Source organism: Argiope bruennichi, chromosome 9 (genome assembly GCF_947563725.1).
Source record: "Argiope bruennichi chromosome 9, qqArgBrue1.1, whole genome shotgun sequence".
Lineage (NCBI taxonomy): Eukaryota > Metazoa > Arthropoda > Arachnida > Araneae > Araneidae > Argiope > Argiope bruennichi.
This window is the reverse complement of record NC_079159.1, coordinates 34,063,979-34,127,525: the sequence shown is the minus strand read 5'-3', so window position 1 is coordinate 34,127,525 and position 63,547 is coordinate 34,063,979. Positions and strand designations below refer to the sequence as shown.

Below are 63,547 nucleotides of genomic sequence, written 5' to 3'. Positions count from 1 at the left end.
GGTTGTAAAGTATTTCAAATTAAGAAAATTATATAATAAAAATTTGAAATTAAATTATTTTCGATTACTGATATAATGATAAAGGATTTGTTTTTATTTTAACAATAAAATTCTTTGAAGAATATTTTTAACAATTACTAATATCCATAGCAGTAATGCTAATTTTTTACATTAAATAATTCTATTCCAATTGTATCAAACGTAAGTTTTAATGAATTTTTTTCATAAATTTAATAAGGTTTATCATAGTTTTAAATATATGATATGAATGCGTTTTTTTTTTTCGTCGTAATTGTAAAATACAAGCGAATGTGTCTTATTTTGTATTTGATATATAAATTGTATTGAATCTACCTCAATCCAGCTTGTGGTTCTGATGTTAAATATTAGTAAGTGACAAAACGATAAATTTTCCGTCTTTCTAAAGTTAATAAAATGTAGAGATAATAACATTTTTATAAGATTATGGCATTTATTTTCGTAACTGTCTATATACATATGTTGATGTCAGGTATTATGTTCAGATAATATACCAGATATTAATACTATAAAATATTTCCTAAATTTAACTTGTGGCTTTTTAACTATAAAATAGTTCAAATTGGTATTGATGATCATTTTGAATGAAAGGTGCTAAATTTGACTCAAACATCAGTGTTTGATCGACGAAGGTGTTTGGTTCCGTAAAAAACAAATCTATTTAAGAATTAAATTTTCAGTGAGGTTTCCTTTTATTGAAATATTTTTAACGAAATGCGAATTTAGATATATGTAGCCAAATATTTTATTATAATTTATCTCAAAATCAAATCGGATATAAAATTACTATAAGTAACTCTTTAAAAATGCTTTCTGATGACCTTGCAGTAAGAAATTCAAAGGTCATAATTTGTATCAATACAACTTAACAGCGATCGCAGCAATAAAAAATGCATCAAAATATCTACATTCCTCTCCCAGCACTTATTATGCAATATTTTGAATTCTCGAATTGTTTTATTTATACAATCCGAAATATATATTATTTTGAATAGATGCAAAAATAACAAAACCATTTATTTTTTACTTACGTATGGCGATTCACATGTTATTTTTAATATCCAAATGGTTTATTTATTCAATGCCAATTGTATACAATTTTGAAAAAATGCAAAAATAACAAAAAAAAAATATTTTTTACTTATGTATGGCGATTTACATATTATTTTGAATATTTAAATCATTTTATTTATTTAATGCCAATTATATATATAATTTTGAGTAAATGCAAAAATAATTTTTTATTTCTTTTATTTTTTACTTATGTATGGCGATTTGCATATTATTTTGAATATTCACATCGTTTTATTTATTCAATGCCAATTATATATAATTTTGAGTAAATGCAAAAATAACAAAAAAAATTTACTTATGTATAGCGATTTACATATTATTTTGAATATGCAAATCGTTTTATTTATTAAAGGCCAATTATATATAATTTCGAGTAAATGCAAAAATAACAAAAAAACTTAGTTTTTACTTACTTATGGCGAATTACATATTATTTTTAATATTCAAATTGATTTATTTATTGGATTTTAAATGTATTTTGTTTAGAGTAAATTCAAAATTAACAAAAAACAAGTTAATGGGGGGTTTTTTTGTAAGGTTTACATTATTTTATTTGTTAATTGTGATATATATTTTTCTTCAAAATTAATTTTTTTAATGTCTTTTTTATTATTAGTCACAATGCATGCTATTGATCAAGTGTACATTTACATTATTTGGGTAGAATATGTATTTAGTTTTATAGAATAAAATCAAATACAATATTAATGTCATTTTTATTAACATTCGTGATCTATTAAGTGTTATTTCATGTCATTCTATTTGTTCACGCATGCTTGTCAATCTATGTATTTATGTTATTTATTATATGATATAATTATAGTCATTATGTTGCACAAATACAAATGATATATGCATTATCCTGTTGTATTAGTTTCTTTTTGTCAATTGTTGTGTTTCCTAAAGCAGAACTGTCGTATAATGTTCCAACCAATGATTTACAAAAAATAGAGGCTTTTATAAGAATTATACATCAAAATTTATTCATGAATAACATGATATTTATTATTCTTAATATTTCAAGGTTATGCACATATACTGAGAGAAAAATTAGTACTAAAATTCACACTATGATTTATATTTCTAAAAAATGTTAACTGATATATAATAATTGTTGTATAACATATTTTTTTTTGCTTTTCAGTTGATAGTATTTTACCTTAGTGCTTGTTTTAATAGAACAAAAAATATCAGGAACTGAATGCTTGGCTGTAAACTTAAACATTAAAATTTAAATTCGAAAATTCAAATATTGATGCATAATTATAAATTTAGGTACAGGGACAAAAATTCAAAATGCTGAGATATCGATCCTTGAATGGAAATTCAAATTCAAATTTTTGTGTTTGAAACTGAATAAATAGATTTAGGAGAAATTTATTTTATGTTTTATATATAAAAACGATAAGCTTAGAGATTTTTTGAGCTAGTTATATATTGAATAAATACAAGAGGCAAATGGTATTTAAATGTTAATCCAATAAAATATCAATAGCTTTTAATTTGATAAATTATTTATTACAAATGATATTCATGAAAGAAGTAATATAAAAATTCTTATCAAAAATATATTTTAAAAATATTATTTTATATTTCTTGAAAAATATTGAAAGTGTTATCTAATTATGGTGTTATTTTTCAAAATATTGCCAAAACTTTTCCGAAATAGCATAAATCTATTGTTATTAAACAATATATTTTTTGACTGATTGTATGTGTTTTGCAGTAGAGATTAACTAATTTAATAGAAATAATTTTGATTATTACAAATTTTGCACATTGATATGAAATGAACTAGAAGAAGCTTACACTACCATAAGTGATTATGAATATATTCATGAACAATATGCAAACTATAAAGTTATTTTTCACTTCCTATGAAAATACATTTCATTTTCCAAATGTAATTTATCGACACTTTTTATTTTTATTTTTCATTTTATATGTGTCTGATTTTTTTGAGCCGATTAGCTCACAAGTGGTTAAGTCCCGTTTAGAACTTTATAAAACAAGAAATAAATAATTTTAAAACAATAATCGCAAAATCCAAAATTAAATTTTCCAAACTTGGGAATTCCTAAAAAAAAAAAAAAAAAAAAAGATTAAAACATGAGAAGACATTATACAAATATTGCGTTATGTCAAAGTAAATAACAGTAAGCTCGTGTTCATGCATATAATAAAAGCTGTTTCTTCTTATGGGGTTATTATAAATGCATTTCTGATGTATTCTAATGATGATTAGGTGTGTGCCAAAAGTGGCGTTTACACCGGTAAAAGCTCATAAATAAAATTTAAAAAAATAGAATTTAAATAACTATCAAAGGACTAGATTTTCAAAAGCATTTTTCATGATTTTGTGTACTAGAAACTATGCATATATTATAAAAGTATGCAAGCTTACGGTTTTTTTAAAGTTAGAAATATACATAATAATTTTTTTTTGTCACTCGGTCAGGAACTGCCCCAATTATAGTTCTGAAAAATGCCAGATACAAAATTGACAATTATCAATGTTGGTTTTAGAAAATTATGTTTTTTAGTCTCAAGACCAGAAACAAAGGAGGCTGAAATATCTCTCACATGAAAGAAAAACTTTGATGGAATACTTATTGCGTCTAAATTGCTGAATCAAAAATAATTCACGAAATGTATATCATCCTCATTTTTACCCACTCATTGTTAGTGCAACTGAAACAAGGCAGGGATTAGAGTCAACTTAAAAAATTGAGCATCTGCAAGCACAAGCAGCTGCAAGATTTAAAACAGCTGCGCAAGCAAAAAGCTTATTACATTTCAATAAACTTACGAAAAAATAATATATACCACTGATAAACATTTCTCTGTATTATGAAAAGAAGAAAAGAAAGCCTAAATTTCTTTGTTTCCTAATGGAAATATTTAATATAATACAATATAACAAATTTATTTTGAATACAAACCATGTCTGACTTAACCTTATTGTGAGCTAAAGGGATCAAGTATGTAGAACTAAGCAATTGTAATATAGCATATTTGTGTTGTGCGGTTTAAGCAATTAACGAGCCTTAAGAAAATGGTGTTATTTAATAAAATGATTAGTGCCGAACAACAAAACCGTACAATCAAATCTTAGAACAGTACAAGTGTATTTATTTTTCGCTTCCCGTGAATGTTTGTTACTGACAAGAACTGTTTGTTGTGAGACCTGTGTGCTGAATCATCAATACATAAAGTGTGTAATAAAATAGCACTTAATTGTTCAATAAATTTATTATTGTGCTAATGTTAATTTGTTTCATTAATGATAAGCTTCAACACACCTTTTCGTATAGTTATCTATTATATTCATTAAATAATTGTTATATAAATTTGATGCCACTTTTTAGTAGTATCATTTGACGTTAAAAAAACTGCTTGTATTTGAACGGTTTGATAACACATGCTCTTGAACAGGTAGATAAGACTTGAATCTGAACAGCTTAGTAGCAAAACCTGCTTCTTCTCTTTTAACACATGAATTGCCATATGCCAAGAATGTGCTAATTAGACATTTTTTTTTCTACTTGGCAGGCGAATTAGGATTTGAAAATCCATAATAAATTATATTCGATTAAACCTTCCATTGCATTGAAGCCTGCTCTTCCTATGAGAGAGATTGATGTAAAATTGACTCGCCTCCGTATAGGACATACACATTTAACTCATAAGAACCTCATTCTCATTTTTGGAGAAAGCGCGTCCGTATGTCCGATTTGCATTACTAATTTTACGGTTACTCACATTCTGATCGAATTTCCTTGTTTTTTTCTTTATATTTGACAACTTGCCTTTTTTTAAAAAAGTTGCGAAGTTTACTAAGTTTTTTTAGTACACATTCTGAAACACATCCATAGTAAAATTCCTGTTTCAGTTTTATTTTATTATTAGTTTTAACTTTTAATCATATATATGGTGCAGTCCAGCAAAATATGGCTCTTGCGCCAATAACCCCCCCCCCCGAAAAAAAACTGAACAGCTTAATTACACTTGAGATGGATTAAAAAGTAGACAAATAAGGCAATTCTCTAGAAACCGCTCAACTTTAGGGATTACTAAGCTCTCAAAATTGTCTTGGGGTATTTTGGAAGTTATTTAATTTTGAGCTTTCAAATAAAAAAAAGGCTATGTACGAATTTATTTAAATTAAAATTAAGTATTGTTTTAAGTATTATTTAAATTAATTTCGGAACATTATTCGAATAACTTTCTTAATAAATTAAGATTTGCAAGTTTATAGTAAGTTAATTTATAATTCTAAAAAATAAGTTATTCTTTCTGATTTAAAAGAAATGTTCGATTAGATAATTAAATTTTATTAAGATGTATTAAGAAAAGTTTCGTCATTTCTTTTACGATTTTCTTTAAAATTAATTATAGATTTCATTTGTGCATTTTTCTATATGTATTATACTGAGCCACGTTTTGTAAAATGATCTGCAACCAAGCATTTTGCTGTTTTGGAAATTGATTCTTAAAATTACTTATACAAAAACTAAATTAAAATCAATAAAAAAATTACTTGAATTTTCATAAGGAAAAGGAATTTTGGTATTCAAACGCTCCGAGAAAGTTCAATACAACCCTGAGTAATATTTATACTAAACAGTTGTAGGAATTTATTACAAACAGCATACTCGAAATATAATGTTTAATACGCCAATTAAGAATCGCCGAAAAATCGCGAATAAATTATACTATACCCTAGCTACTATTGATACTAATTACTATAGGGGGCGAAAAATTATCATCTCTACGCCATTATCAGAAAGATTCTTAGATAAAATACTGTGTCATATGCACGAATCATAAGCAAGTTTGATGAGAAAATTAACATAATTAATATGTTGTTAAGAATATGACTTGTCTAAAGCAAAAAGATTTTGAATTCATAGGGAAAGTCCAAATCTAGTTCTAAGAAATTTCCTTGTGTTAGATGTATAGTTCGAAATCAAAATAAGTCTTTTAAACAAGGTTTTATTCATAAAGTGCAAGAAGAATGACATGAAAAAATATCATAGACAGACATCGCAGAAATCATCAATATTGAGTCGTCAGAGTTCTAATTTTGATATTTTAATGGCAGCATCACGCACAACAATTCCATACTGCAAATCATAGTTATAATAATGTAGAATTTTTATATGAAGTAGCTACCTAGTGAATCTGATTCTTGGACTTGCTTTTTTCAATTTCATAATGGGAATCACTGTTCGTCTAAAATAAAAAAGAAGTTGAACCAAAAGATCGTTCACACCCATCGTATTAGTGAGAATTTCTCTAATAACTATTGATACAGCCACTTCTTAATCACATGTCATCACCGAATGTGTGATCGTAGTCATGCTTGAGAAATTAAGACAGAGTATAGATGTAGCTGTAGCAGCTGTAGATTTAGCTATAACAGCTGTCTGGTGGATCTGATTTTTGGTCTCGTTGGTTTTGATTTAATGATGAAAACATTGTTCGTCTGAAATAAAAATAGAATTGCTCCAAGAGATCTTTCATACCCATCGTATTAGTGCGAATTTCTCTGATAACTATTGATAAAGCCACTCCTTATTCGCATGTCGTCACCAGACTTGTGATCGTAGTCATGCTTGAGAAATTAAGACAAAGTATAGATGTAGCTGTAGCAGCTGTAGATTTAGCTATAACAGCTGTCTGGTGGATCTGATTTTTGGTCTCGTTGGTTTTGATTTAATGATGAAAACGATTGTTCGTGTGAAATAAAAATAGAATTGCTCCAAGAGATCTTTCATACCCATCGTATTAGAGCGAATTTCTCTGATAACTATTGATTGACCCACTCCCAAATCACACTTCACCCCCGAATGTGTGATTGTAATTATGCTTAAGAAATTAAGACAAAAGAAAAATGTAGTAGTAGCAGCTGTCTGGTGGATATGATTTTTAGCCCTGTTTATTTTTAATTAATGATGATAACCACTAATCGTCTATAATAAATAGAATTGCTCTGAGAGATCTTCCATATAGGGCGAATCTCTCTAGTGACTATTGATAGAGCCACACCCTAATAACATTTCGGCACCGAATGTATGATTGTAATTATGCTTAAGAAATTAAGACAAACGATAAGATATTTCGTAAGTGAAGAAAGATAAAAAAAATTTCCTTCCATTATCTTAAGTGTGGAAGAATTTAAGTTCTGAATCATAATTCCTGTTATTATTATTATTATAATTCCTATTATGAAATTATTATCTTAAAGATTCATTCATCTGTTATTTAATTAATAATAAATCTCTATCAAATGCGAGTAAAATTTCTGATTCATTTATCTTTATTGGGATAAAAAATAACGATTAAATTTACCAAACAGAAAATATTCATATGCAATTTTTTTGACTAAAACATATTGCTTCATTTGTGAAATGTATATTTCCCATGCATCTGCATCAATTTTGATTTCTTCATCTTTTAATTGTCTGCTTTTACTAATGAGTTCTTTTTTGGCTGACTCCAACAATTCCTTAACTTGAGTTGCTTGTGTCAGTAAACAGATTCGATCCAATTCTTTTCCGTTTAAAAATTCGTTGATACTTCTCTCACTCCAGTCAGCTTTACTTTTTCTGTCCACGGAAGCACTTTTCCAAGCTTCAAAAGCATCTTTCTTCAGAAAACTGTTTATTGGATTGTAGTTTTCGATACATCTGTTGAATCGATGTTGTAGCTCATTTCTGGAATATGAGTTTGTTTTTGTTTGTGTCTTAACCCATGCTCTAACGCATAAACTCATGCAATAAATATTTCTCAAATCTTTGAAATATTTCATGTAATAATTCACGAAAAAAAATTCCCTTGCTTTATCTTCCAGAACGTGAAAGTCACATAAGTTTTCGTAAATTAATTGATAACCTTCGATTTGAGCAGAGATTCCAAAACATATTCTAATGTAATCAATCAAAGCTATGTCCAGAACGAAAAGCATCGATTCCTGCTGAACAATTTCACTTAGATCCTGTAATGAGAGAAAAAAAAAGTTATATGGTTGGCAAGTAAGGTTTGGTAAGTTCATGAATTTCGATTAGCAGTTCTGTAAGCAAAAAATGGCAATAACCTTGTTACGATATTGTCCGACATTTAGAATATCGAACGACACCTTAATAACTTTCCTATACTTTAACCAAACTTCTGTATTATTATAAAGCAATTAATCTCATGTAGTGGAAGTTGAGGATATATATATACATATATATGGTAACATATATTTTAGCAGTTGCGTGGCCGAAGAGAAGATACTTTTGAATTTTTAAAACTTCCATTTATTCCATCCCAGGAGGCTTAATTTATGCACAAGATTAAGTGGTAAGAAATATGTCAGTTTACATCGCGACACGAGAGCAAAATACCGCGAAAGAGAGAGAGAAAAAAAAGACCGAAATTTTTCTCTTAGTGACTTTAAAATGAGATTTTGCCGCCCTCCTGGCCTAGGGATAGCGCATCTTCCCTGTGATCTGGGCTTCCCGGTTTCAAATCCTGGTTCGGCATGGTTGTTCTTTACCCTGTGTTCTATCTGTGAAGTGTGTGAAAGAGTCCCCCTGTAAAAAAGGGTTGTGCAAGCGAGTGTGTGAGTTTCATCTTCATATGAGCTAAAATCAGACTTCTGCCTTCGGGTGCTAGGGGTCTTTACCCTCAGAAGCTACTGCGCCCCTCTTCCCCCGATTTTTTGGACTTGGTTTGAATTGGTGTTCAATCGAAGGAGGGTAAGCAAAAACAACAACATAATGAGATTTCGATGGGAATTTTTTTGACACACGTAGATTTCGGTAAGGACATTTTAGGTATCTTTAAAAGAATATGGTAAACATTAAGGATTTTTATCCCTTCATTCAGAGCACGGGAAATGCTGAATTTACAGTTTTAGAGAGCGTGTGCAGCATTAATTAAATAAAAATCGTGGTTTTGGATCAGGAAGTAAGAAAACATTTTTTAGAATTAAGTTAATATGGGTTAAATTACGATAAAAATTTGGAAATTAATTAGGATTTAAATTAAATTAAGAGATATCATTACACACTTATATATATATATATATATGTGTGTGTCTCTCTCTCTCTCTCTCTCTCTGTGTGTGTGTGTGTCTCTCTCTCTGTGTGTGTGTGTGTGTGTGTGTGCGCGTGTGTGTTTATGTCTGAGTAATAATTTAAATTTATCTACGTACTACAATTAATTATTTTCTAATCACTGGAAATTAGGTTTTAACTTACGAATTGCACAAGCTTTTATATTCCTATGCCATTTCAAAAATGCTGTTTCAGCAAATTCCGTCTATATCTATATAAGTTTAGAATATTTAAAAATGATTTTTGTTTCTTGCTTTCTACCTTTCATCTCTGTTCCTGATTATAAAAAGAATTTTTCAAATGTATTTTATCAAATGTCTTTCCTTAATCATGGCGGTACAATATCATTTAAATATTTTTTTTAAACTTTTAATGTCAGGAAGTGTATTTTAATGGTATTTTATGCATAATAGAATTCTAAAACTGTCCCCTGCAAAAAGTTTGAAATTTTGTGTTTTTTTAAAAATATTAGCAAAATTTATTATTATTATTTTTATTTTTAATTTGGCATTTTTTAATTCCCTAAGGCTTTTTTAAAAATGTTACTTTTTCTACAAATTTTTTTCAGGTAGTTATTGATATATTTCGTAAAACATGCTATAGATTTCCTTATACTAATGATATTTAATTTTTTTATTTCTGAAATTGTAAAACACACAAAATTCTCAGAAAAATGCCTTAATTTTGACTTAGAACCTTTAAAAAAATTACTATACGTTTTACTGATAATTCCATATCAAGTTTCATAAAACATACATTTTGGAACACGTGTAAAAAATGTCATACCTCTCTTTCAATCTTTAAAAATTCAGAGACATTTGAAAAATGGTATGTAAACGATAACACAGCATGGAGAAAAATGAATTTAAAGTTTTTATTCATCCATAACATGATATAAAATGCATTCAATTTGCCTGTAACTTTTTCAAAATGTTAATTAACTTCTAAATTGTTTAAAATAAAAATAATTCAAAAAATATATTTTACCTGTGTAATGAATGTGTAAAGAAATACCTACGAATGATCTCTGTTTCACAAATCTTAATCATAATAAAAAAAAAAATGCATATTTCTGAGTTAATTAAATGCATATTTCTGTCACAAATATAAATTAACAACATGTATAAAAAATAGAAACAACTTTATTTTCAATATTTTAAAAGCCTTAGTGAGTATGAACAGAAACAAATCTCTAAATAAATAAATAAAAATAAAAAAAGCTTCTAATTTAAAACTTTTATTCGTATAAAGAAAGTATTTATGTAGACAAAACAAAGTGGCTTGCTTCATTTCAGTTTAACTATAGCGATTTCAATACCATTAGCGAGCCACAGAAAAAATAATAATTCATTTATTATCGGGCTATGTTCCAGCAGACGATCAAAAAAGTGGGCGTGGTATTATAGTTTATTCATTTGTTATGTATCAATAATTCATTAATAAAAAATACAGACACAGTTCTAAAATCGTGCAGGCACATATAGAAATATTTAATTTATCATATGATCTAATAAAAAAATTTCAATGCTTTGATGATTTTTTTTTTTTTGGCACCATGTCGCTTTCATCATGGAGAAAAATAAAAATGTGGTTTCTATTTATTCAATTTGCGCAAGAAAACCATTTCACATAATAACATCATATAATTTAAAGATAACAGTTTGGAGAACAATAAAAAAGTTAATGGTAACTAAAAATATCAGTAAATCAAACATCAACATAATTTGTGTAAAAAAAAAAAAAATTATATGATATAGTTTTAGACCATGGAACGAAATTTCTAGCAAGTCAAAATTGCAGAATAATATTATTATAAAAGACGATAAATATAATCATGTACGGAAAAAGAAAGAAAATAAAAGAAGGGAAAATTCTATCCATTGACAAAGTTTTAAAGCAGCTAACAAATAATCCCATTTGTTAAAGAAATTAAATTTATTAAATCCTTTAAAAAAATTATAAAACTATAACTTAGCACATGAATTGATAATAATTTTAATTTGGTCTCAAAATTTGAATAAATCCAATATCAAGATTAGTAAAAATAGTGAAAATTGTGGCGCCATCTACTAGAAGATATCAGAAACAAAAGAGAAATGAAATATATAATTTAATTTAGGATTAAAATCTTTTAAACAAAAATAATTATACAAATATATTCAAAGTAATGCAAAAAGGAAGCACCACAAAATCAAAATAATTATTCTAAAAAATTAAAATTATATAATTATTGAGAAGTTTTCACAAATCGAAATATTAGCCACAGCACCATCTATTGTAAGAAATATACATATAATATAATTTATAACTTCTAAATTTAAATATTTAAAAAATATTAATAATTATGCAAATGTATATGAAATAATAACTATGTACCGTAAAATCATTATTACTTAAATAAAATCATAAATTTTTATTTATACAGAAAAAAGAAAAGTTAAAAGGGTACTTCTACCACCATGCGCATTTCGTAAAATTTTTAAAGTTATTAACAAGCAAGTCAATGATTATAACATCATTGCATAGCAAATAAGTTATAAGTTATAATAAGGTTTTTGGTGCATCGAGATATTCTTCCTTCTATAAGTCTTCTATGTTATTCAGTACTTAAGTTTTCAATTTCATTCATCATGCTCAACTTCATTAGAAAGATTCTTGCATCTTAATAAGCCGAACATGTATAAAGCCATGAAAATAACACGGCTTCAATACCAGCTACAATTTAATGTACATTAATGCTTTGTTAAGGAAATCATGAATCGATTTGTACCTTAGAAATCTGACTGAATTTTAAAATAATGCTTCTCGACAAGCTGGAAGGCAAAGGTCATCTGAAGTCATTCTTTTCATCTAAGTTACTATTTTCAAATTCCTTTCAATTCTTAGAAAAAACCTTATGATGATTTATGATCTTCTCAAAACATTCCCTCATACTCTCTGATTAATTCCCCCCCCCTTCTTCCCGCATAAAATTGAGGACCTTAGTTAAGTTAGTTAATTAGTGAATACATTGCATGGCGTTGATAAACGTTGGTTGGTTATATATATATATATATATATATATATATATATATATATATATATATATATATATATATATATATATATATAAAGTAACTCACTTTTAGCGTTTGCAAGGCATCCAGATTTGCATTCCTAAATTCATAGAGAAGCATAACTATTAGCAGAATATCCGCTTCTTGAATAGCTTTAATAGCATCTGGGGAGTAAGAATTTTTATTTGAAATATCTGCTTGAACAAAACTTATTTTCCATGTCGCCGTGTGGAAATTTTCAAGACACTTCAGAACAGTAAAACATGTGCTCTTCCAGTTTACATCGGAATCTATGATAGTAACTCGAAAATCTAATTTCTTATCCATCTTAACTGCAAGTGAATCTAAGATTTTGACTACAGCCACAACATCCGACGCAGCTCCTCCTCCAACTGAACATATTTTTATTTTTTCCTTCTTCATTAGTTTTCGCAGATAACTGAAATTCTCTTTTAAAGCATTTTGAAAATGAAATGCAACTGCACTTGATAAAATCGGACTGTTTCTGAGAACATAAACAATTTTGTAATACAATGATTCCTTTAGTAATTTCACAGTTTCCCCGTCGAAATAAGGATGATCAGAATTTACATAGGTTCCAAAATATATGTTAAAACTCTCTTTGAATATTTCATAATACCGGTTGAGGTATTCAGCGTTGGGTCTTTCTGTAAAATCTAATAATTTCCTACCAGCTTCGAAATAAATCGAGAAAAATTCGACATCATGCATAGATGAATTTTGAAAGGGCGGAATATCGCCAGTTTCTTCCATTTCCACAATAAAATTTTCCAATTGATATGTTTCAGTCAGAATAGATTTACTGTCTTGCTTACATTTACGTACAGCATCATTTTTTTATGAGGAATAAGGAATTTGTCACCATCATTGTAGAAATATTTGAGAATGACATTATGTCTTTATTCACTTTTTGTAACTCTAAATAATTTCTTCAGTTATAAAAGATCACCACCAGAAAACAACATTCCGCAAAATTTCTTATCGGAAAAATCGGCTGCAATGTCAGCTTTAGAAGCCTTTTTTGAAAAATTCGATGATTTTTATTTTTTAAAAAAGGACGAATTGGTTTTTTAAAAATCAAATCAGGTTAGACTTGAGATTTGTGTTAGTAGAATCCTAAATAATCGAGTTTCTTTTGCATCCAAAATTCAAAGTGCATTCAGTAAAACCTTGTAAATTTATTTCGAAATACATAGATCATTTATATAAAGGAAAAAAAGAATTATATGTTTTATAATCATGATAGAAAAATGTATTAGTTCACCCACGGTAACTCAAACTAGCATTTCGTTTAGAAGTTGTCCGTAATTTATTTATGTATTCTCTGAATATTTTTTTTAAAATAAATATTAAACTATTTTTTTAAAGTTTTCCTAGCTTTGCTTTCTGAAAACTGCAAACTGTTTTAAAATTAACAATTTTGCAAAATGTTATAAAAGTTCTTATTATCTAAAATAGATGGCGCTAGCGACTAAGCTCATTTGAATCTGTTCTCGGGCCACCATTCTCTTCAAACAGTCATAGAATATTATTGAACTTCGAAAATAATTTTTTAAAAAAAATCTTTCAAATTAGATAATTTTTATAGCCACGAAAGAAAAAGAATGAAAAATTTCAAGGTTTATAATAAAATTATCCATATTTTTTTACGAATGGATAAATTATTTAAAATTATTCCTTTCATACTTAAATTAATTTTTAAAGGCCTTATAGTTCATTTAACGAACATTATTTTCTCTTATCAACGATATTCGATAATATTTATCCTCATAATTTAAATGGCATTTTTATCATATAGAAAATTAAAAATGTTTTAAAAATATTATTAAATTGTTTTTTTCAATTGTTTTATCAAATTTTAGCTATCAGTTTTTATCAAGGCAAAAAAAATTTTTCACGTGATGAGCTTACGCATGTTCCTCGATACGATTTGACTTGTTAGGATAATTTATCATACGATTTTTTTATGACCCTTTAGAATAAATTAAAACAATACATCAATTTAGGTTCAAATAGATAATCTGTTATCAGTAAACTCTCTTATCAAGGATATCCAAAAATATTTTTCCTAGTAAATAGATTGATATACAGCTGAGACATTTGAATGTCACCAATATGGGGAATTCCCTTGTTAACAATCACGTGAAATTTGTTTTCGAATAAAAGGAAATGTGAAATAGATTGTAGCAGTTATCATGGATCTATTTATCAAATAATTATACATAAAAAATCACTGTGGATAAGATTTTTACCGGAATAAAAATAATTGAAGAAAAAGAGAGGCATGCTGGGAAAAAATATTTAAAAGCGATACCAAAATGCAGTCAAACTAAAAAAAAAAAAAATTACTTTTTTTTTTTTTTTTTTTTTTTGTAAATGAAGTATAAAAAAAAAGAAAGGATTGTCTCACAAGTATTTAAAAGAATCATTTCTATTTTCTGATTTAATCATAATAAATCTCCGTGTTTCAGAAAAAATATACTTTTGGTATTATACATGTCTGTTATCAAAGCATTTCAAAATTAGCATTAGTTACTTGGGCGAAATTGGAGATTCGATCTTGATGTAAATATTGCAAATTTCTGTTAAAATTTGGACTAAATAAGTATAAGGGAAGTCTGTCTTTCAAAATTATCATTAGTTACTTGGGCGAAATTGGGGATTCGATCTTGATGTAAATATTGCAGATTTCTGTTAAAATTTGGACTAAATAAGTATAAGGGAAGTCTGTCTTTCAAAATTAGCATTAGTTACTAGGGCGAAATTGGAGATTCGATCTTGATGTAAATATTGCAGATTTCTTTTAAAATTTGGACTAAATGAGTTTAAGAGAAGTCTGTCTGACCTTTCATGGTCACATGAACATAGTAACTCCGAAATGCAACCGCCTAAATAAATTTAATATTCAGGTTTCATAACAAAGATTGAAGACCCGTATCAAATTGAAAAAAAAAACAATCTGTCATCGGATGCACTGCCCATTAATTGATTATCCATGTACATATGATAATTAAAAGCACAAAAAAGAGGATCGAAAAAAATCTATATATGGTGACACTAAAATTGTTGGTCTATATTGAATTTTGGGCAAAATCGATAAAGAGAAGCAACACTTAAAATGCGTTATCTATCTATTCTCTTTTCTATGTAATGTTATAATGAACCGATGACCGATGTTAAAAAGAAACTAAACTTAAAGTGTTTCTCATTGTGCTATACGAGAACATATCTATCTATTCTCTTTTCTATGTAATGTTATAATGAACCGATGACCGATGTTAAAAAGAAACTAAACTTAAAGTGTTACTCATTGTGCTATACGAGAACGTTCAACGGCAGTTTTTTCACTTTCTTCGCATAGTTTCGCTTTCTTTTTGTGTATTTTACGAAAATATCAAAATTTCTGTAAAAACTGCTGAAGTTTTTTTTTTTTTTTCGTTCCATGCACATTTATTAAACGCTGTTGAATTTAGATTGCTTGTTTTCAAGTATGAATTTTCATAACAATAATGCTGAATGACTACCGATTTTTTTTTTTTTTTTAGTTTCAAAAAGATGAGTGACAAATAATCTTTATTCTTGTAGAATAAAGATTGATACATTTCTGCACATCTACGTTTTTCTGCAACCTACGTTTCATCTACGTTTTCTACGATGTTATGATTTGAAATAGACATGCTTCATTTATTGAAAAAACAGTTTTTCATGGTTAAAATATGTTAAAGAATTGTTAATAATTTTCTTTTTTTATCTCACAAGCAGGAAATATTTTATATTATTATATCTACATTTTATATATTAATTGATCTATATTTTATATTTAGTTTACTTTTTTCAAGAATGAATTTCCATAACAAAAATGTCTAATGATTTTTTTTTTATTTCAAAAGATAAATGACACATTCATTATCTTCATTCTTTTAGAATAAAGATTAATAAATTTCTGCACTTCCATGTTTTTTTTTTTTTTTTACTTTTTTGAAATATTTTTTCTGAAACAATTTTTTACTCCTTATATGCTTATTGACAGATATTTTAATTTGAACTGGGCATAATTCTTTTCTTTAAAAAAAAAGCGGTTTCTCATTAAAAAAAATATGTTGAAAGGTTGTTAACATCTTTTTTAAAAAAGTCTCAGAAACACGAAATATTTTATAAGACAGTACAACTTTCTTCAATTTTTGCAACATTGTAAAATAATATTATAATATCGTGCAATATATTGTACTGTTTTGGGGTCAAATAAGCAATTCTCTTCGATTTATCAGAAAAAAACTTCCGGTACTTTTCTGCTTAACTCTGCCATTTTTTTCCCGCCATATTTTATTTCTTTCTCCTTGCATATTCCAGGAGAATGGAAGAACAAATGGCACGTGACGTCACTGAAACTCTCGTGGAAAGCGAGATAACACGAGATTGATGACGTGGAAAAGAAGGAATGCTACAGATGTAAGGAAAAGAAGTGGAGGGAAAGATATCGAATATTGATGCACTTGCCCATCTGTTGGAGCTAATCGAAGCCCGGGAGAACAAGACAGGAAAGAAATTAGCACTCGAGAATTTCACCATATATGTCATCCCGAGATATATTTCCATTTCTGTAGAGTGTAGAGCGGCATCACGTGATTTTCTGGCCAATTTGAAATTGTGAAGAGAGATGGCATCTCTCTTGCCGGCTGCTGCTGAATGTCGTTGAAAAGATTTTTTAAATATATCATTTCGTTTATTTATACTGTAGGAGACATTGCCACATCAGTAATCTTCGTTTATGATGTTTTTGGAACTGTTTCAACGTAATAATGATTCTTTAGGGATATTAATATCATGAATATTTCAGATAAGGCCATTTAAGTTTCCTTTTTCTGAAAGATACGAGAAATGAATAGCATGTTTTATGTTCCTCTTCTTTATAAAAATACTATCAATTTGTTTTATACTTGATGATTTGTATTAAGTTATAGATTGTCCTCCAAAAACTTAAAAAAAAACACATAAAGATATTGTATTATTTGCATGAAAGAAAGCAACATATGAAAATTGTATTTGTATGTAGACGTTGCTTTAGCTTGTTAATTTATCAGTAAATATATATATACATACATGTAATGATATTTTAAAATCCAATTTAAATAATTTCCTAATTTTTATCTTAATTTAGCCCATATTAAATTAATTCTAAACTTTTCTCTCATTTTCTAATCCAGTTCCCACTCTTTATTTAATTCAACACGCGCTGTATAAAACTGCCGATCTCAGCATTTTGACAACTCTGGGATAAAAATCTCTAATGCTTACAACATTTTTTTAAAGATACCTGAGATTCCTGTCTTGAGTCGACACGTGTCAAAGAAATACCTATCAAAATATGATAGTGAATTAATTGACCGATGGGAAAAATTTCGATTTCTTTTTATCTTAGATCGCGATGTAAACGGACATCAGTTTTATCATCGCTTTTTGTACATAAAATGCCTTCCGTAGTGAAATAAAACGAACTTAAAATTTTAAAAGTCTCTGCTTCGATTCGGCCACGCAACTGCTAACATATGCTTATATACATATACGGTGGTAGCTTGGTTTTAATTAATTCCACCGAACTAAAATCGAAGCAAATATTTTCATTTGAATAAGTGTCAATCAAATTAAATCAAATCAAATCAGTTTTATCATCGCTTTTTGTACATAAAATGCCTTCCGTAGTGAAATAAAACGAACTTAAAATTTTAAAAGTCTCTGCTTCGATTCGGCCACGCAACTGCTAACATATGCTTATATACATATACGGTGGTAGCTTGGTTTTAATTAATTCCACCGAACTAAAATCGAAGCAAATATTTTCATTTGAATAAGTGTCAATCAAATTAAATCAAATCAAATCAGTTTTATCATCGCTTTTTGTACATAAAATGTCTTCCGTAGTGAAATAAAGCGAACTTAAAATTTTAAAAGTCTCTGCTTCGATTCGGCCACGCAACTGCTAACATATGCTTATATACATATACGGTGGTAGCTTGGTTTTAATTAATTCCACCGAACTAAAATCGAAGCAAATATTTTCATTTGAATAAGTGTCAATCAAATTAAATCAAATCAAATCAGTTTTATCATCGCTTTTTGTACATAAAATGTCTTCCGTAGTGAAATAAAGCGAACTTAAAATTTTAAAAGTCTCTGCTTCGATTCGGCCACGCAACTGCTAACATATGCTTATATACATATACGGTGGTAGCTTGGTTTTAATTAATTCCACCGAACTAAAATCGAAGCAAATATTTTCATTTGAATAAGTGTCAATCAAATTAAATCAAATCAAATCAGTTTTATCATCGCTTTTTGTACATAAAATGTCTTCCGTAGTGAAATAAAGCGAACTTAAAATTTTAAAAGTCTCTGCTTCGATTCGGCCACGCAACTGCTAACATATGCTTATATACATATACGGTGGTAGCTTGGTTTTAATTAATTCCACCGAACTAAAATCGAAGCAAATATTTTCATTTGAATAAGTGTCAATCAAATTAATTCATTTTTGTATATTCCAAAAAATTCCAAAAATAAAATTTATTGAAGATAAATATAGTGCTTAATAACAAAAATAATAAGAAATTAGTGCATTTAACTTGCCTTTTATATTTCCATACCCTTTTGAAGACTTTCCTTGGTGTATGGGAAATAGTTAGGAAGGTCGAGGGGAGAAAAAGGAGCAGATATTATCACTTGGATGTGATCACAACCTGACAAACTTTATCTATGAGTCTGTGGAGAAAGCTTATAAGCCAGTTAACAGCTACGCTGCATGAGCAATTGCTTTTGTATCGTGGTCATGTTAATGGGCTGCGAACCACAAGGTCATAGGTTCTATCCTCGCTCATCGCAATCCGCCACAAGTCTAATGCAATACTAGATTGATAAAATGTTTTTTCCTAGAATTATTGGAAGAGCAATTTTATATGTAATGCCACTTCGCTGCACGTTTTAACGGAACAGTGGACTCTATTAGACACTTCTGGGAATTATTCAGTTATGGTTATGAAATTTTTTATGCATATGTATTAAAATATAAACACATTAAATTTCTTAAAAAACATTTTAAAATGATATACAGGGTGTTTATTTAGTCCCGGACCCATTTTGATGTTTAATAACTCATAAAATAATAAAGATAGATTAAAATTAATAACATAAATGGTTAAATAGACTCAAAAAGTTTCATGACCCTTGTCAATGAACTTCCACGTGTGCAACCTTCGTCGCACGGAGAATATCAAGTCGATTGTCAATTTCACGCCAGGTAGCGGCAAGCATGTCGGCATCCACAGAGCCTATTGCGGTTGTAATTCTGGCTTTTAGGTCATCAATGTTCGACACTCTCCTCCTGAAAACGTTGGAGGATCTTTTTGGTAAATTCTGAAATTTCTCTGTGCTTGCACTATTGATTTCGTTTCTATGAACCACCATAAAATCTGTGCTTTCTCTTGTATTGTATGCATTCTCCTTAATATCCGCTCGAATAAAACATCACATACAAAAGTACTACATAGAACAAACACATCAAAAGTAAACATAACATTGCAATAGTTGCCAAAAACAAAAGAGAGAAAAATGCAATTAATAAGCAGACGATATTTAGAAAAGTACAGATATTTAGACTGGAAAATGAAATTATCTGAAATTAACCACACGCGCAGACGATACTTACAAAAGTAAAAATATTCAAACCTGAAAAGGAAAATATATGAGTTATTCCATCAATAAATGCCATAAGTTTGTTTATATCTTCATTATTTTATGAGTTATTGACCATCAAAATGGGTCCGGGACTTTATAAACACCCTGTATATTAATTAAAAAAAATTTTTAAAGATATATGATTTTAAAAATTTCAACATATCCTAGGCGACATAAATTTTAATTTCTTCTATTATTTTTTTTTCTTATTATCCAATGTAAATTTATTTAAAACAAAACTCTGTATAATTTTACAATTCCAATTAAATGCTACTTTTTTAGAAACACTTTTGCGTACACTTACTGAATTTTCATAAGAATTTTATAATTTCCTGAGCTGAAATTGACTTTTAACTAGCTGAAAAAAACTTAAAACATAAAATACATACCCCATTTTCTTTTAATGTTTGACCGAAAACTTTATTATCGATTTCATTTAATTTCTTCAAAAATCAAGACACCTGGAACATTTCAAAGATATTTTAATCTAATTAAAATATCATTTTGAGAAAAGTCGTACCTTTTTCCCTCTTAACCCTTCAAAGATTTTTTTTATTGAACAATATATATTTTTTTATTGAACATTTCATAACACTATTTTAGTTGAATATAAACATATATTTTGGTGATGAAACGATAAAAATAAAATGGCACGTTTTCGTTCATTTTTCCTTATTTCAAAGTCCACTGTCCTTTTAAACACTTTGTGAACAGTTTCTTCAAATTTGAAATGGCGGTTTGGCCCTGGAGTTTGATAAGTGGTGGATTGTTAGTGGGTAAGAATTTTAATGTTGAAAAAAACTGGACTTTTTAAGAAATATATATTCTAAAGGTGATGGACGAAAACTAGCAGATCCGCTTTCCTGTTTTTCTTACTACATCGTTGTTGACTTCGGTTATCGCCTTTAGTTTTCGCTTACTTTTACCGCATCTTGATCTATGTCGGCAAACTCATTGAATCTGGCTGTTTCCCAGCTTTAGAAAACATAACTTTTTCAATATTAGTATTAAACGCAATTTGTAATATGCTTTTAATTTTTATGATTCAGCTCTCACTATTTTTATTATTTCACCAAATCTTTCATGCACTTGTGCCACTGTTAAGATTATGATAAAAATATTTCACAATCTTACCTTACTTTATGAACAAATATTTTCTTCTTTAGTAAATAATTCCAAGGAGAATTTTTTTACGTCCGTTTTTATTTAGAAACAAGCACACTTTTTAATCTGCACATGCAGCAAACCAATTAATTAGAAATTAATTTTATTAGTTTTTGTGTGCTTCCCCCTCAAATTTAAATGGTCCTAAAAAGTATCTAAGACCTTTCAAGGGTGTACAGTCTCTTTTCTACCGAAGGCACAGAAGCATTAAAAAGAGTGAGCAGGCCCCCAAACACTAAAAGGAAGGGAATGATACATAAAATAAATACTATAAAATCCTATTATGAAGGAAAATCCATTGTCATTAGTTCAAAGGATGGAGACAAAAAGAAATGAATGGTTTAGCTGCTGGCCGAAGAGTGAAACAACCTGGAAGAGGATAAATGGATATCAAAAAGCAATGCTCCAGCAAAAAAAAAAAAAAAAAAAAAAAAAATGTTTTATTTAGTTTAAAGTGCTACACTTGAAATTAATTTTTATCTCCAGTAACACCTAATATATTGGTAAGTCTATCATATTTTAGAACGACTTCAGTAATAGAATTAATATCTGTTTTGGTTAATGATATTAGAATTATTTCAAGTGAGGGAAATATCTTAAATAATTCATATGATTTCAAGTAACAGTGTGAAAAAACAATACTCAATAAAACAGCAAGATAATATGAAAAAAAAAACACAGAAAATATTTCAGAACGCGACTACACGTACACGCACACACTTTGAATAAAAAATGTTTAAAAAATATTAATTTTGTGATTTCAAAGTTGAACATGAGCCACAACAGTTATTTATTTATTTTTTAATTTCTGTCATGTTAAAATGTTTTTATTAATTTTTTTCATATGCTTCTAAGCAGAAATTATTATGGAAAATGAAATGCACCAGTTTCTGATTATTGTAAGGACAGGAAATTATTTCTAATTCCAGAGCATGAAATATAAAAGAAAAAGGAAATTTTTAAGTTAGCCCTCGCTTTAGGTTTAAAATTCAACTTCATATTCTTTTCTTATCAGGCAGACAGTGAACTTTTTAGAGAATCCATATAAATAACTTTATTACTTCCGCACGCCCAAACGTACAGTAAATCAGTGGAAACCAGTCCCAAGCTCTTTAGTGCTCAAAAAAGGTGTTGTAAAAAGGTGTTATCTTCTCTCCCCTGCAAAAGAGTGTAGACTTTGGGCAACGTCATGAAGATTTTTATATTTAGATTCCCATACATGAGGAAATAGCTTCTTAACCCCTTACCTGCCAAGGATAACTTGCGAGATTCGGTCCCCAGTGCCACGTATATATACGCCAGGGGCAGTTAAAACATTGACGTAGGGAGACGTATATATTCGCCCGCGGCAGGCAAGGGGTTAATATAATAAAGAAAACCAGTTCTTGTATACTAATAGCATGGCATTGGTAAAACTTGGTTTCGAAATATAGATCTTTGGCCCGAATCTGGCATACTTCTTTGAAGATTTATCCTGCTGATTAATCTCTGGCATGTGGTTAATTTTAAAATATCAAAAAATCGAATATATATTCTGGACGCCTTTCTGGCGACTGATTTTAGAAAAAAAATTGATATAGAACTACAATTGTAATCTCAAGATTACATACTAAATTTCATTTACTTAAGCCAGCCGCGTTTTTTAGCTATTGACTTTACATGCATGCGAAAAGGCAGACAGAACAGCATGTGAAAAGATAACCAGAATACTGATCTTTCGACGGATTTGGTTTAAAATTTGATTAGAATTTGCACTTTAGATGTCAAACCAGTGTACCGAATTTTATTTATTTTGCTGATGTATTTATCGAGTTCACTTGTATTCGGACAGTCAGACAGAAATGTTGGAAATGGATTTCCTTCAATCTATAAGGCTGCTGAAATATGTATATACCAAACCTCATTTATCTAATTCAAAGCAATTTGTCTAACGCTAATTCCATACATGTTTGGAGTTATCTACTGACAGATAGAGATATTCTAATAATCTGTTTTTCGATCTTAAAAAAACCTGAAACGTCGAAATTCAACAAAATCTGGGATTCGATTTTTTTTTTAAATTGCAATATTTTTGCTTTATATACTGTGTAAGCGAAAACATACTAAAAAAGATAGTATAAATTCTTGTAACAACGACTTGAAATAATGTAAAATGAATTCGTTATCTCTGTTTCTGCAAAATTAAAAAAGAGTTATTGTCAACAGCACCAATCTACTTACTTCTCTTTAGAAACATATGTCGAACTTCTTTCTTTATTTTCAGTATTTTAAAATATAACTTAAACTTTAAAACGTAGAAATAAAACTTTTTCTCAGTGTTTATCTGAAAATAATTATGTGGAACCAAATCGTAAAATTCGATTTTCTTTTGTTTATTTTAAGATCCTTTATAAGATCATTTTAAAAGCTCACAACTCTTTCGCGCTCGTATAAAAACATCTCATAAAATGATTTAAAAAGAAAAAAAGCTTTTCGTGATTTGAAAAAAAAAAAAAATTAATCTCCCTTAGCGTGTATAAGAATCAATAAAAGGTATTATTTTTCTTTCTAGGATTGGCTTTATCGAAAACAAAATAATGCAAATATAACGAAATAAAAATGAAAACGATAAACGTATCACTTCACGCTTTTTCACCGGATGTTTATTTTACATTAGAGAACATAGATTTACTTTGACAAAAACCATCGCCTTTTTATAGCCACGTAACAAAAGCGTCATAAAAATATTGACAATTCATAAATTATTTTTATTTGAAAACTAGAGAATATTTTTTTAAGTCAGTCATTCAAGGTGTAAAAGGTTTTAGTGTTTGTATTAATTTAGTATTTTGAGGGGAGAAAATCTAAAAAGAAAAACTAAAAGAAAGGTTTATTCTATTGTCGTTTTTGTCATTTCGGAGTTTTTTAGCTGCCTTGATGTTACAAATTTTTTGAATTTTATTCTAGGTTCTGGTTGAGTAGAAATATAAGAAGAATTTGATAAAACTTTTCCAAAATGTAGATAAATGAATAAAATAAAGTATAAATTCAAAAAGAGCAAATTATTTAAAGAAGCAAAAAGTTAAAACACACACACTTTTTTTACTATATTTTTTTTAAAACTGACTCACCAATTAGGAATGCCAAATTCATGGAATACTAAAAATTTTGAAGAGGAATCAAATAAGAATGCATTTTGTAAAAGAGCAATTAACAATAAAAGGCTAAATATAATATTAAGTGTTTCTATTTATTACAAAATTAATTATTCTATTTATTACCAGTTAAACTTTTGATGAAAATTATTATTATTTGAATTGCTTTTCATTTTCTAAAACTATTCGAAATATCGTTTGCTGTATCATTAAGTTTTTAGAATAGTTTATGTCTTTTTTGATTGGTTAGAGCACAAATAAAGCCTTTCCTTTTACTAAATTATTTAAGAAATGGTAAACTGTTGTTAACCTTAACGATTGTTTTAAAAAAATCGGATTAATTTAAAATAATTAAATAAATAAGAAAATTTAAAATTTTCTGTGCAACAATGTCTTTTTTCTTCTTTGTCATATTCAAATTACGTACATATATATTTGTTGGAATAATATACATTTCGGTATATTATTCCTGTGAAAATATATTTCTATTTTTGCTAATAAAGGGATCTATTTTTAACCTTCTACTAGTAATCCACAAATAAATTAAACAGATTACTCGTTATAGAGATGTATGTTGCTTGATCTAGAATCGCCAAATGTGGCGCAGGTATACTTTAGAATATGGAAATAAGCATATAATTCTTTATATTATTTAAAGCATTTTTCCCAGTTGGAACAATCTATTTCTGAAATCCATTTCATTCATGTATCAATTTTTTTTTTCTTCATTTTTTTAAAAATAATTTAGAGCAGATTTTGGGCTCTGATGAAACAGTAGTAAATGTTATTATGAAAAAGTAATTATTAATTTATTCGATTCTATCTATTTAAGCATGCAGTAATATGTTTTTTGAATGGATACGTGAAATTTAAAATTACTGTGGTTTAATTTAAGTCAGGGCTTCTAAATAATTAATCTTGGTCGGAAATAAGATGTTTATTAATAATATTAGATATTTGAAAGTTTTTCGAGCATTTCTCCACAGATTCTTCAAACATTTTTAATCGAGATTATGAAAAAAGTTTTGATTATACAAAAATTTCAAAGAAATAAAAAAACCCAGTATTTTATATTAATCTTTATTTATCACCAGCCGCCTCTGGCGACCAGCCGGTTCGCCAATCTTAATGCTCGTTAAAATTTTAATAATTAAATATTTTATGTAATTCCTACTTTAACAGCTTCTTCATTAAAATACTTTAAAACTTCAAATTTCAATTCACTCATAATATTATAAAAGCCTTCAGTCAAAACGTAATCTGTTTCTCTCTAATTTTCTTTTAGCTCCCGTAGAATTTATGCTTTAAATTAAAGTGGAAAGGATTAATCTGCAATTAATCTAATAATATTTTTTACTGAAACAAAGCATTTTTTTTTTGTACTATGATTACTGAAAACAGAGTCACTGAGCATTTAAACCTTATGGGCACTAAAGAATATCTTTCTTAATTTATGTAATATTTCTAGAATTTGTCAACAAAATTTTTTCAGATTCATCATGAGCAGCTCTATTAATTAACAATGTTTAATTTTAAATGCACCAAACACTAAGAAAATAAACAGAATCGTTTAAAATAATCGGTCGAAAACAGGTAAAAAAAAGTACTTAAAAAACGATGAACTTAAACTCACATAAATACAATTTAATTACAAAAGCATACAACTAACCTAAAAATAATTTAAATCTAGTTCGCTTCCGTTGAAAATAAATGTAAACTATCATAACAGAATGCGCATGCGGGGATTTTCAACGCCAGTTACGGTAACGCAAATGCGTGAATTTTCCTAAGCCAATTTGGGTAACGCTATGCAGATTAGAAATTTTTAATTTCCTTTATTCTGTTTTATTTTAATTTAAAAGTACTTCAGAATGAATCTGAAAGATCGATTAATTAAGAATGTTTAATTTTAAATGCATCAAACATTAAGAAAATAAACAGAATCGTTTGAAATAATAGGCCGAAAAATTTTAAGCCTAGCCTGATTAGCGTGGGGAAAAAAACTGAAGCTTTACTCATTTGGCGGTGGAAAAAATGAAAAGATTTTTTTTTGGTTGGAAAGTTAGTTTTTAATTAATAATTAAAATTCTAATTAAAAATTCAAAAAAAGGGACCACAGGTACACATTCTCAACCTCCAAGGTATACATGTACCAAATTTGGTAGCTGTAGTTCAAACGGTCCGGCTTGTAGAGCGCCAACACACACACACATTGAGCTTTATATAAATATAGATAGATTAATTATCTTTCTTGTTTTATTATCAAATATTGCACTTTTTATGAATTTTCTCCCAGTTAAAAATCCCATTTTTAATATTTTGTGTTCGCTTTTTAATAATCGCCTTTTTACGTTCGCTTTCAATTAAATATCATGACAGAAAGAAAACTGAGCACGGTAAATGCGCATGAGCAGGAAAGGGTTGTGAGGGGAAATTGATTTTCTAAACACATTTCCCTTTGTTCCTCTCAAGAGTAAAAGTCCTATCTTTGGATAGGGAAAGAAAGAAAATCTAGAGGGAAATTACCTTATTTTTGTTTTCTTGGAAAGAAGCTTTAACTCCATTAAAAGGGAACTATGTAATAGATCTGGATAGAAAGGAATTATAGATTAAATTTAAAATATAAATAATCAAGGGCACTACATCACACATATACATGAACTGCCCTCATATTCAGAAGTATTTTTGAAAGAAAACAATGTATGTATTCGTTAATTTAAAGATTTTGTATCCGTCGAATGAGAATTTTCTATAATAATGAGTATCTTGATATTAATTCATTAATCATTCTAAAAATCATGTTGATTAACTTCAAGATTATTAATTATTCCAATTTAAAGGAACATTATATATATATATATATATATATATATATATATATATAATGACTGGAGGCATAATCCAAACTGGAGACTGGACCACGACTGGAGGCATAATCCAAATTAATTTCCAAAACTTTATCTTAATTTAGCCCATCGCTACTTCATTCTAAAATATTCTCTTATTTCGTGATCCAATTCCACTTTCGGTTTAATTAAGCCCTTTGTAAAAATAATGCGTCATCAGTACTACATATCAAATAAAAGTGATACCTTTGCACTTGAAAAGGTGTCAAAGCTCAACACATGTATTCCTTTGGCGCTTGACCAGAAATCCTATGTTATATAAGACTTTTGGGGGATTGATATGAGCGAGGATAGAACCTGGGACCTTGTGGTTCGCAGTCCAGTAACTAAACCACAATACAAAAACATATTCTCGTGCAGCGTACTTGTTTACTGGTTTATATGATATTCACCACAGACTAGTAATCATTTGTTCTTCCCTTTTTTACTTCAGCTTTTGTGCTGGATTGCGCCTTTTTGTAAATAATTACGTTTGTTACCCGGGAGAGAAGAGAGAGAATAAAACGAAATTGAAAATACAACGTCTCGTCTATGTCTTCAAACCTGCACTCTGCTTCAACCAAAATATGTTACATATTATTTAGCCGACAGGATTCGAAAAACATTACATATGTGTGTGTGTAAACATGATTTTGTAAATGCGAAAAGAAGAAATCGAAGTTAAAATCTAAGAATTTTAATTTCGATTTACTTCATCCGGGAGACAATATTTATACAAGGACAAAACGACGATACAGTGACGTTTACTTACATTGCGATATAACAGCAAAGTGACAGAAATTTTTCCCTTCGGTACTGAAACTATATATATATATATATATATATATATTGAAATTTTAAAATTTCAATTTATTTCACGACTGGAGGCATAACTTTTCATACGAATATTAATCTATGCATCAGTCTATATCGTGACACAGGAGCAGGGGAGACCAGCAATTTTCCCTTTAGTGATATTACTATGCGATTTTGATAGGGATTTCTTTAACACAAAACATAAACTTAGGAAAGGGAAATTTGGTATTTTTAAAAGAATGTGTTTGAGCATTAAGGATTTTTACCCGTTCACTCATAGCATGAGGAAATGTTGAAGTGAGCAGTCTTACAGAGCGACTGTAAAATTAATTAGATAAAAACTGAACTGGATCGGGAAATAAGAGAACATTTTCATTAAACAAGAACAAGAACATCACAGAGAACGACACAAGAGAAATGAGGAAAAGCTAATAAAAATTTTATCCCTGTGAATATATGCTGTGAGACTTTGATAAGGATTTCTGTACACGCGTCGAATTAGGTAAGATAATTTTAGGGATCTTTCAGAAGAATTTGTTTAGGTCAGAAATTTCTTATTTCTTCACTCGGAGCATATTAGCCACCGACCTAAGCATTATTACAGTGCTTTCTGGTGCGTTAATTAAATAGAAAAAGTGGAATGGGATCAGGGAATAAGAGAATATTTTAGAATGAAGTTAATATGTGCTGAAATGAGCTAAAAATTAGTAAATAAATTAAGTTTAAATTAGATTTAAAAATATCTTTACACACACACGAGATGTAACGATTTCAAAAGTGAGTTTCGGTTCGTATTCGCGTCTGATAATGAAATCAAATATTTGCTCAGTCGAAAGGATGACAAACTTTCTTTACATTTCCTGGTAGCAGACTATTTCAAGGTTATGAAAATAAATCACGCATCTGAACCGGATGTGCAAAAGATTATTTACGTAACTATATAAGAGATTTTCTAGGAGCTGAACATTAGCAGAGAAAATCTCCTATTTTCGTTTTGCTAATGATGCAATATTTGTATTAATGATGTTTTTTGTTGTTATCTATATGACATCGTGACTTCGAAATTTCTTTGTTTTGCTTGGTTATCTGTTTGACATTTTTTTATTACGTCATTGAGCAAATCGGGTAAGTCCCTACATTATCAGCTTGAAACATTTCATGATTAAGTGATATTTTATTCATTGTTGGGATTGCCTTCATGGAATCAGTTTAAAATTTCTGTCATTTCAATAATTTAGAGAAATTTTAAGAAAATTTGGCGAATGTTGAAGTAAATAAGTAATTTCACCGGTGGGAAAAATGGAAGAAAAAGAGAACAGAAATGACCTTTTAAGTGACAAAAGTACTGCTAATAATGATGTAGATTTTTGTTCATTTTACTATAGAGCTGTTAAACGACTGTTAGATATTGACAGCAAAGAAAATGTTTCGTATTTATATCGTTATGCCAAAATATTCCATGAATATTACGACTTTTTTTGTCAAGTGAGACCGGCTCCTGAAGACCGAGATGACGCAATAATAAAATTGCTTAGAAGCTCTTTATATTACAAACTAATGTATGTGTACAAAAATGCTACTTTATTATCAAGTGCTATTGCGTTTCACTTTTGGAATGTTTATAAACAAAATCCAAATGTTCTTGAAAAACTTATAAAGAAAAAAATAGTGAAGATATGTTCGATTGGTGGCAGCTCTGCTCCTGACATTGTTGCCGTAATTACGGTTCTGAAATCTATTGCTTTAAAAAATAACATTGAACTTGACTTTAGAGTCACAGTTATAGATTTCTATAAAGATTGGAAGAATACGTGCATCACAGTCTTAAGATGCCTTGAAGAGTTTTGCGAAGGAACTTGGAAGATAAATTTTATTCGAAGTAACCTGGCAAATACGAATGCTTGGACACCAGAGACATTGAAAGCCATCCAAGAAGCTGATATTATAACTATGGTAAAATTCATCTCGAAGTATGACAATAAGAAAAACATTGTTGAAGTGAGTTTCCCCAAATTTTATTTTAATCTTCAGACCTTGTTTTCTTCTTTATAATCAAAATAGTTCACTTAAATTCCTTTATATTTAGATGATTCGAATTCTTTACTTTATCAAATTTATTATTATTATTATTTTTTCATTTTATCAAAATGTAGATTTTTTGAGGTATTTGTGAATATTTATAGCTGTTATGTTTTAATGCCAAATAAACGAGAAATATCGCCAAGATGGTTGGATTATGTACAATGAAACTTGGCGATCTTGGCATAATCTAAAAATTTTGAAGTAAGCTGGTGGTTATAAACATAAGTATCAATTTTAGAGCATTTTATCTATTAGATGACAGGCATAGTTTATCAAATATATATGCATTTGTTTTTGTGAAAGTGGAAAGATTTATTCACAATTGTTGTATAAAATGGTTAATTATTTTATTATTCTGTGTGAAATAATTTGAAGAATTTGTTGGATTTTAAAATGAATATTTTGAAAAAATTATGATAAGATAATCAGTTTGTTTCCGAGTTTAGCAGTTATAAAAATTTAGTATTAGAAATATTTTCAAATAGTTCTATATAAAAGAATTATTTGCATGCTTAATAAAAATTGATTAGCCAGAATTTTTACATAAAACATTAATGTATTATTAAATTTAATAAGGAATATAGATTTTATTTTACTTATATATATATATATATATATATTTATATTTAAAAATTTCAAATTTGTGTGAAATCTAACTAAAAGTCTTATTTAATCCAAAAAAGATATAAAAAAATTTGTTAAAATAGAATTCCTAAATTCTTTTTGTTCTTATATAAAATAATTATTTATATATCATAATTTAAAAACTAATGAATTACCTTGAAAATAACCATTACCTTGGCATTTATTCTAAACTTTTATGTCTGAAGTGATAGGTTTGAAAAAAAAATTATTCGGGTATAATTTACATAAATTCACATATAGTCAATTAGAAAAAATAATATTTTGATATATCTATACTTATAATAAAGCTCAATGTGTGTGTGTGTGTGTGTGTGTGTTGGCGCTCTACAGGCCAGACCGTTTGACATACAGCTACCAAATTTGGTACATGTATACCTTGGAGGTTGGGAATGTGCACCTGGGGTTTCTTTTTTCGAATTTTTAATTAGAATTTTAATTATTAATTAAAAACTAACTTTCCCGCCAAAAAAATCTTCCATTTTCCCCACCACCAACTTTTCCGCCAAAAAAATCTTCCATTATCCCCAGCGCCAAACGAGAAAGGCTTCAGTTTCTTTTTCTCCCAACAGTAATGAGGCTAGGGTTAAAATTTTTCGGCGGATTATTTCAATCGGTTCTGTTTATTTTCTTAATGTTTTATGCATTTAAAATTAAACATTGTTCATTAATCCATGTTTCAGATTCATTCTGAAGTACTTTTGAATTAAAATAACACAGAATAAAGGAAATTAAAAATTTATAATCCGCATAGCGTTACCCCAACTGGCGTAGAAAAAACCACGTATTTGCGTTACGTAACCGGCGAAGAAAATTCACGCATGCGCATTCTGTTCTGATTGTTGCCATGACAACGTTATCAATGGATGATTTAAATTATTTTTGGGTTAGTTGCATGCTTTTGTAAGTAAATTATATTTATGTTTGTTATATATTTTTTGTATATGCTTATAGTTTGAAGTACATCGTTTTTTAAGTAGTTTTTTTAAAACCTGTTTTCAACCGTTTATTTTAAACGATTCGTTTTATTTTCTTAGTGTTTGATGCATTTAAATTTAAACATTGTTAATTAATCGCTCTGCTCATAATGAATCTAAGAAAATTTTGTTGACCAACTCTTGAGATATTACATAAATTTAAAAAGATATTCTTTAGTGCCCATAAAGTTTAAAGGCTGAGTGACTCTATTTTCAGTAATCAGATTATAAAAAAAATGCTTTGTTTCAGTAAAAAATATTATTATATTAATTGAAGATAAATTCTTTCCACTTTAATTTAAAGCATAAATTCTACCGTTTTCAACCGTTTATTTTAAACGATTCGTTTTATTTTCTTAGTGTTTGATGCATTTAAATTTAAACATTGTTAATGAATAGATCTGCTCATAATGAATCTAAGAAAATTTTGTTGACCAACTCTTGAGATATTACATAAATTTAAAAAGATATTCTTTAGTGCCCATAAAGTTTAAACGCTGAGTGACTCTATTTTCAGTAATCAGATTATAAAAAAATGCTTTGTTTCAGTAAAAAATATTATTATATTAATTGAAGATAAATTCTTTCCACTTTAATTTAAAGCATAAATTCTACGTTTGCTAACAGAAAATGAGAGAGATACATATTACGTTATGACTGAAGGCCTTTATAATATTATGAATGAATTATATGATAATCAAAATTTGAAGTTTTAAAATATTTTGATGAAGAAGCTATTAAAGTAGAAATTGCATAAAATATTTAATTATTAAAATTTTAACGAACATTAAGATTGGCGAACCGGCTGGTCGCCAAAGGCGGCTAGTAATTAAATAATGTTGATGACATTTTCCCAGAATAACTTTTAAACTTTCTTCTAAATTCGAAAATAAGTAACTTGAGAGGAAGAGAGCGACACAGGAGAAAAGAGTACATGGCAGCGAATGGCGCCAAATTGTAACTTTTTTAGGATGATAAATTGCCAAACGTGTTAATATTTTCTATGTATTAATTAGTTCGAAGAATTTCAATAGGTTTGGTTAGAATTTTTCTCGCTTTGGCGAGATACCTTTTGCTAGAATATCTGTTTTACCCACTATTTTATTGATTAACAGTTATATTATATTATTTAATTTCTGTAATGTAACGTCGCACATGGGTAAATGACACCAGGGGTACAAAATATCTTGTATTAACCTCTAGTCATTATCATTGGCATTACAAGTTTAAATGCGGCCCGGGCCATGGAATAATTTGTAGTTTTTTCATCATAATATTCATTAAAAAGGGACATGCATGCACAAAATTTTGCTCTCATGACGCCCTAGATATTTAGCAAAGGCAATAAGATATTTAGCAAATTTTGCTCTCATGACGCCCTAGAAAAATAATGCCTGGAGCATCAGTACTTCTCGTCTCTATAAAATATTGTAAAGATTGCGTAGAAAGATTTGAAAGAGAATATAGAGAGAAACCTCACATCATTAGATGATTTTAAATCTATGAGGAGGGCACTAAAACTTTTTAGTATCATCTTGATACACATATTAACTATTCGTTTAGATATTACTGTTAATACATTCTGGCTCTCATGAGATAGCGAATGTGACTACATATATATATATGTGTGTGTGTGTGTGTGTGTGTGTGTGTGTGTGTGTGTGTGTGTGTGTGTGTGTGTGTGTGTGTGTGTGTGTGTGTGTGTAGATAGATAGATATAGATAAACAGAAAGGAAAAATTATATACAGGCACAAGAAAAAAAAGTAAGAATAAAAACAAAACACCTGGCATTGAAGATGAAGATAATATAATTTCATTTAATTGTGTGATACAGTCGGCAGAAAATGCTATAATTTCTTTTACAATCTACATTGGTTTCATCCTCTAATGAGCAATTTGATGTGTTGTTTGCAAGTTTTACATTAATAAAACTTGTAGGCAATATATACATGCTACTGTGAAAGACCGAGATTGGAGAATGTTGACTTTCACCGGTGAATATCAACACATATCAAATGCGTTGGTGAAAAACGGAATATTTGATTATAATCTTGCACGTTCGAACCAGACCGGTGTATGTCGACAAGCATAGATATGCTTCGGTGGAGGTCGAAAAGAGATAGCAAAGATAGTCAAAAACAAAGATATATGCCGTTAAAATTTTGTGATCATATAAAAATAAATTTAAGGGGTTTAATTCAAACGTTGATAGCTTAAAAAAAGAGAAATTTTTTGAGACCGTTTTTTCTAACAGTAAAGAATATTACAATTTTTTTTACAAATAATTGAGATTGTTGGAGATTTTTGAATATTTGACGCCCCTAAAAATAAAGTATGATTTGAAAATGTAGCAAACTTATTTTTATTCTGGTTTTTCTGCCCTTTCAATTTACCTACAACGGCATTTAAATTCTCCGATTAGTCTCACAATGAAAACTCCCCTACAGAGTGACGAACCTTTGTTCTCACCATGATTGGCCACTCTTCTCAGCAAGAGAAGCGAAAAAGTTATGCCTCTCTTGTGACGTTATACAGCACCTGAGATTCAGAGAAGAAAATGCAAATCTCCAACATATTCAACATTCACCATTAGTGTACATTGAATGTCGACATTTGCCGGTGTAAATGAGAAATAAGGATATTTAGATAATATTGGGGATTTGACTATGAGAAAGTTGATATTCTCACTGAAAGTCTACATTCTTAAGATTTCGGTATTTCACAGTTATATATATATATATGTAGGACTGGGTGGGACAAAATGCCCATTCAATCCCATTTGGATCAGTGTCTAGGGTACTGATTAAGAAACTTTTAAATAAAAACAAATAGTTTATTTACAGTAAACAAAATTAAAAGGACATTAACAATTAGGACGGGAAAGATTATTTACATTAGAGTTAGAAGTAAAATATTTAGATGGCACCAAGGGTGAAGCCTAACAAGATGTCTGCTCATAGCTAAGCTATGTAACGCCTCTCCTTCTCTTCTCTGCTCTGCTCTCGAGCTAATGCCAACAGCTCGCTTTTTCAAATTTATGGTCACGTGACCTAGCACTTTCGATTAGTAGAACCCGTGGTGCCATCTATTACAATACAATAAAACTAAATTGAATTGGATGCATTCAGTATAACAGTGGAATGGTAATGGCCACTAATTAAAACTCTACATATATATATATATATATATGTGTGTGTGTGTGTGTGTGTGTGTGTGTGTATATTGTATGTATATATATATATATATATATATATATATATATATATATATATATATATATATATATATATACAAAAGTATTAAAATCAAGTTAATAGGAAAATCAAATAAACCAAATAAAAAAGAATCCGGCCTGAAGACTTTTTCAAGGGTCACCCTCAGGCAGGGATTCAAAGAAAGGGATTTTTTCTGTGAGGAAATCCAGACAAAGGTCTAATAATGATTCCTCGTGACCCGAAAATCCCCTGAAATTAGGCCCAATAGATATACCATTTTAACAGAAAGGAAAATACAAAACAACAAATTAGAAGAAAAAAACCACTACAAAATAAAAATACAATAACAAAAATAACAATATAGACAAAAATATCATAAAATAGCACAAACGGGGAAACGAAAAGGCAAGGACTTACCAGCAGCAGTCAAGGAAATTTAAAGTTATCGATTGTGATTCCCGCTTTTTAAAATACACTAACGGTAAATTAGGTAAGAAATTGTAGGCTCCCAGCACCATCTATTGAGTGATCTAATATACAAGGAAAGATCTATTTTTATTTAAGCCAAAGGTTTAATCCCAAACCATACCTTGTTTAATTAAAAAAATTGACATTACAGTAATTTCTAGGAAATTCATTTTTAATTAAATTTTTAATGAGGTTGTTTGATGCTTCAATATAGGAATTTTTATTATTGCAAAACCTTTTGATTCTGTTAACTTGTGAGAAAATTAGATTTTTGAAAATTTTCGAGTTTAGATTGGAATGGTAGTTACATAGTTTTGTTATTTTAAAGTTGAATTAATCCCTTTTATCGTATATACCAACTATTGTTTTATCATTAGCAATTTCGATTTTTTAATCCAGAAAGGTAGCCTCAAGTTGATTTTTATTTGTTTCCGTTAGAATTAAATCTTTTGGATAGCAATTAGTAGCAATATTAGTATTGTCGAAGTTAATCAAAAGTAGGTCATCAATATATCTCCAATCGTTTATTAAATTATATTTAATTATGCCGGCGTCCTGGCATAGGGGTAGCGCGTCTTCCCCGTGATCTGGGCGTCCCGGGTTCGAGTCCCGGTTTGGGCATGGTTGTTCTTCTGTTGTTCTATCTGTGAGATGCGTGAATGTGCCCTCCTGTAAAAAGGGGTTGTGCAAGCGAATGAGTGATGCGTGAGTGGCAAAGTCGTACTCTTGGCCCTAGTTGGCGCTGCTATAAAAAATAAGAGACGTTCCCCTCAGGCTTAAATCGCTGTCTTCGTAACAGTGGGCTTGTCAGTGGCAAGTGCCATAAGAAACAAACAAACAACATATTTAATTATTTTTTTCTCATAGTAATGTAGGAAAATATTAGCTAAAGCACTTGAGAAAACTGTTCCCATTGGAATGCAATTGACTTGTTTATAAAAATTAATACCATTAAAAACGTAATTTTCAGTAATATTAAAATTACATAACTCAAGCCAGTTATTTTTAGGAATGATATTTTCATTTAAATATTCGTCATATATAAAAGTGCAGACCTTTATTAATTTTTCATGAGGAAGATTAGTGTATAAATTTTCGAAATCAAAAGTATTAAGTTTATTAATGTTGTTATCTTTAAGAAAATCCTGTACTTCTTTGTTACTAGAAATAATAAAGTTGTCTTCATTTTTTATTTTGTCCAGGATAATTTTTAAGTATTTAAAGAAATGTTTACCTGTATAGTAATTATAGCTGCCAGTGCTACAGGTCACGAATCTGAATTTTAAAGGATTTTTATGAAATTTAACTGTTGGGAATAAATAACGATAGTTAAGAGAGCAAGTCTTAGTTTTGGTTTTTTTTGCGAAAGCTAGCATTCTTTTATCTAATTCCTTTTTCCCGGTGTTCTTTAACATATAAGTTGCATTAGAGTTATATTCATTAATTAAAAGTTCTTTATAATAATATTTACAAATTAAACAGAAATTATTTGCTGATTTATCTATTACTGTAATAACAAATTTTTCTTTTAAATTTTTTATTTCGTTTTTCAATGTTTTACTAAAATAAATCCCACTTTCTTTAGATCTGTCAAAATCAGTATTCATTTTTATTTTTATTTCCTTTAAATTCTCACTTTCCATGCCCGAAACCCTCCGCAGGCCTTCCTATTAACTTGATTTTCCTATTAACTTGATTTTAATACTTTTGTATCAATTCATCTGTGTTTTAGAAGTAGCTGCAGTTGCGCTCTCTAAATACTATGAAGTTTCTTTCCTTTTCCGGTTTTAGTTTGAATAGGTAATAATTTTTAATTGCGATTTCGAAACTGTTTTGTTTCGTTTTCATTTTAGTTTCGTTTTCAAACTATTCTTACTTTAGATTGGTTACTATATATATATATATATATATATATATATATATATATATATATATATATATATATATATATATATATATATATATTGCTTTTTTATAGATAAATTATATAAAAAAGCAATTAAAAAATTAAAACTGCCCACTTCCTTTTTAAAAAGTTAATGCAAATATTATTTTAAAATGAAATTAATGTTTTCAGTAGCAGGATCATGGCACCAACTAATAAAATACCATAATGACAAACCTTTGGATTAATTTTTCATAGGCGCCTCAATTAAGGGTAAACTAGATGTCGGAAGCTATCCGATGAATATTGATGAAGCATTGATCCGATGTATAACGATTATACCGATGTTCTTTCAACCGATGTCATGATCACATATTTTAAATTATTCATTGATTTACACAATTTTTTATACATTCATTAGATTCTTAGTAATTCTGTTACTAAGCTAAATTATGTGCCATGAGAAAAGAAATGATATCTGCCACTAGCAAACAAGTTCTGAACTACCATCTCAAAATCCTTACAATATACTCAGTAGTGGGACTTGAAAGTCCGTCGTTTTATCTCAAAAATTATGGCAGTTTAAATACATAGCATCATATATGGAATATAAAATGACTTCGTGTTCATATTTATAAAACTTTTCGAAACCCTGAATTTGAAAATTCTTTAAAGGACACATTATTTTAATTACTGACATTTAATAACGAAATCCCATTATTTCTTTTTTTATAATATCTCGCTGTTGTAGGAATTTCGTTAGCAGGACAGCTTCTTTAATTAATGTTTGCCACGTGTTTAAAAATGGCACAGTGAAAAATGCCAGCCACTATTCAGATTATATATATAGATGCACCTTTAAACATATTTTTGTATAATGAAATTATTTATGAAGAAAGTACATTAAGTGATAAATATTATTTTAACCACTGACGATTTTTTTTATTTTTTTCAGATGATCTGTGACGAGATAAAATCTGAAGCGATATTCTTTGTTCTTGATCACCCTGTAACGAGACTCATAGAACTTTTCTTAAGCATTTGTGATTTGGGTGGACTTTATTTAATTGATGTCGAATTGTGTGATTGCCATACTCTTGAACTTGAAGCAGTGAAGCAATTACGAACTTTGTACCAGAAGCACTTTGGGAACGAAAAACTGCTTAGAAGCAATGTTTCTTGTAATCTTTTTGTTAGCGTATGGCTAAAAGCTTCATCAGAAACAGACACAAAACTCAAGGACAATCTTGAATGCGTATTTCAAACGAATACTGAAAAATTCAATCCAAAACAGACCTTTTTGAGCAATCCTGCTTTTACTAAATGGGAAAAGTTGTTTATAAAAAAGAAGCAATCAGCTGGTTGGAGCGCAAAAAGGATCAAGGAATATGTGCAGAAGGAAAAGGGAAAAAGAAGCAATATATTTGGGAAATTTATTCATGAGAAAAAAGGCGTGGATTCACTTCAAAATCAGTTGTTAACCCAAGTTCATTTATTAGAAAATGATGGTGAAGAATTCAGTGATATAAATGAAAAGTCGCTGGATGATTATTTGGTACAGAAAAGACAGTATTCATTAATAAAGAAAAATGCTTATTTTGCTTCACTTTCTGGCAATAATTTATATTCTGTAACTGAATAAATCGCATTCCATAATTGAATAAATTGCATTCTATAATTGAATAAATTACATTCTATAATTAAATAAATTATATTCTATAGTTTAATAAATTGCATTCTATATTTGATTAAATTGCATTCTATAATTGAATAAATTGCATTCTATAATTAAATAAATTACATTCTATAATTGAATACATTATATTCTATTATTTAATAAATTGCATTCTATATTTGATTAAATTGTATTCGATAATTTAATAAATCGCATTCTATATTTGATTAAATTGCATTCTATAATTGAATAAATTACATTCTATGATTGAATAAATTATATTCTATAGTTTAATAAATTGCATTCTATATTTGATTAAATTGTATTCGATAATTTAATAAATCGCATTCTGTATTTGATTAAATTGCTTTCTATAATTGAATAAATTACATTCTATAATTGAATAAATTATATTCTATAGTTTAATAAATTGCATTCTATATTTGATTAAATTGTATTCGATAATTTAATAAATCGCATTATATATTTGATTAAATTGCATTCTATAATTGAATAAATTGTATCATGAAAGAAATATATAATTTTAAGCAATACAAATTATTAATTTTATTATATTAATCAAATCTCTAATTGTGAATAATTTATTGAACCAAGTTCATTTATTAGAAAATGATGGGGAAGAATTCAATGATATAATAAAAAGTCGTTGGATGATTATTTGGTCCAGAAAAGGCAATATTCATTAATAAAGAAAATAGCTTATTTTACTTCACTTTTTGGCAATGACTGTAACTCAATAAATTGCACCATGAAAGTAATTTATAATTTAGGTGGGTAACTACGCCAATAAGTCGATTTTTTAAAAAAAAAATAATATTCTTAATGAACAGGTTATTTTATAAAACGTTTGGGATTTTGTTTCTCTGTCTATTTTAGGGAAGTTACACTGATTTTTATATTTGCAATTACATACGATTTAATGCTATGTTCTCGAATTCTAATTTTTGCGAGAATTTTCTTGCAAAAACCTCATAAATTAAAATCTAATGCATATTTTTTTACAAATTTCATATGATATTTTCTTAATATGTTCTATAGTTTTTTAAAATATAGAATAAGTAATCTGTTCATTTAGAAATAATTTATAGTTTTTCAGTACTTCACAATGTGGTAAAAAAATTAAAAATTTTATGCTATTTATCTATTGAACACCAATATTTAAAGAATGGATAAAAATGCAACTTATTTTTTAGTTCAAGAACTAGATAATATATTTCTGACACTATCTGCAAAATTTCAAGCAAACTATTTGATAAACTTCTAAACTAGTTTTTTTTTCTTTATTCGTCATTTTAGCCAATAAAGGGGTATATTTTTAAATTGTTAAAACATTTTACCACTTAACTAGTATGTTCTCGTTTCATAGATGTATTTTAAATCTTTTTTCATGCAAAAAATATTTAAAAATATAACTTTTCGGACCTTTTTCAAGAAATTCATCCCCAGCGTAGCCACATATCTAAATCAATATAAATTATTAATTTCATTATGTAAAATAAATTTTTAATTCTAAAATATCAAAATCATTTAAGGATAAACGTTAAATAACTTTGTATTCTTTCTATTTTAATAAGATAGAATGAAAATTATATAAATTTTGTAGCCAAATAAAACACTAAGAGATTTCTTCATTGAAAATAAACTTGTCAGAATGAATTACTGAAATAAATAACACGAATATGATGTTTTGAATATATAATTAAGAAATTTCGAAAGCTTTCAAGATACATTAATCGTTGTTATAAAAATACTTTTTAATGAATGTAAATACATTTGCTTTCCATAACGGAAAGATAATTCTTTTAATGAATTTTTCTGTGGTTGGATGAAGAGCTATTTTTTAAAGTAATTGAATGGAGATTCTTTACATAAATCTTAAATTTAAGAACTGAACATTCGTAGAAATAAATGTTAATAAAGAAATCCTATTTTATTGAAATGTTTTCTGGTGATATTATAAATATATTTTTGTGTGTGTACGCTTTGAAATATTTAATATTTTAGAAGTTAAGTTTAATATAAGAGTTTTTACGAATATTCTGTTGTCCTAAAGTTTGGATACAAATAAATTGTGTTATTTTTAGTCTTGGTACTCTTTATTTATATGGAAATTTGAATAGCAGACGATAAATATTTGCATGTCATTTTATAATATCTTTTCATAATAATGGGAAAAGATTTAAAATATGAATGATGGAGAAAGGGGATCAAATCAGAACTTTCTGTAGCTATTTTTTACAGTGGATTCAAATTAGCTTCGTTTTCGATCAAGCAAATACGGAAGGAAACCTGCAATCTCTGGATGAGGTGCAAAATCAGCAAAAGAGTAGTCGGACAGATGATCCGTCTGATGTCTCGTCCATGTTTGCAATTTTGCTCAAATAAACATAAAACTAAAAACACCGGTGTATAAAGTTAATATTTGTTAAATTAAGTTAAAAGTTAATTAAATTAAAGTTAATATTTGTTAAATTAAGAAAAAAATTAGGAAATTAATTTAGATTTAGATTTAGGATTTAATTTATATATAAATATATATAAATACGGTAGACTCCCGATTATCCGCGGGCGGGTTATCCGCGCCTGCCGAACTGAGTTTTTTTTTTTTTTTTTGCTTCCAAGCAAAGAGAAAAAGCTTCCAAAGCAAGAAGCAAACGCAAATGACTGATTTCTTCAAAAAGGTGTCGTTTTACAGTTATGCTTTTGTAATTACATAATACATTACAGTATTATAACAGTACATATGTATTCATTTTTCTGTGTATCCTTGACACCTTTCGTAAGTACAAAGCACTTTTCTGTTTTCATTAACAAAATGCATTTTAGGTTAGTTTTGAGTGATATACTAAAATATTAAGTGTTAGTTAAACATTTCCTGCTGTTTATTTTACGTTTTATTATACATAAAACTATTTTTCAAAGTTGGAATGACTTTTTTCTCTTTTGCTATACCCGTTTTTAGCGTTTTTCGGATTATCCGCGATTTTTGTTATCCGCGGCGGCCGCGCCACCCAATTCCGCGGATAATCGGGAGTGTACTGTATATATATATATATATATATATATATATATATATATATATATATATATATATATATATATATATATATATATATATATATATATATATATATATATATATATGTAGAAGATAGATAGATAGATATATAGATATATGGAGATAGATAGATTTAAATAAAGATAGATAACTTTTTGAATTTTAACAAAATGTAAAATTTATTTTCATTCAGTAGTATTTTCAAAAGTTAATGTTAAGTTTCGAAAGTAAATACTAAATTAACTAATATTTCGAAAGTTAAGGAATAATATTTTCGAAGCTTGTGTCATGTCTGAAATAAGGTTAAACTTCAGAAGTCAATATTGACGAAAGGTTTGTAAGGTTTTCAAGGTAAGGTAATCCTTCTTTTATATTGAAAACTTCTTTCACCGTAAAATATATTGTGTTTTTTGTTCAGCCAAAGAAATTTTTATTGAATAAGGAGATATTATTTTAAATTAGACATATTCTGCTCATTCTATGAAGCAAAATTTCAATGCTAGAGACTCTTATAGTACTTTCTATCTTAATATTCTATCAAATAACTTTCTTGTTACAACTAAATATATACAATATAAATAACACGAATAGAAAGTAAAATCTTTTAGCATTCAATTTTTTAATTAATGAAGTAATTTAGACTATGTAACATAAAATAATTAATTAAAGTTTTTAGCAACCATAAATTTTGGTGAAGCAACTGAGCGCCCAAAGAAAAGCATCAGCTTGGAATAAATAATTAAAAGCACTGACAATCTCACGAAATTATTTTAGTTAAAAACATTTAAAAAATAAATGAATTCTTTACATGTTGATTAAATTAAAAATGCAATGAAAAGCGGAATTAAAGGAATAAGATGATCAAAAGAGGAATCTCAAAGAGTGCGATGCCTTGGATCGCAGTGACTGCATTCGACAATGATTCGAACATTCGATTATCACATAAAGAGCCGGAATAGGCTCTTTAAAGGCCTTTAGGGAATGCAAGTCTCGAATTCCTTTTTGCTCTCTGCAATTACAGATATTTTTTATTAGTTTTAATTTAATCTCTGTATAAGCAATCTTAAATAGTAAAATTAAATTAATAAAATATTTATTTCAGGTCACTTTTAAGAAAATTAGATTTAGTATCTCGTCTGTAAAAATTTTTTTTAAAAAGTAGTTTTTTTTTTAAAAAAAAGATAGTTTTGTAATTAAATAGGATAAAATAATTTATAAATCATAAAACAACATATTTTGTTAAAATTATAAAGCAATATAACATTTAAAAAAACTTATAAAAACAATAAATTAGTAAGATCAGTGTTAAAATAAAGTTCCAAAATGAATGCTGCTCTTAATTTTATTTCAACGCATTTAATTACAAACCGAAGTAAATAAAATTTTTCTGAAAATGCCATAAAAAATAAAATTAAAGATCTTGAAGCCATCAGGAGGTGCAAGGCCTTGGATAATTGTATGCCCTATTTCTTTTTTTTTATCCGGTCCCCCAGATCATGTAGTAAGATTTAAGTTTCGTTTTGCGCACTATAACGCTAGTATGGCTTCTGTTTGTTATGCGAGAGCGCATATGACGTCACGCAAACAGATAACCAATGATATTCCCTGATTTTTCATCCATGGCGATTCAATATAGGAGAGGGAAAGGAGGAGATTCTGCCGGGGAATTCCCTTTTTGTCGCGTGGAATCTTATTAATGTTTCTTGTGTTGAATTTTTCTCGTTAAATTTTTGCATGGCGTCGATATAAAATGTGTCCCCACTTCATTCATAAAAATGGATTTGAGAATGTTATTAATATATTTACGTGAGTGAATTGCATCTTGGTTTTCTATATTGCATTAAAATTAAAAACTTACTGCACCGGTATAGTAATGGAAGAAATTAATGACCCTTTAAATGAAGAATGCCTCGCTAATAATGATATAGATTTCTGTTCATTTTATTATAATGCTTTGAAACGGCTGTTAAATATTGACAACAAAGCAAATGTTTCATATTTATTCCGCTATATGAGAATATTCGATAAATATTACGACTTGTATTGCAATGTGAAATCGGATGTTGAAGAAAAAGATGATCCTATAATAAAACTACTGAAATGCACGTTGTATTATAGATTTATTTATGTACTCCGAAATGCTACATTGTATTCAAGTGCCATTGCATTTCACTTTCGGGATATTTATAAACAAAATCCAAACATTGTTAAAAGGTTTATTATGAAAAAACAAGTGAAAATATGTTCATTTGGTGGCTATTCTGTTTCAGATATTGTTGCTGTAATTACAGTTTTAAAATCTATTTCCTTAAACATTGGCATCGAGTTAGATTTTCGAGTCACAATTATAGATTCCTGTACAGATTGGAAGAATACATGCATCACACTCTTAAGTTGTCTTGAAGAATTTGAAAAAGCCACATGGAAGATAAATTTTATTCAGAGTAATCTTGCAGATGAAGGAAGGTGGACACCAGAAATGTTAACAGCCATTCAAGAAGCTGATGTGATAACTTTTGTAAGATACATTTCAAAATTGACCCATAAGATGAAAATTGTAGAGGTAGGTATTATCAAATTTTATAAAAAACATCTATTTTATATTTTATTAATCAGGCATCCTTCTTATTAATTCTCTTTTTTGTGGACCATATTACTTTCTAATTGTATCAAATTTATATAAAGTTAGAATTTAAAATTTTTAAAATTACCTTAGGATTTATTTATAATCCTTTTGAGATTCAGCACACTTAAGCTTTCCCCCCCCCCCTCAAATTGTATAAAATAATATTTTCATGAGTTTTCAAAAATGCTTTCAGATAAGATTTTTTTGTAAAGTCAAACATAAAAAAAAGATAATTTAATATTAATTTTCTTCTTTTTTCTATTTTTCAACAAAAGAGATAAAGAAATTTCATGATGATGGATTTATTTTTTACTTTTTCAATGAGTTAAAAAGTCTAATTTTGAATGAGAGTAAAATGTATTAAAAATAATTTCTACATTAATTATTTTAATATGAGAATATATTTTTATTTTGAGGTTAATTTTTAATAAATATATAAAAACTCAATTTTTTATGATTTTAATAGGATTTAATTATGAATAATTTATTATGAATGAAGGATAATTATGAATTATTTATGATTAATTTTAATATGAATAGTTAAGAAAATTTATAGTTTTTAAAATTAAAAAAAAAAGAATAAGGTAATAGCTTTTTTAAATTGTTGCTTTATATGAAATATTTTTAGTATTATTTGAAGGAAAACTTGCATTATTAATGTCAGTTCATTAATTTATATTATTTTATAAACATTTTTTAATATGATAAATATATTTTAAATGTTCTAAATTAATTTTTTAGATCTTTTAATGTTTACATTTCCTTCTTTTCTTGCTAAAAATTATTGACAGATGTATTATTAAACTAAGAAATGAAATTAGAGTGCAATAATTAGATTTTTTATCATATTTACTGTTTTACTTCTTTTTATAATAAATTAGAATGTACACATTGTACTGAAATAAAATGACAAATTTTCATTTCTGTAACTTAATATTTAAATTTAGATGTAGCAGCCCAGAAAAAGATTTTGATTACACATGCACTAAATTTATGTCGATAGCTCTCACATTATTAAAAAATCACAACACAAGAATAATTTTGGACTCTTTTTCCTTTATTCTGGCCATCATCGGTTAGCAGGCGCAGCCTTGCTACCGCACACACACTCGCTAACGCTACACGATACACTGAAGTGTTTTTCCATTTGCCGCAAGAGGGCAGCACAGTGACAGGTCGGAACATACCGCCCGCCTTGACATAATGTTGTCAACACACACACACAAGGAAAAACTATGGAATATCATAATTCAATGCACAATGCTGAATAAAAACACACAAATTCAGATTTTAAACACTACACATTACAAGGTAATAACATTAATCACACAATAAAGAACACTAATATAAGATTACACATCAATAGGTAAAATACAAATTTTTGAAATGGCTCTTTTATAAACTCCAGATTGAGTTTTAACTTTTACAACTCTGACCCTTTTATCTTCACCCAGATAACACTCAATTATTCTACCTAATGCCCATTTTTGAGGGGGTAGGTTTTCATCTTTAAGAAGCACTAACTCATTGATTTTTACATTATCTTTTTCTACCTTCCACTTGGACAAAGCTAGAGAATAGAAAATATTTAATAAAGTAAGTAATATGCATAACAAAATAAATATATTTTTCTATATATTACTAACAGATATTAATCTCATATTCAATTTTCACATGAGTTTGATATAAATAGCTGCATTAATTTAAATCACAATTTCTTATGCAATACTATGAAGCAGTTTAACAGTTGATATATAAAAATTTCACAAAATTGCTGTAACAGAATCTAAAGTTGCACAATTTTCATCAATCCATAATGATATTAAATCTTTCATCCGATGACATACTTTTGCCAAGAACAGGTTTATTTTTATTTAAACACCTTAACTCTTCTGAAAATTCTCTACTCTGGATTTCCTTTATTATGAAGGTTTCAGCCTTCCTAATTTCCTCTGTTTTCAAGGGACCCAGTCTCCTTTCAGTTGGACTCCTCAAGTTGTGGAGAAATCTGAAAACATAACTTATTACATGCAATATTTTAGTATAACTATTACTACAATTAAGAATATCAGTAACACATGAATTGTTCAATGTAGTAACTAAAACACTTTCACAGTCAACTTTTTTGAGTTCACAGTCTACATCGTCCTTTATCACAGAGTCAGAGATTTCTCTGCACGGATACTCACTGTCTTTTAGAAAGGCAGGGCCTTCCCACCACAAGTTACTCTTGAGCATTTTGGACGGATTTACACCACGACTGATAAGATCAGCTGGATTATCACCTGATGAAACATGTCTCCACTGCTCCTGACACGAAAGGTCTTGAAGTGTGGCTACACGGTTTGCCACGAAGGTTTTTAACTGGGACGTCTCTTTTTTAATCCATGACAGCACAATCATACTATCGCTCCAGTAATAGATATTGGACACTTTCAGTCGAAGAGCCGACTGGATATGCTGCATCAATTTCACCAGCAGCACAGCAGCGCAGAGCTCCAATCTCGGGATCGTGAGCTTCTTCAGTGGAGCCACTCTGGATTTACTGGCCACCATCTTGACAACAACCTCACCAGCAGGTGTTTGGGATTTGCAGTACACAACAGCTCCAAAGGCAGCTTCAGAAGCGTCGCTGAAACCATGAAGCTCTATAGCTTCGACGTCGGAAAATGGAAGAATACATCTGCTCACCTTGATGTTGTTAATGCACTGTAACTCGGTTGAAAACTTCTCCCATTCACTATGATTTTCAGGAGGAAGCTGATCATCCCATTGAAGATTCAGAAGCCACAATTTTTGTAGAAAGATTTTCGCTAGTGAAATCACAGGACCAAGGAGGCCCAGAGGGTCAAACAACTTGGCTATTGTGGATAGAACTGTTCGTTTAGTATGAACATCCGTTGAAGTTATGGACACCTTAAAACGAAAACAGTCATTAGTATGGTCCCACGTGACACCTAAAGTTTTGTTATCACAGTCTGCAAAGTCGTAGTTGCATCCAGAAGTGGTAGACAACTGAGGATGATTGCCTCGCCATTTATGCAAGTTCATGCCAGCTCGTTTTAACATGGAAGTGAGCTGCTGTTGCATCTCTATGCATACGGGTAAAGTCTTAGCACCAGATAGCACATCGTCCACATAAAAATCTTTCTCAACAACGGGTGCTGCAAGGGGAAAATTGTGTCCCTCATCCCTTGCAATTTGAATTAGCGTTCGAGTAGCTAAAAATGGGGCACTAGTAGTACCGTAAGTAATTGTCGACAGTTCACACGTTTTCACTGGACCACACTCACTGTCCTTCCAAAGTATTCTTTGTAGGTTTCGCTGACTGGGATGAATGTAAATCATCCTATACATGTTTTCAATGTCCGCAATAAATGCATATGGATGTTTGCGGAATCGCATCATAATTGAAATTAAGTCCTCCTGCACAATTCCCCCATTAAATTGTAAGCTATTGAATGATGTTCCATTCGTGGTTGCACTAGAGGCATTAAATACTACACGAAGCTTAGTGGTCATTTTCTCTGGTCTATATACTCCATGATGGGGCATGTAATACACTGTTTCTGGTTCTGTCTCATGCGTCACGTCTCTCATATGTCCCAACCTTTCATACTCATTAATAAATTCTTCATACAATTTTAAATAAGTTTTATCACGAGATAGTTTACTCCAAAGTGAATTTAATCTTTTTAATGCTATACTTTTAGACTCGCCTAAACAACTAGGTTCCTCTTTAAGTGGGATTGTGACTACATATTTTCCACTAGGCTCTCTATAATGAGTTTTAACAAAATGTTCCTCAGCGATTTTTGCTCCATGGGATTTAGGGGTCTCTAACTCAACAGTTTCTAGTTCCCAGGATTTTTTCATGGTATTGTTTAAATCTTCATCAATAATTAACCCACAATGAATTTTTGGGGAATCAAATTCCATTACACTACCGCAAGCCAAAAATCCAAAAACACTATTTTGAAAAAACAACTCTGCATTTGATGAGTAGATCTTTTCTGGCCTCAACAAATGATAGAACGATTTAGCACCTAGGAGACAATCAACTTTTTGGGGACTCATAAAATTATCAGCCAAATTAATATTAGAAGGAATTTGTTCTTTAACACTTAAATATTTAACTGGGGTTAACTCAGTGATTTTATCTACAACAAGAAACTCAAAATTTTGCTTAAAGCTCTTATCAGCATTTGAAATTTCAGCTTTAATAAATTTGGTAACAGTCATTGAGGAATTATTTAAACATGAAATTGTTACATTTATTTTTTCTTGTTTTAACCCTAATCTGTTTGCACACTCCGAAGTCATAATATCGGACTGACTTCCTACATCCAGTAACCCTCTAACACATTGCAGATTCCCAAATTTATCTCGAATATAAAATTTAGCCGTGCTTAACAATACAGTTCTCATTTGTTTATTTTCAACCGTACTCGTAGCTGAAAATGTCGATTGCACATTTTCATTAGTTGCGCAAGAAGTTGGATAAAAGGAATTAACTTCCGGGTTTAAAGTTGAACTTTCCCCTTTATTAAGTATGGTACTAGTTTCGTTTTTACCACTCCCACTGAAATGATCAAACTCTCTGGGATAATGAAGTAACCTATTATGAGGTTTATTACAAAAGCAATTTCTTGCAGAACACTTTTTCACATTGCATATTGGTGAGAGGCATTTAAAACATAAGTTTTGGGATTTCACAAATGCAACTCTATCACTAACAGAAAGTTTTTGAAATTCCTGACATTTAAATATTGAGTGGTTGTTCTGGCACATAACGCATTTAGAATTAGTATTCGATAAGAACACTTTAGAAACATTTCTATTACGATTCTCAAAATTTCCTTTACCGAAATTCCTTTGCTCATTTCTATTCGTAACGAATGCGCGGGAAAACGAAACGCACTCAGTTTTGGTTTCGGTTTTAGAAGCCACAAATAAATCACATTCTCTACTTAATTCCTGCACATTAAAAACAGATTCTCCTTGTTTAATACTGATATAACTTTTTAAATCTTGAGGAAGAGTGCTAAAAATCTGATCAGAAACCATTAACTCACACAATTTAGAAAAATCATTCACATTACGAAGTTGAATGTAATACTCAAAAACAGATCTAACTCTTGAAGCAAATTGCACATAGTTTTCTGTTGGCAATTTTACTGCACTTTTAAATTGTTTTAGACATTCTTGATAAGTTGGTTGAAATTGTTTTAAGACAATAGATTTAATTTTTTCATAGTCACTCAACTCTTCTTCTTTGATATAAACCATTAAATTGCCAATTCTATCCCCTAAAAGATTTAATAGAATTTCCGCTTTAAATTTATCACTAACTGCTTTTGTTTTGAAAGCTTTTTCAAGCGAATTGAAAAAGAGATTAAAACATTCAGCATTTTTGGGAACAGGAATCGTCAAAACTTTGATACTCTTAATTAAATTCTCTAAACTAAAACTCTGTTCATTATCGTTAAGCTCACACGATGAGGATTTGAGTTTTAAAAGCTCTATTTCTTTCTCTACACGCAAAAGCGAAAGCCTTTCAATCTCCAATTTTTGTTCTAATGAACGCCTTTCGTTTTCGGCTTGATCCGAATTTTTACTTCTTTCGTCTGAAATCTCTTTAATTAAATTTTTCACAACCTCAATTCTTTGCTTATAAATGTCACTATTCTCAATTATACTTATCAAATCTACAACTTTAGCGGAAGATGCAAATTTAATATTTAATTCCGTACACAAACTCTTTAATTCGTCTTTCTTCAAACTAGACAAAGACATAATGAAAATTTAAGTAATTGAACACTTACCCAATAATAATTATCCTTGAGAATTGGGACGAGAGAATACGCGAAAACACAGAGAACAGAAACAGAAAACACCACTCAAGCAACAACTTTCGTTTCCTAAGCCTACGCTAATCCACTTCGCATATTTTCACACACAAAAAAAAACGTAATCCATTGCTGATCGCTATTTCCACTCCTCCGAGACGGACCATATGATTACACATGCACTAAATTTATGTCGATAGCTCTCACATTATTAAAAAATCACAACACAAGAATAATTTTGGACTCTTTTTCCTTTATTCTGGCCATCATCGGTTAGCAGGCGCAGCCTTGCTACCGCACACACACTCGCTAACGCTACACGATACACTGAAGTGTTTTTCCATTTGCCGCAAGAGGGCAGCACAGTGACAGGTCGGAACAGATTTGTTTATATAAAGTAATATTCAGGGATAATATTTTGTTGTTAAATTGTTGTTGAAAATGTCAACAGTTTTCCTGGAAAGAAAAAAAACTTCCTCAATTAATGCATATTTAATAGCAGGAGAAATTGTCATCCAATTTTATTCTCATTTTATAATCAGTATGTATATATAAGTAGGAAATTTTGTATTGGTAATTTAAATCATTTTTGTTTTAAATTTCAAACTTTTTATTTTATAATGTTTTTATGCAATATTAAAATAAATCTTGATCATGGTAGAATTGCATGTATTTTAATTAAAAGAACATTTCCTTATCTCGAATCTTATAATTTAATCATAAGAATAAAGCTTATCATAATTTTTAATTTATTTATTCACAGATGCAATTTATTAATATTTTATCATTTAATACAAAGTTGAAATTTATTGCAATTTCTTTCTAAATTTGGTTATTCAAACAAATACTGATGATTGCTTTAGTTAGTATCATTTTCTTATAGTTGTTGATAAAAATATGCAATCCTAAACCTAAATAATATTAGATGCTTTTGGTAATCAGCTGGTTTGCTGAGAATAATACTTAATAATACTTAATTTCTGAGAATAATACTTAATTGCTGAGAATAATACTTAATCTCTGAGAATAATACTTAATTCCAATTAAATCTCTATGGATAATGCCATGATTTTACCAAAAAGTTTTTTTTAATTGTCATATATCTGGAAACATGTTATTTTACATAAACAAATTTTGATAAGTTTGTAATACATACTTTTTTGAAAAAAAAAACCTGTTTTGTTTATTATGCTGTGCATTTAACTAATCTTCTATCTTCTTGTATAAAATTTTCCTCTAAATAGGAAATTTGATAAAATTTCGACTAACATGGAAACTTTTACACTCAAACTAATTAAAAATTAATGTACTTCAAAACTATGTATATAAATTTTTCATCGTACTTGTGGAGAAAACCTTAATCAGAAATGCAGCAAAAATATCACTGGAAAAATAAACGTATCCTCATAGCTTCTTTATCAATAGTGAAAGAAAAATACAGGATAAAATATTTGCTGCAATGGAAATAATTTAAATTTATTTACAAATAGTGGAATATATTGTTAAGTCAGTTTAAAGATATTTTTGAAAATTATTTAAATTGGCAATAAAAACCCATAGCTATAAGTTGGTAACATTAAAGATATAATTTTTTAAAAGTTTAAAATGGTGTAAAATATTTGTAGTGCTATTAAATTTTAACAATCATGTATAATTTCCCTTATTTTTAATTTAAAATTCTGTTTAAAACTTTAAAAATATTAATTCTGCCAAATTTTTACCATTCAAAATATATCTGAACTAATATTTATTAGCTCTAGATCCAACAGTCTGTAGTGAAAACCAATATGCATATATTTCTTTCTACATTTATTTTTTTATTATTAATTTAATTTTATTAATATTTATTGTATTATTAATATTTTTAATATGACATTATTCTAACCGTAATCAAACTGTATACTTTGATTGGGAATTTGTAAAACATTGTCTTTTGTTATAAATCTCTTCTTAGCTTTAATTCATTACAGGTTACTTTATTTTGATTATGACATGTTGCATGCTCATAATGATATTTTATTCCTTTCTAAGTACATGGTTAGGATATCAATTAAAGATAAGATGGGAACTGATTTAGGTTTGGGTCAAACTGTAAATTATTGGATAGTTTCTAAATGAGCTCAGATTAATAATAATAATAAAAAAGCTCTGAGCTACATCTTGATAGTCTCATTATTAATTGGATAGCAAATGTAAAAAGTAACTATTGATAATTTCCTCAAGTGTAAATACCTTTTACAATTCAATGATAAAGAAATATATTTTATTAGAATTAAATGAATAGTAAATACATTATAAGTTTACTTAAAATATTATGATAAAATTTTCTTGTATTTTTTTTTACTATTATATTATAGTACAATTTTTTATTATTGTATTTTTTTACTATTGTACTGTATTGCCAATTACTATTTACTTAATCAAATTTTAATTTTTGTAGAATATCCATGCAACTTGTATTTAAAAAAGATCATGCCTTTCCAAACATAAAATGTTCAGTTTTTGATTTCTAATTAAGGTTTAAATTCTTAAGCAAATGTAAGTAGGTTAAGCACTTATATAAGATTATCCATGCTCCCAAAACTTATCAATTGTGTAATAAAACATTTTTAGAAATTAGAAGCATTTAATGTTGATTTTTTTTTATCATTATTTATTGAGATTATATAAAAAAAAAAGCTATTGGATTTATAGTACAAAAGTATTTTATCAGACTCTCTAAAATGTTCTCTTACATTTAACAAGTTCATTAATAATATAATTTTTAAGAATTGCCTATTTTATTCTCTGTGTGCTTGTAAGTGTATTCAAAATGTGTCATAATGTATGTATGTACAGACTCTTTCAAAATCCCCAATACAAATTTTCAACAGTTAGAGAATACCCAGAAGCAAAACGCACCAAATAAAGTTAAATTTTGAGGCAAAACACTGGAGGTTTGCCATTGACAGCATTTAAAAATCTCATTATGTCAGCTATTATTTTCCTTTAGTTGTTCATGATCATTCAGAGATGATTTTGACAAATCCAAAGATTGTAGATAGGCATTGTATATATTTAAGTTAAACAGGAGTGAATGCAGAACCTAATAAATATTCCATAAGGAATTTTCAGAAATACTTGTATTAGATCTTAAAGTTTTTTAGTAGTGACTCTAATATATATGCGCCGTTTCGTTTAACAGTTGATTAAAAAAAAAAAAAAAGGAGCGAGGGGTGTTCAGATAATATTTAGGCACATTTATTGTAGAGGAAATTCTAAAGAGGGACCAGAAATACAGTACATTGGAGTAATTGAGGCAATTTCAAATATGGACTTTTGGGGATATTCAACATTAGAAGATTGGTGTAATTGGGATATTCATAATGAATATTGGAGTTTTCCCGCGAATAACTTTTGAAAATATTGCAGAACAAAAATAAATTGTATTCAGTTTTAAAAATTAAAACAAAAAAAAATTTTTAATGATTTTAATTTTTAATAAAATTTTCAGGAGTAATTGAGCCAATTTCCAATATGGACTAATTGGGATATTCAACATTAGAAGATTGGTGTAATTGGGATATTCATAGTGAATATTGGCGTTTTCCCGCGAATAACTTCCGAAAACATTGCAGAACAAAAATAAATTGTATTCAGTTTTAAAAATTCAAAAAAAAAAAAAAAAATGTATTTTTAATGATTTTAATTTTTAAAAAGCTTAAAACTTTTTCCTGAATTTTGACAGATTTTAAAACTATTTGTTGTCTTATTTCAATCAATAGATTATAGCCTTGGAATTTAAATCGTTTTCAGTGTTTCATTAAATATTTAACTGTGTGATTACTAACCATTGTCGAAAGATAAGTAAAGATTCTGCTTTAAAAGAATAGAAAATATAATAGTTTACCAGAATAAAATAGAAGTTACAATCCGCGGAATTATAAGATACATACATGATTCGAACTTTTACGTTTTTAATCATACTATAATATTATGCGACTGGCCTTAGAAGATTCATGCACATAAAGAGCAGAACAAATGTAAGATAAAATAACACGGCTTTGATGATAACAATTTCACGTATCTATGGGCCTGAAGTCATATGTATACGATTATTGGAGTTTAAATATCTCTTGTGAAAAAATATTCTTGTCAAAGGCGAAGAATTTAAAAAATTAACCTGTACAAGAAGCTTACGTACGAGATAATAAAATTAGTTTTTATTAATGTGTGTATTTATTATTAATGTTAGCTTTAATTAATGTGTTAATATATGCTCACATTAAAAACAAATAATTGAGTTAATTCTCTTTAGAAATTAAACCTACAAAGTCACAATTTTCAGCACTTGTTTGTTCAGGTGCAATAAACATGAAATGAGGTATTTTCTAGAAAAATAAATGCAAGAAGTTTTCTTTCATTTATTTTTCTTATAAAATATCTTTATAATAAGTTAAATAATCAAGTATTATTTAAGATGAACAAGATTATATAGACAGGATATCTATTCTAATCAAGTTTCCTTCAGCTAATTTCTAAATTGTTTATAACAGCAGATGCATCTGATATGAAAAATGGTCTAAATGAAGCGAATAATATATATTTTATACAATAGGAGTCGATAAATATTGTGATGAATTACGAATTTTGACATTTTTATACAGGCCTTTGTTCCTACGAGTCATATTTTATAAATTACTCGTCAGACATTAGCATTTTAAATATAAAACCATTGAGAGTTGTCTCTTCAAAACTTTCTCGCATACTCTAATAAATGTGTTATACTAGAGAACGCCTTGCATGGCATTGGCGTACAACAGTTTACGAAATATTAACCTTTGGCGTTAATTTAGGATGTTTATTGAATTTATCGTGTCAACTTTGGCGAGTTATTTGTCTATTAATCCTTGCATGCGCCTAATAACATCCAAAAATAGTATTTGGGATTTAAATACGATTTTCCCAACCGATTAAAACCAAAATTTGACAAAAAAAAATACACATCTAGTTAGAAAATCCCATCCCAAATTTAATATAATGAATTCATTGTTTTTTTTTTTGTGTTATCGTTTTTGTATGTTTCTGGAAGTACAGGCCGGCAGACGGTCAACCTCTCTTTGGATTTGGTTCAAAATTTGACAGGTATCTACAGTATAGATATTAAAGCTTTGTATCGAATCTTATCTATCTAGATCTCTTCGTTTTGTAGTTATCTTTTTAAATTACATTCGGACAGCAAGATAGAAGATTTCCTCTGAACGGATTTTACGCAAAATTTGATAGAAATCTAAATATTTGGTGTATAGATCGCATACCAAATTTCATCCTTTTAGCTCAAAACGTTTTTGAGTTATCTTTTTCACAGACAGACAGGCATTTTCTAAAAATGTGCTTTCCGAACTCAGGAAAGTCTAAAACATGGAAATTCGTCAAAATCTCGAATTCGAATTTTTTGACGATTACTATACTTTCTCTATGCTATATATACGATAAAGTGAAGTACCTTTTTTTCTTCTTTTTTTTTTTTTTTTTTTTTTTGGCGATTAAAATTGATTGAGTTTTGAAAATTTGAATATCACTATTTTATAAATGCATGAAATTTTAATGACAACTCGAAAAAAGAGACGCCAATCAGCGCCGGTGTTTTCTCAAGGCTGATTAGCCTAAAATAATGAAATTGTTGATTGTCCTAAATTAAGCATTTTCAAAGCTTATTATTAGGTCAGATTTGAACATTTTTTGATTTCGAAGTTTGAGTGTCAAGAATATTTTACTTAATATGATTCATAGAATCGAAGGTCGGTATGAAATATAAACATCGTAATTTTTCAGAAGTACATTTATAGAAATTATTTTTAAACTATTGTTATTTACGTCATTTAGAGCATTTCCTCATTTAAGAGTAAGTCACTAGTATTTTAGAAATTAGCTGTTCAGTCATGATTAAAGCGGAACTCTTTGTATATAATTTTAATAAAAAAATGGTATGATGGAAAAAAAAAAAAACTTTTCTAAGAAAAGGGACTAATTTTGAAGGGAAGAAATAATATTTACAAAATGAGACTAACAAACAGTGGTTTGATTCATTTTTGAAAACATATTTCGATATAAATCTATATATTAAAAATCATAAGGAAAACCTTTGAACCGAGTCACTATCATTGGTCCGATTTTGCCATTTAAAAAAAATTTTTTTTTCATATAAAAGCCTTTGCTCTCTAAATATGTCATCAAGGGTAGCTTGGTCTCATCCATTTTTGAGAGAAATAAACATACACAACTTCATAATAAATTCTCTCTAAGGAAATCAGTGACAAAGATCGCCGCTGCCAGTCATTGCACGATTTTTCAAGTTGAAAATTTTTGACAAATGTGTGATCGTAGTGACAAATTCTTTTTATTCAATTGGAATTTGAGTTTCAATATATAATTTTTCATGATATACCTACCCTATTGCATGTTCTTCCAACAACCTAAACACTATTTACTCTTGATGATTGGACTTTCTTTGTTGCTTGGTCCATTCAACGATATTGATTCCATTTCATGTAAATTTACTATCTTGAGTTACTTATGCTCTTCAGGATTCTTAGATAAAAGGAATGTGAAATCTCATTCCACTGATTTGATTTCATGTAAAAGGAATCTTCAGGATTTCTAGATAAAAAGAATGTGAAACTTCATTCTGTTGATATTGATTCCGTTTCATGACAAATGAACATCCTGAATTAATTCTACTCTTCAGGATTCTTAAATAAAAGGAATACGAAATTTCATTTTGTTTCATGTAAAATGAGTGTTCTGAGTTAATTCTATTCTTCAGGATTCCTAGATAAAAGGAATAAGAAACTTCAAAGTTTATTAACCATGCTTTTATTGCTCTCTTCATATAATTTAATTTCGCTAAGTGCGGATGTAAACTTTATATTTTAAATATTTTTTAATGATAAATAGTTTCTTTATTTTTCAGATGATCTGTGACGAGTCACAAACACAAGCGATGCTCTTCATTCTCGACCACACTGTAACAAGTCAAGTAAAAATATACTTTGAATGCGCTCATTTGGACAATTTCCATTTAATTCATGTGGAATTATGCGACTGCCACACTCTTGACTTCGAAGCAGTCAGGCATTTACGAAATTTGTATCAGAAACATTTTGGCCTCGACAAGCACCTGCGAAGCAATGTTGTTTTTAATAAATTTGTTAGTGTGTGGGTGAGGGCTTCACCAGAGACAGATGCAAAACACAAGGAGAATATGCAGAGTATTTTCCAGAATAACGCAGAGAAATACAACCCCAAACAGGACTATTTGAGTACCAATGATCTTACGAAATGGAAAAATGTGCTTACGAAAGAAAAAGCAGCAGCGGGTTGGAATACAAAGGGCATCAAGAAATTAGTTCGAAAGGAAGAAGGAAAAAGAAGTAACATGTTTGGGGAATTTATTCGTCAGGAAAAACGAGTGCACACACTTCAGAAACAGTTGTCGACCGAAGTTCAATCAGCTGAAAATGATAATGATGATGAAGTTAGTGAAACAAATGAAGACTCTCTGGAACGTTATTTAGTTCAGAAAAGGCAATATGCTTTAATTAAAAAAAGTGCTTATTTTTCTTCTCTTCGTTCAAATAAGTAATGTATAATTGAATACATCAAAAATTGAAGGCAGCTGATAACTGTATGCCAGTAATTATTCAAATTTCATGAATTGACGCTTTAATTGTTAAGCATCTGAAGTATATAATTGCATGTAATATCGAAAATTAAATTTAAATACTCAATATAATAAAGAATGAATTAATATAAATGACATGTTAAAGTTAAAAAAAACAAACAAACTTTGATTTTAAATGAAAGCATGACTTCCCAAGACGTAATGACATGTAGCTGTGAAAATAGGAAAGATGAACGAAGAATTTTTAAAGTTATTATGACATGTCAGTCTTGATTATTAAAAATTATTTTAACATGAACACAAATATAATTAAATCTATTTTTAAAAATTAAAGACAGTTTTTTTTTAACCCATTTGTTGTTGTTAATTGAATATCCACTTTTTTGTTATCGAGTGGGGCAATAAAAGTATCCATCCTCTGCTTGAAATTAATATATATATTGAAGTTTTTGCTACTAATATTAAGAATATATATTTTTCTATTCTTTTTTGAAACATTTAGACTAAAGAAATGAATTACTTAGTAAAAGATTGCTTATTAATATGCATTTTATATTAGGTTTTATATAAATAATATGCATTATTTTAATCTTGAACTTTTAACTGTGATGTTTTAAATCTTGATATTCCTACCTGCATTAAAATTTGAAATCGACAATAAATTGTTTTTCATGTAATATTTCGTATTGTTTTTTCTTATTAATCGCCATTTCATTGGCTGCTTGAAAAGATAATATGTAACTTTTTTGGTCTGGATTTTCTATATATTTTCATGTATCAAAATATCCTATTTAATATAGAAATTATAGTTTAACCCTTTAAAGGGCCATTTTATTCCAGTCATATGATGTTAAAATATTTTAGGCTTGAAATTAGAATAAGAAAAGGGATTTATTTAGCTTATTAGATAAATTTAATTTGATTAATTAATTTTGTTAATTAATAATTAAATGACAAACCAAGACGCATCATTCTGTGTGAGATAAAGAACTGAAGCATCTAAGTTTCTGTCTTTCTAAAAAAAATTGTCAGAACTTATGCCAACCTACATCATTTCATACAAAGCTTGATAAATTTGGTGGGAAGCATACTTCCCACGGCCTTAGAAAGGGTTAACTGAAAGAAAATTGATTCAAGATGTAATTTCTTCTTCTTTTTTTTTTTTTTTGAAGTAAAAGGATAACTCGGATTTTTTTTCTTCCTATTATTCAGCATAGGATGTAGTGGTTTTATATTTTACCGAATCCTTTTTTGCCTTTATCAGTGGGGCATTATTCCAAAATTCCGTTGCTTGTCTGGTTATATTCTTGACTATTTTTATTTTGTTATTTATCAGCTTCGGGGATTATTATCAAGTCTCATTATTATCAAGTGAAACTCTTGAACTTGGTTATTCTTATCAGAGTTTAAGTTTAGGTTCATAATTATTGCTTACATAGAGTTGATTCTAATACTCTGCTCTTTAAATCTTTTAGTCAGATGTAAGAAGGTCAGCTGTTTATTGAAACTCCTTTATGTATTTTTCATAAAAAAAAAATAACTTTTTTGCATTGATAATTATAATAAAAGACAACAAGTGGGAATGGTCCCCCCCCCAAAGCTTTCTCGTATACTTTCTAACAAACATGTAATGCCAGAGAATGCCTTACATGGCACTGGCGTACAATAGTTACGAAATATTAACTTTTGGCGAACATTTAGAAATGTTACGGAATCTTTCCTTTCATCCTTGGCGAGTCATTTGGCGATTAATCTCTGGCATACTGTTAATAGTATCCAAAAACAGAATATGTATTTTAGACACGTTTTTCTCAGCAGATTGAAACAAATATTTGACACAAAACTGCACTTGTAATCACAAAATTCATACCAAATTTGATATATTTAAGTCACTGCATTTTTGAGTTATCACGTTTGCATGTTTCTGAAATTGCAGACAGTCAGTCCGTAGTTCGATTTGGCGCAAAATATGAAAGGTGTCTTCAATATAGATGTAAAACCTGTGTACTGAATTTTATCGATCTAGATCTCTTCGTTTTGTAATTCCCATGTTAACTTATATTAGAACTGACGGATAGACGGACTTGTAAACAGATTTTACTCAAATTTTAATAGAAATCTGCATATTTGGTGGAAAGACCATATACCGGATTTCAACCGTTTAGCCCAGTGTGTTTTTCAGTTATCTTTGCCACATGCAAACAGACGGACATTTTCTGAAAATGAGTTTTTCAGCTCAGGGAGATCTAAAACATGGAGATTCGTCAAAATCTCGAATTTTTGGCGATTTTTGGCGATTACAATACTTTCCCTATACTACGTATACGAGAAAGTGAAAAACGAAATAAATGATCTTTTAAAGCATGAATAACCATATGGATTTCTGTTCATCTTTACCAATAATAAAGGATAATGTTTCTAAGCTGGCACTTCGTATGACAGATCCTTAGATCTAATGGCACCAAATTCGGCACAATTCTAAATTAGGGAGTGGGAATGTGCACCTCGGAACGATTTGTTGGCAAGTTTAATTTCAAGTTAAGCGACATTTTAATGTTTTTCTGATATAGCTCCTAAAATATTACAACATAGAAAATATTTTTTACACCATCTTAAATTACAAAAAAGTACATCGCTTTAAATATACCAATTTAATAATCATGCAAATTTTTCTAAATTTTGACAATATTTAAAATATTTTTTGTCTAATTTTTTAACCACAGATTACATTGTTGCCTTGAAATTCAAACAGTTTTCATCCGTTGTTGAATATTAAAGAAGGAAGTACATGTTTAATATCTGTATAGTTTCCATGAGCAATCAGAAAGTGCAATTAAAGTCCGACTGCGAAATCTAAAAAATAGACTATCCCTACAGTTACATTTTTACTAGCATTATAATGTTAGGAGAATCGACTCTATTAGAATAATTCATATGTGTAATGAACAGAACAATTGTAAGTTTATTTAACCAATACTGCTTTTGTCACAATTTCATACATAACAATATTTCTGAGAGAATTATGAATGTTAAGTTTTGCGTAAGCGATTTCATTAACCCTTTCTAGGGCCGTGGGAAGTATGCTTCCCACCAAATTTATCAATCTTTGTATGAAATTATATAGGTTGACATAAGTTCTGACAAATTTTTTTAGTAAGTCCGAAACTTAGATGCTTCAATTCTTTATCTCAGACAAAATGATGTGTCTTGATTTGTTACTTAATAATTAATTAACCAAATTAATTAATTAATCAAATTAAATTTATCTAATAAGCTAAATGAATCCCTTTTCTTATTCTAATTTCAAGTCTAAAAATATTTTAACATAATATGACTAGAAAAAAATGGCCCTTTAAAGGGTTAACGCAATCGAAATTATCAGTGATCTGCTCGTCATAGGCGGCTAGTTTTATTATAGAACTGTGAAACGTTTGCATGATATTGATTATTTCCTTGATTATTTCGCTGTATCAAAATGTTCAGTAAGTATTATGAATATTTTGTTGCGTTAAACCAATCCTCAAAATCCAAGATCACTTTGTAATAAAACTACTCAAAAGTTTATTGTATTACAAACTGGTTTGTGTTTAAAAAAATGCTACATTATTTTCAAATGCCATTGCATTCCATTTTTGGAATATTTATTAACAAGATTTAAAGTTTTAACATTTTTCGTTTCTGTAATTTTGACAGATGGCTTGTTTTAGATAGCTTCCTATTTTGAGTGCTTTCTCCGAAATTTTCTTTCTCACCCTAATAAAAGTATCATTTTTTACTTGGTAATCTTGAACCATAAACATGTGTTCAAGTTTTAAAACACTACTGATGTTTCTCTTGCATGCGCGTTTTATGCTCGGCAGTATAACGGGGAATGCCGAGTATCCGTTTTAGATGCCTTTTTGGCGACTGATTGACACCAAAATTTGACACAGATAAAAAAATATTTATTTTTTGGGATAATATCATGTACCAAAATTCATTTATCTAAGTTGCGTTTTTAACTCATCATGTTTATAGGCATCCGAATGCGCAAACCGACAGACGGACGACGTATAAATTTCATATGCATATACACTTTAAATTTAAAAACTATATGCTAAATTTTATCCAGAAAAATTTTTGCGTTTTCTAGCTGTCATGCTTACTTGCACTCAGGCAGACTAATTTTTTGTGAAAGGAATTTAAAATTTTATAAAAATTTACAAATTTGATATCAAGGTCACATGTCTAATTTCATCCATATTGTTCAAAACTTTTTGAATTATCGTTTTCATGTAATTATATTTTTAAATATAATTTAAATTCTAATTAATTTCCTAATTTCTATCTTAATTTAACCCATGTTAACTTCATTCTAAAACGGTCTCTTATTTCCTGATCCAATTCCTACTTTTTATTGAATGAATTCTACACGCGCTCTTTAAAACTGCTCACTTCAGCATTTTCTCACGCTCCGAGTGAAGGAACGAAAAACCTTAATGCTTACAAAATCTTTTAAAGATACCTAAATTTCCATTTCCTAAATCTACACGTGTCGAAGAAATCCCTATCAAAATCTCATAATAAAAAACCACTGAAGGGAAATATTTTGGTCTCTTCTCTTGTGTCGCTATGTACACTGGCGTATTTCTTACTACTTATTCTTTGTATTTAAATTATGCCTTAAATTATGCAAAACAAATCGAAATTTTAAAATTTCAAAAGTTTCTTCTATTATGCCACGCAACTTCTAAAAAATCACACTATGTTTAAATTCATATATGACCAGACAAACATAATATCAACCAACGGGTCTCCCAAATTTTTTTTTACATACTTTATAATAAATTATCATTCATTTATCATTGTTGAGGAATGTAACAGTACAAATAAACACGAAATCTACTAAACGGACAAAGCTAGATAGATAAAATTTGGTTTCTATATTTATCATCTGAAATATAGATTTTCGTCAAATATTTAATCAGATTTGTCCATAGGTTGACCGTTTGTGCTTCTGTACTTTTGCAGGCATGTAAACGCGATAAAGAAAAACGTAATGAATAAAATAAATGAAACTAGGTAGGTGATATTCTTACTACAGTTGTAGTGCTATTGATTGGTTTCAATTGGTCGTCCAATGTCGACCAATATACACGGAGTATGTATTTTGGGCGAAATGTTGTCCAAACTACACATTCGATCTTATGGTATTGAAAATATTTAGCATTACTAGGTCAATGAGATGACATTTCCGAAGTTTGCATGCTAAAGGGTGTCCCAAAATTAATGTAAGATTTGAATTTGCCGCCATTCACGCAGTAAAGTGATAGCAACCTTATTAAAAAATCATTTGGCAGCTGACAGTTTAAAGTTAGTAAAAA

General features: G+C 28.7%; 3 protein-coding genes across 3 annotated transcripts; 2 read left to right on the top strand and 1 right to left on the bottom strand.

Annotated features, from left to right (window-relative positions):
- Positions 1–6,111: 6,111 nt before the first annotated feature.
- On the bottom strand, positions 6,112–13,103 carry LOC129983623 (uncharacterized). The gene is made up of 2 exons (XM_056093159.1): positions 12,341–13,103; positions 6,112–8,113 (listed from the first exon to the last, which is right to left on the bottom strand). Exons 1-2 carry the CDS (start codon positions 13,046–13,048, stop codon positions 7,436–7,438), a joined length of 1,386 nt encoding a protein of 461 aa, XP_055949134.1. The 5' UTR covers positions 13,049–13,103; the 3' UTR covers positions 6,112–7,435.
- A 16,085-nt stretch (positions 13,104–29,188) lies between these two features.
- On the top strand, positions 29,189–39,038 carry LOC129984311 (uncharacterized). Its single transcript, XM_056094172.1, has 2 exons — positions 29,189–30,020; positions 38,248–39,038. The coding sequence occupies exons 1-2, from the start codon at positions 29,322–29,324 to the stop codon at positions 38,932–38,934; spliced, it is 1,386 nt and encodes a 461-aa protein (XP_055950147.1). The 5' UTR covers positions 29,189–29,321; the 3' UTR covers positions 38,935–39,038.
- A 4,656-nt stretch (positions 39,039–43,694) lies between these two features.
- LOC129985145 (uncharacterized) lies at positions 43,695–58,766 on the top strand. Its single transcript, XM_056095067.1, has 2 exons — positions 43,695–44,609; positions 57,474–58,766. The coding sequence occupies exons 1-2, from the start codon at positions 43,920–43,922 to the stop codon at positions 58,143–58,145; spliced, it is 1,362 nt and encodes a 453-aa protein (XP_055951042.1). The 5' UTR covers positions 43,695–43,919; the 3' UTR covers positions 58,146–58,766.
- Positions 58,767–63,547: the final 4,781 nt, after the last annotated feature.

Bases quoted from the DNA above. Each gene is read 5' to 3' on its own strand.
- LOC129983623 (XM_056093159.1), bottom strand. From the start codon at position 13,048: ATGGAAGAAACTGGCGATATTCCGCCCTTTCAAAATTCATCTATGCAT. The intron at 8,114-12,340 runs GTGAGTTACTTT...CTCTCATTACAG, and splicing joins ATGCCTTGCAAACGCTAAAA to GATCTAAGTGAAATTGTTCA.
- LOC129984311 (XM_056094172.1), top strand. From the start codon at position 29,322: ATGGAAGAAAAAGAGAACAGAAATGACCTTTTAAGTGACAAAAGTACT. The intron at 30,021-38,247 runs GTGAGTTTCCCC...TATTTTTTTCAG, and splicing joins ATAAGAAAAACATTGTTGAA to ATGATCTGTGACGAGATAAA.
- LOC129985145 (XM_056095067.1), top strand. From the start codon at position 43,920: ATGGAAGAAATTAATGACCCTTTAAATGAAGAATGCCTCGCTAATAAT. The intron at 44,610-57,473 runs GTAGGTATTATC...TTTATTTTTCAG, and splicing joins ATAAGATGAAAATTGTAGAG to ATGATCTGTGACGAGTCACA.